Source organism: Acomys russatus, chromosome 32 (genome assembly GCF_903995435.1).
Source record: "Acomys russatus chromosome 32, mAcoRus1.1, whole genome shotgun sequence".
In the NCBI taxonomy this organism is placed as follows: Eukaryota; Metazoa; Chordata; class Mammalia; order Rodentia; family Muridae; genus Acomys; species Acomys russatus.
Window position 1 is genome coordinate 22555995 of NC_067168.1, and position 72089 is coordinate 22628083.

General features: G+C 41.8%; 1 protein-coding gene across 1 annotated transcript; it reads right to left on the reverse strand.

Moving 5' to 3' along the window:
* Positions 1-2615: 2615 nt before the first annotated feature.
* Positions 2616-44970, reverse strand: Pls1 (plastin 1). The gene is made up of 15 exons (XM_051140272.1): positions 44817-44970; positions 37177-37340; positions 35333-35462; positions 33865-33997; positions 32110-32191; positions 25627-25792; positions 25399-25541; positions 23348-23443; positions 21180-21375; positions 16827-16905; positions 13533-13647; positions 10088-10221; positions 9499-9622; positions 3315-3439; positions 2616-3084 (listed from the first exon to the last, which is right to left on the reverse strand). The coding sequence occupies exons 1-15, from the start codon at positions 44884-44886 to the stop codon at positions 2949-2951; spliced, it is 1893 nt and encodes a 630-aa protein (XP_050996229.1). The 5' UTR covers positions 44887-44970; the 3' UTR covers positions 2616-2948.
* Between the last annotated feature and the right edge of the window lie 27119 nt (positions 44971-72089).

Here is a 72089-nt window from a genome sequence, read left to right on the forward strand (position 1 = left end):
CCTACATAGTTTGCATGTGTGATGTGAAGACCAGAGATGGAGTTACGCTGAACGATGAAAGGAAAACTCACAAGTCGCACAGCACTCTACGCAGCTCCTTCAAATCACAGGTATTAAGGTGGGGGAAGGAGGGGCGGCGGGGAGGGGAGGCGGGGGAGGGGCGGGCATCACAACTCCAGTCAGAGAAGGGAAAGTCAGGCTTAGATCTGGTCCTACATGACAGGTCCTGTGGATAGTTTCCAATGTCCTCCTCCTTAACTACTCTAGGGCCACATCTGTCTGCTTTTTTTTTTTTTTTTTTTCATAGTGCCCACTAGACTTTTTCTTTGCATCTGTTTTCCGTGCTGAACATAGTCCAAAACAAAGCATCCTCAGAGATTCCTTGCCTGGTTACATAATCTCCCCCTCTGCTCTCAGGTCGGTCTGTAGCACAGCCTTCTGCCTCCTTCTGTCCATTGCATTATTACTATAACTTCCTGCTTTTTTCATTGCCATTTCTTTATTAGCTGACAGCCTCGGATGTAGGTCAAAAGACGGTTTGACCTTAGCTGAATCCCAAGAATATAATGTGGTACTTGGTCATTGGAGACCCTAAATGAATTTTATCCACTCAAATTATTTCATCACAAACTAAGTTTGTAATAGTCATGTAGTTAGTCTTTAATCAAATTCTTCATTGAGGGCTGGGGAGATGGCTCAGTAGATGATAAAAGTACTGGTTATGCAACTTGAAGCTCAATTGAGTTCAATTCCCATAGAAGTATAAGGAGAAAACTGACCCAACAAATTTGTCCTCTGACCTCCACATGTATGCACATGTGTTTGTACACACATGATAAAAATATTAACATTTAAAAATATTAACATTTAGAATTTAAAATTTTTTGGTTTTTGAGACAGGGTTTCCCTTTGTAGCCTTGGGTGTCCTGGACTTCCTTAAATACCAGGTTGGCCTTGAACTCACAGAGCTCTGCCTGCCTTTGCCTCCCTGAATCCTGGTATTTCGAGCATGTACCACCATATGACTAATTTTTTCTTTTCTTTTTCTTTTTTTTTTTGGTTTTTGAGACAGGGCTTCTCTGTGTAGCCTTGGCTGTCTTGACTCACTTTGTAGACCAGGCTAGCCTCGAACTCACATCAATCTGCCTGCCTCTGCCTCCCTGAGTGCTGAGATTAAAGGCGTGTGCCACCGAAAACCTCACCTCCAAATAAATAGTTTTTGTATTACTTCATTTAGGAGTTATACTTTTTTGTGTGTGGAGAAATGAGTTTTTAACAGACCAATGTAAAAGGCTCTATTTTTTTCTCTAAATGAAATAAATAAACATTCTACATACACAGCATTTTTATTAAATATACTTTGTGAGAAAAAGAACACGTTAAAGTGCTAAATTCCATGTGAGTCAGATTATTTTAGTAAATATGATAGTGAAAAATCAGAGGCATGATTTAAATAATCTGAGAAAAAGAGCAAAAGCATACTTACATCGTCACATAAGAAACAATCATCAAAATACAAAACGCAAAGGAATTTCATGTAGAAGAATATATCTCAGAACTCCACCTGTTAGTATTTCATTTAAAAAAGTCTATCCTAAACACAAAGACACTCACACTCTTAATATGTGTTGTGATCGGTGGAAGGGGAGGATGAAGACGACTCATTCACACTTGCGTTGCATAGTAGTATGGCTCACTGGCACTAAAGCGGGAGTTGGGGAGCATATTTCTGGCTTCAACTATAGGCAACAGAATTTCTCGACTAATAAGTACTCTGGGGAAAAGAGGTTTCAAGCTTTTACTTTTCCTAAGGAACACAAACCTTAAACATTTCCAGTTTATACAGGACTGTGAAAAACATGGAACTGTGATGGCTATTCGCTTTTATATGCTTTCTACTGAAGTTATTTGGTGGGCATATTCTAATTATGCACGTTTCATTTTAGACTGAAACCACTAAGTGCAATGTGACACTAACAGGATAGTATCGATGTCAGCTGGGATGTCCTATCCAATGTTTGGCTGTGAGTATTTGAAAGGAATTAGGTGCAAAAATAACTATATGCACATTCATAATTAATATTTGTAAAAGACACCTTCACATATCAGATATCCACAAACTGGAAAGTGTCACACACACATTGTGGGGACAAAATAAATACTTACTGGCTGGCTGACCACTTAATACATACCATTTAAGCAAATATGGGAAATTCAGATGATTTAGAGAAACACATGTGTGTAACATCTTACCGGCATACAGTATTATGCTACAGTCGGAGATAAAGCTATCTGATCAAACTAGGACAAGTAAAGTAGCAACACAGTTATAATCAAACTTTAAGTAAAAACCTCCTACAGCTTATGCAAGAGAGTGAGCCTTGGGGTTTATTCAAGAATCAGTTCTCATATTTAAAAAGTTTAATGCTAAGGAACTACATTTATCCATTTAAACTTTTTTTTTTCCATTTAAACTTTTATATGATAAAGAAATTTACAGAAAGTTTTAGATCTCTTTACATCGGGGAGAAAACAAAAAGATTAAGTTGAATTATGACTTCAGGTACATTTGTGATCAAAATTAAATAACACATCAAAAAAAAATGCAAAAACACATTTAATAGGAGGAACTGACAAAACTTTACACAGGTCTTTTTTGAGCCATGAAAAAGAATGATTAGTCTTCTTTTGGTAAGACTTTTAGGAAATAAAGTAACTTAATTATGAAATAGCAGTCTGATGAGACATTCTTGTATTGGTATTGATTGTTAAAGTAATTGTGTTATCCAAAAAGACTGACAAATTCTAATTAGTATGGACAGGATATTACTCATTACAGAACTATTTTGAGAATACAGATATTCTGATTTTATACCCACTACATTTCAAAATTCTGTAAACTGAGGCATTCGATGTGTATAATGTGGCAGACCATAGTGAATTTTCATTTATTTTATTCTGTTCAGTCCTTTTCCCATTAGGCAGGCAAACACTGTCATAACCATCTTGGGTTTTACTTCAACAAGGTCATCAGGTAAGGCATATATCCGGGCACCAATCTTCCGAGCAACTGAAATGGCGTATCTTGAAAAGACAAGAAAGATGTCTTAGGATTTATTATCTACCATATTTTCAATTAACACATTTTGTTTTTGTTTTTTATAAGCACCTTTTTAACTTAACAAAAGGGTTAAGGGTAATTTTAAAAATCGCATTCCCCACATGAATTGTACTTTGAAAGTTAAAAACATCCCTGTCAGGATTTCGGATGCCGAGAGGATCGCCACGGTCTAATATAAACCAGAAGGGCTTACTTAGCATTGTTCAGTTTGTCCTCATCAGTCAAGTTTTCTCTCTTGATCATTTCTGGACGAACTGCATTTGGTGCAATGGCATCTATTAAATCTAAGACAGGCAAACTCGTGCTAATAGATTTATCCTAGGAAAGAAAGACAAACACGCATGAACATCCTACCTGCAGTGTTCACAAATGTCAGCCTCTTCTGGTCACAGTCATGTAACTGAAACCAACCTCTAAATCATCTTTGAACTCGAGATTAAGCTTTTCTACCGCCAATAACACCTACAATAAACCACTTCAGTCTTCATGATAAATTATAGTATATACAGAGTTTCCCCATACTGGAATAAGATTTATGGTCATGATCATTCCTACTTTTTTTGCCAACTGTAACATCCTTTCTGTGATAAGCAACTTTTAAGATGGAGTTGATGCATTTTAAATTAATAATTTTCTATCTTGTAGACCACGAATTCCCAAGACCTCACTTAGTATTTTCAGAAAGGAAAGGGAAATAGTGAAGGGAACCTGGCATTTACAAAGACGGCATTCTTGTTGGTTTAAATCTTTTATTTGTCACTGTATATTAATCCTACATCTCAGGAAACAGTGTGTGTGTGTGTGTGTGTGTGAGACTCTTTTTTAACAATGAAGTACATAAATCCAAAAAGCTCAAATAGCTAACACAGCCAACAAATACCAAGTATTTAACCTGTGATAGCCTAACACTAATACTCAAGACACTCCATTTTGTTGTTACTTCCAGAGTATATTAAAAATGGACAGCTACTCTAGGGGACAGAGTACTGTAGCTAAAATTTTAAAGAGAAATCTGATCTGAATGGATTTTGCAATTTGCTTGCACATGAAAAATGATCTGTTGTTCTCAGCTTGAACGATGGCTTTTATTGCTTGCCTACCCATCCTCGACTCAGTCCTCACCTCTCTCTGTTCTAACAGAACCCATGTTTTCACTGTGCCCCTGTCATTTACAGGGACATGAGCTTCAAGGAAAGCTCTGGTCATCCAGTGCTCTAGGAACGAAGCTGAACTGGTGTAGGTCATGCATTCTAAACAAACTTTATGTATAAAACAAACAATTCATAAGCAGGTATGCAATATGTGTCTGTAGTAAAAATTCTCAGGGAGGGGCTGGAGAAATGGTCGCGCAGTTCAGAGCACTGGCTGCTCTGCCAAAGGACTTGGCTTTGGTTCACAGTACCCGTTTGGTGGCTACAGACTGTCTGTAATTCCAATTACAATAGAGCTGAAGCTGCCTTCTGACTTCTACAGGCACTAGACATGTACACAGCACACAGGTTTTCACGGCATAGGCAAAACATTCACAATAATAAAAAAAATTGACAGAGAAAGAGTAATTAACAAGAAGAAGTATGGGCATGGTGGTGCACGCCTTTAATCCCAGCAACTGGGAGGCAGGGGCAGGTGGAGCTCTGAGTTTGAGGCCAGCCTGGTCTACAGAGCAAGTTCCAGGACAAGCCAGGGCTACACAGAGAAACCCTACCTTGAAAATAAAATAAGAAAGAAAAGAAACAAAAATGGGAAAAGAGTATCTAAATGCCCCTTTGAGGCCGGGCGTGGTGGCACCCGCCTTTAATCCCAGCACTTGGGAGGCAGAGGCTGGCTGGTGGATCTCTGTGAGTTCCAGGCCAGCCTGGTCTACAAAGTGGGTCCAGGACAGCCAAGGTAACACAGAGAGACCCTGTCTCAAAAAAACAAACAAAACAAAACAAAACAAAATGCCCCTTTGTCCAGTAAATAAAGTGGAAAGCCCCTAGTCTAAGATGGACAGAGCAGTTCTGTCTTTACCACAATGATGTTATTTGGGCCTAAGTTAGTTAGACTTTCAGAAATCAACAACTTTATCTGAATGAGAGGATGAACTCTCCATCATAAGCAGCAATAAGAACTAAGAAGAGAGTCAGCTTTGGGGGGAAAGTTGGCAGATTAAACAGCAAAGCAGTGATGGTTGTGGTGGGGACTACTAGCCTGAAGTCTAACCGACCTTCGCATTTCTGCTATTGTAGTTGGTTCCTTTCTCTTTTATCTAAACCAATTTACATTTCTACTCTAGAAGCCAGAAACCTGTTTCCCTTCGCTCTGGGACTGGGATGCCACAGGATTCTTGATCTTTACCAGAAATGACAGGACAGGCACAGTCTCTAGCCATATACAGCTTTATAATAAACGACTGACAAGATAATGTGAAGAATGTTTTGTGACAGAGTTGCTTTGAAAGGCCATAAACTTAGGTTATTTATTCTACACGAAAAAATATGTTTTGGGATACAAATGGAAGATTTAAAAACAAATTAGGCCTCTCACATCTAAATGATGTAGGTACTGTGGACCTGCTTTCCTACTTCTGAAAAGAAATTCATAGGTGTTTTCTCAGTGTAGTCTGCAGACTATTTACGTGAAAATCAGCAGGAGTACTGGATGAAGTGCAGACGTAGAGCCCTGTGAAGGGCTTGGTGGTCCAGCCTGCCTGGCACGCCCTGTGCTTCATCCTAAATGTTAATCCTGTTAATCTGTGGGTGAAGCTGGTCCCCGGGGTGTTACACTTTCTAAAGAGAGATGCGATGGTTATCTCGCTCTAGGATGAACCTAAATTTTCCCCAGCTCAATTTTCATACAGACAAATGACCTAATCGTACTTTATTTTTTGATTATTTGTTTACATATTTGTGGCATTTTTAAGTGTGTCTTGATTTAGGTTTAGGGAACAATGATTTTTTTACACCTCCTCTTTTTCATGTTTTATCCTGGGGAAAGTTTTTAACTGAATTAAATGAAAAGTTTAAGTTTCTAAAGATTGTATCAGATCCTTAAAGGACAGACCTATCTTCTGACTTGTAGTTATCACTGAAAGACACTTTACTATTGCAAAGGGGTACAGGATATCGTGGGAATTCTTTGTACCACTTCTAAGTACAATTATAGAATTTTCCCTTTAAGTTAAGCATAAGTAAATTACATAAGCAAGAAGTCTCTAGAATCTTAATTTCCAAGATTATGAGCTGTATCATCTTTTTCCTTTGGTTTGATACTCTACTTTATTATTGTCATTGTTTTAAAAAAATAAATAAATAAATAAAAGTGAAAAAAAAAAAAAAAAAAAAAACAGGGATGTGACCAAGAGAGTTTTCCAAAAGACTTAACAGGAATCCCTCCACACATGATGTCCTTTATATACAGGCTGTGCCATTAGCATAGCAAGCCCCATTTATTGAGCCCTTACAGTGTGCCACACATGCTTAAGTCTTTTTCTGTTTGTTAACTTATTTAGTTTTACAATGATCCTGTAAGACAGATTTATCTCCATCTCAGATTTGGAGAAACTGAAACACCGAGAAATTAATGTTATAACTTGCCGGAGGACACCCAGGTACTAAATGAAAAATCAGATTATTAGGTCTGTTTTCATTCACCCATAGATGTAGCCCAGCTGCTAGTATAAGCTGCCAAGGTTGCTGCACAGCAGATATCTTCCTGCGCTGCCACCCCCACCCCCTCAGCTGGTTTACACAGTACAGCTGACACCTCACACTGCAGGGCTCCGCTTCTTATTTGTGTCCTTCCCTGAACAGCAAGCTCTTTGAGGATGCTGGTAGCCATGGTAACAAGGCACCTGACACACTGGATATTTAAAGAATGAATGAGTAAGTCAGTCACACAGGTAGCAAGTCAGACCCGGGGCCATACAACTGCGGGAGTTTTCTTTTGAATCCGTAAGGAGACAGACCTTGATAAGAAAGCCAGCTCGTCCCTTTGAAAGGTGCGTGGCAACAGACAAGTTATTGAGTTCTCTAATGCTCACATTTTTGCTCCTGGAGTTGAGTAGAATGTTTAGCCTAATGACAGATAGTCTCATTATAATTAGTACTACTTGCTGAAGTAATAATAAATAATTACTACTGCTCTATCTTCTTGGTGAGAGAAGATTCTTTACAAATAAAAGAGTTAAATGTCTTTTCTAAAAAGCCTAGTTACAGCATTTGTCTTGGATGAAACCAATATTTTCTTACTAGTACCACCTGACAACCTTCAGCAAAAAGGCTGGGGAGAAGCCTCCCTTCTTCAGGTATTCTTCGGCCCTTGGTTACCAGGCAGCTACTACATTTCTGCCTCCTCTTTGTTACAAGTAAAGCCATCATGTGTTCTCTATTGCGTGTGCTCCGTGAACCTTCTTGATTCTTTATGACTTTATAATAATGCCCATCTTCATCCACAACTCTCAGTCAGCTGATCACAAAGTCTGATTGGTCCTTTTGCTCAATATTCCTTATTTAGGCCCAATTTCTTCCCCATCCTGACTTAATCTGTTTTGTACAGTTTGCTTTAGAAACCATCCTCTCTACACGGCCTTTATTCAAGATGGATGCTTATAGCCTGCTAGCTCCCTCTTTTGTCCACCAGTTCAAATCCTTCCTCCATCTGATGTTCAAATCCCACCCTCTTCTCTTTCTCTCTCTGGGTTTTGAGTGTTTATTACACTGAGTTATTTAAGGCCAGTTTACGAAGGTATATAATGTACTTCATCATCAAATCTGTTTTCTCTGTCCACTCTTTTCTTTAGACTTTTCTTTTTAAAAATATATTTTATTAATTTATTCATATTACATCTTAATGGATATCCCATCCCGTGTGTCCTCCCATTCCTCCTTCCCTCCCATTTTCCCCTTACTCACCTCCCCTTCTCTGTCCACTCTTAACTGACCACTGAGTTGGGGATATCAACCAGACTGTACACTTAACAAAATCAGTCGTACTTCTTAAAGTTTATAATTTACTCCGTATTACGTTCACTGTATGAGTTTTATCTTTAATGTAAATGTTGAACACAGAAGGCTAAATAAACTTCTTACAGCTTCTGGCTTTTTCTTTAGCTAGAAAAGCTACTTAATAGTAATACGTCAATAAATATCACTGTGTCCCTGAATGTTTCTTCATTGTATTTGATTACTTTATTTATTTGCTTGCTTGCTGCTACCAGGGATCGAACCTAGGACCTCATGCATGCTGGTCAAGCATTCTACCGTCCTTCTTATTTTTAATAGTATGCAAGTATGTATAACTTTAGCATAATATTTTCAAAGATGACCAATTAGAGAATTTTACAATATACTGCCTTACTGTTTTACATTTAAATTTTCATTGTATAGTTAAAACATGAACACAAATCACAGACTAAAAGTTATTTTTTTTTAAAAAATCAACAAAAAATAGTCTTACTAGTGTCTTCCAAGATATAAAAGAAGAAAGGAGGATGTACTTGACTTAGGACCCAGGAAGCATCTCTCCCAAGACCTATTCTGTTAAAACCACTTGGAGCTTTGTTTTTTATAAAGTGACTGAATTCATCAACATATGACATTTCTGCCACTCTCAAACACTGTTCAATACACAGAGCAAAGGCAAAGAAAACAACAAAGATGGGTAGGTGTCTTTAGATAGAGCTTAGGGTTTCATCTATTGGCACTTTTTTAAATTATTTTTAAAAACGGAAATTCCTGGACTTTTGTGGTTTTTTTTTTTTTACATAGAATAAAAATTGCAGACACACAGGGCCCCGACTGAGTATGTTCAGGCAGGCATGCTTATTTGTAGCTCATACCAGCTTGCATGCAACAACAACACACAATGAGCATGAATGAAGGTCAGTGGGTACATAGGTCCGTGCTTTATGAGTCATCCACAAATGCTCTGAAGGAAGTGTTAGGTGCATTATGAAGCCGGATGATAAGAACTGTTTTTCCTACCAGTTGTCTCAATCCCCACTTGACTCAGTTTGGCTGGCTCTGCACGCCTTGGACATGACGCCAGTACAATTCAGAGACTGCTGCTAGGGAGCACAAAACATTACAGGTCCCAGATAAACAACCATGGCCTTGCGGATTCCTTTCTCATTTGACAACTGGAATTTTGGCTCAATTCTAACATCAGATTACTGCTAACTTGCAATTGTATTCAACAACCAACCAATCAATATGTAAGAATTTGTCTAATTATCTCTGGTTACACTTGCCAGATAACTACCATGTCTAAATTCTTGGGTTATATGTTTCTGGGGTCTCAAACTAATATAATTCCGAATCTCACAAAGGTTAAAATTAAAATTAAATTAAAATCCCTCGTATTAAACTTAGATATAATTTTTAAGTGTTCGTGATTACCTTGAAGCTGGAAATAGAGGTGCTTTTGTTTGCACTTTTAAGAGTCTGATTGACCCATTTAATAATCACATCGTCATTGACTTTTTCACCTTCTCCAAGATCTGATAATACATTCAGTGTGTATCTGCAACAGACGTGATATGAACGTGAGACAAGGGGATGAAATTTGTGTTCACACCATTTATATCTACATTTGCCAAACAGCCAGGTGTGGGAGTGTGCGCCTGTGACCCCAGCACTGGCAAGGCCAAAGCTAGATGGCAAGTTACCGGCTCCAGAAAGTAGTATTTCCAACTCTAGTTTGGCATTTGCACGTAGTTACATTCAAAAAGCCACAAAGATCACGATTCAAAACCACACGGTATTTTAAAACCTTGAAGGCAATTCCTTACAAAGCCATTTAAGAGGTATTAATAGAAAGTGATTGTATTCCTAGAGATTAACCCAACACCAAGAGCAAGCTTCTAGGGGAATAATTTGCTTCACGCTGTATATTTCTTATGTTCACAACTCTCTAAGAATAGCTCTGTGTTTAGTTCAAATGATTTGTTGAAGGAATCTCGGTGTTGCTTAAGGCCCGCGCCTTTACCTTCTCATCAGCTGCCACACCAGCGCCAGGGTAAGTGTTGCGTTCCCTTCATTTAAGTCCTGCCCAGCGATGCCAACCAAAGAGAATTTGGCCTCACTCTTCCCAAGGTCTACTGCATAGTTGCAGTTTTCAATCTGGAAGGTGGCAGAACTAACTGTTAGTATAAAATATTAAAAAAAAGAAAGAAAGAAAGAAAGAAAGAAAGAAAATCCCCAGACTATGCCAACTAGTCCAACCACCTGAGAAGTAACAGTGAAGACATTTTATGTGACTATGTTTTATTTCATAATAATGTAGTCAAACAATTATGCCCACTTTGCAGGGAAGTGACCCAAGCAACAAAGGGATTAATCTAGATTATGAAAATGGATGAACAGTGTTACGCTTCCATCCAACCCTCAAGTCTGTGGCTAAAAACTTTGACTTTGAGCATGCTCTGAAATGTGGGTCCTTGTCCACTTGATCAGCCAAGGCTTTCTCTGGGATGTGGCTGTTGTAACAGCGGTTTCCTCCCAAATAACACATTCTACCTCAGAGAGAAAGGTTTCTTAAGACACAGAGCATTCTAAAGGGAAGTGAAACATTCCCAAAGAGCTCCTTCAAATTCAGGAAGTAAACAACAACAGTGCCAGGAAGTCACTGAAACTGACCAGATTCCCTGGGCTCTTCCCTCCCCAAATTTACACAACCAGTATGGATTGCTGAAAGGCTGTCAGAGTAGCTGAGCCTCTTTAGAAGAAACTAGAACCAGCTGATCTGCCTAGAAAACGGACACCCTCCCACCTGTTGAGCTGCCTGCAGGCTGTGCAGCATGCTCCAGGTTTCCAGCTCTCAGGAGCTGTCACCCATGCTGGGGTGGGCTTTGGTGATTCCGCTGTCTTTGAGTGCTTTCTGCTCCTGTAAGTAACTGTCACTCACACTCCTGTAAATAATCCCAATAAAACTCACTGGGTCACCAATTTGGACTTTGATGCTATCCTCACTTTGGTCTGTCACCAGTTCTCTATCTGGAGTGAGAATATGATTGCTTGTTCAAGTCACCCCAAGGAATAAAGAGTGTCACACAACAGTAGCTCAGTGGTAGAGTACTTCCCTAGTATGGGTGAGGCCTTGGGTTCAATCCCAAGCATCACAGACATTACCAAATAACCTTAACGGTACCAGCCAATTATTTTATCCTTATCAACTACTTAAATTCGTGGGCTGTCTTTTATTTGTATTCAGTTTTCATGTGTTTTCTTTTGCTATGCATAGTATCACAATTTCCTATTTATAAAAACAAACGGGAGCTAGCGAGGTGCCTCAGCGGTTAAGGGCTCTTCCAGAGGTCCTGAGTTCAATTCCCAGCAACCACCTATAATGAGCTCTGGTGCCGTCTTCTGACATGTAGGCATACATGCAGGCAGAAAGAATACTGTATAAATCAAAAGTATATAAATCTTTTTTAAATATTTAAATATGTCCAGTACAAATCCCTGTCATTCACTCTCCACACACTTCAGCTTTGTTCTCAAGACACTGCCATCTGCCGTAAAAATCAGATTTATAAACACTGTGCTTGTTTGAATAATGTCCTCCATGAGCTCCTATAAGTCGCTAGCTGAAGAACAGTTTGGAAGGATTAGGAGGTGTGACGTTGTTAGAGGAACTGTGTCACTGGGTTGGAGGAGGGAGGGAGGCACTGCTGTTTCAAAGGCCCACAGGAAGGCCCGTGTCTCTCTTCCTGCTGCAGCCTGTGGGTCAGGATGTAAAGCTCTCAGCTACTGCTCCCTGTAGCACCATGCTTGTCTGCTTCCCACCATGGTGACAGAGGATTAAACCTGTGAAACTGCAAGCCAGCCCCTAACTAGAAGCTTTCTCTTCTCAGAGTTGCCGTGGTCCTGGGATCTCTTCATACAGAACATAACTAGGACAAACACCAAATAAACCAGTTCCCCACCTGCTTAATTTTGTCACCTTTTAAACGCGTGCGCGTGCGCGTGCATGTATGTGTGTAGGTGGCACATGCATGCCACAGTACACTGTGGAGGTGAGGAGACAACCCCGGGTGTCAGGCCTCTCCTTCCACGTGTTTTTCTGCGTGCCCTACAGCTTTAGGTGATTCTCCCACCCCACCCACGCCCTCCCCTACCTCACCACAGCAACACTGGGATTATGGACACTGATGCCACGTGTCCCATTTTTTTTTATGTGGATCCTTGGGATTTGAAGTCAGATCCTCGTGCTTGTAGAAAGGACTTTTCTCCCACTAAACCATCACACAGCCTCACCTGAGGTACTTCTGCTCTGGTGACATTGTAAGCTCTAAAGTCTTTTTTTTTTTTTTTTTTTTTAATCTTCAATTAAAACTTTTTTTTTTTTTTTTTTTTTTTTTTTGGTATTTGGGTGTTTTGCCATATGCACACTGTGTCTGAAGAGGCCAGAGAGCACATCGAATCTTCTGAAACTAGAATTACACGTGGTTGTGAGCCAGCATGTGTGCTAACGCACAGTACAGGGTGAAGGTCGTCTGGGGTGACTTTTGGCTTTACCCTTGGTAGTCAGCATCACGCCTAGCTTTGTATATAAGTTGTAGGGACTGAGCTCAGGTGCTTGTGTTTGCACGGCAAGCACTTTTCTAGCTGAGCTGACTTCCTAGCCCAACTTTGTAGTTTTTCATGAGAGAAAAATAAGCTGAAATTATAAGGTCAGAGGGTTTCACTAAGCATTCTTGTTCTATATTGCCAAAACGGTTCTAGGAGTGTCGTGAAAATGGACACGTTTTCCAATGTTTCATTTCTCCAGCACACACTTCCCCGCCGCTATCCATTTCCTCTGCCCTCTGCCCCTTTGTCTCTGTTCCCCTGGGACAAAATTCAACCATTTTCTGCCTTCCTGACTCAAGTCCAACCGTCTGCATGACGCCATTTGGACAGGCTAGCATGCGGCCTTCTTCCCTGAGGAGCCCACGGTACCCACTTCACGCGCAGTCGCCGGTATGCGCATCTTATCCCCAGCATCTATGTAAGGCTTCCCAAGCACCAGCTCCACGGCTTGTGCCCTTTTCTCTCACGCACTGCACTGTGCAGGTAGCAAAGAAATGTAGGTGTGTCTGCTGAATAAATGAATGAGTAAGCAGTCAGTACTCAGCAAGTCATGGCAATTACAGCAGAAGAGTGTACTTAGGGAACATCTCAGAGAGCATAAGCACCATAACCTGTTAAAGACGAAAACAGTGTAATGAAGTGTCTGCCTGGAAGGGACTGCCTTCGTCTTTCTAAGCACTCAGAAACTAAGCTTACAAAGAACCCGGTAAGCCTTAGCACATTTTGAGTTGGACTAAATCTACAGGTGCAAACCACACACCAACATCTACGAAACTAAACCCTCGGTGCTTTTTTTTTTTTTTTTTTTTTTTTTTTTTAAATCAGAGTGACAACAATGCGGCCATAGTCGTTACTTTCACCTTCTTCATGTTCCCGCCAAGGGCAGGGTAAGGAGGCTTGTTGACATGGCTCCAGTTGACTGGCACTCGGATCATCTCATAGAGCTGAAAGATCACCAACGCATCCGCAAGGTCGCTGAAACAGGAAGGAAATGCACATAAGGGTGGGCAATCGTCAGTGCTGATATTGCTAAATAGACTACACGTGGATATGCGTCTTTAAACATATAATAGAGTCACTTAAAGCTTATAAGTGGCAAGGCATTTCATTTGGCCTCAAACTTTCAACCTAAACCTCTGTCCAATTTTTTCCATGTCTTACAAGGCAATTTGTACATATGCTCACACTCAGATACACGCACACATATAAACGTGTGTTGCCACCGTACTTACACATTTGAAAGCCACTTAAATGTCTAGTATTATAAAAACTATTGAGTCAACTATCCTTACCATGAACTCCCGGGCTGTCGTTAGATAGATTAATTTGGTCTGAAAATACTGATATAAAAAGTTCTACAAGAGCTGGGCGCGGTGGCACACGCCTTTAATCCCAGCACTCGGGAGGCAGAGGCAGGAGGGTCTCTGTGAGTTCGAGGCCAGTCTGGTCTACAAAGCGAGCCTAAGACAGCCAGGGCTACACAGAGAAACCCTGTCTCGGGGGGGAAAAAGTTCTACAAGATACATTAAGTATTTAAAAGTAAGTGGCAGGACACTCACAGTTTGATCTCATTTAATAAAAAATTAGTCAATTTTCACACATATGTACATACACCTATATATGAATGGCTAAGAGTGATCACTTGTGAGCAGGAAAAGGAGACTAAAGGAAAGAACAAGGGGGAATTAGATGTTTCATCTCATTCTATATAGTTATATTGTTTGAAACTTGTACAGTTAAAATGAGCCTGTGGGTATTAGGACTTTTAAAAACTTTAAAAATAGGTATAGGAAAATTATAGCTACCCACTGGGTAGCTGTTTCTAGGCAATAATAAAAGTTGAGAGGAAGCAATTTATAAGGAAGTGGGAGCTGTGACTGTAAGAACACTAAAGAACACTGTTACTTTGGATTCAGGAAAATTAGCTCCCTGCGAAGCTTGAGGTCTGTAAAGTCAGTCAGTTTTCAGCTCTCGCTCCGAAGGACATAGAGCAACATCTACGCGTTTACGCAGCAGCCGGGTGAAGGGAGGCCTGGCTTTCCTGCCCCAGGAGCTTGTGTGCTGCCTGGGTTCTGCTAAGGTCCACACCAGAGCTCCTGCTCTGAGCACACACACCATGGAGCAGTGAATGAATGAAGCTAGGCTCTGTACTGAGTGATGGGGGCATCCAAAGAACGGTTAGTCAGATCTGACCAGTGTGCGGAAGTCTTGTCGTCTTTAAAAACTCAAGTTACGTTATGTAAATGTGTTTGTGTTTTAATCCCAGGGGTACGAGGGGGCTGCTTCAGTTTGTCCACAGCTGATAAACCATGATTGTCTCGTGCTCTGGCAGGGGTGTGATCTTTGCCAGCTGAAGATAGTGTAATTCTGAGGACTCTAAGTGGGTATAAATGTCAGAGCTGGGAGCCGGGCGTGGTGGCGCACACCTTTAATCCCAGCACTCGGGAGGCAGAGGCAAGCGGATCACTGTGAGTTCAAGGCCAGCCTGATCTACAAAGTGAGTCCAGGATGGCCAAGGCTACACAGAGAAACCCTGTCTCGAAAAAAAAAAAAAAAAAACAAACAAAACAAACACACAAAAAAAGTCAGAGCTGGGAGAGAGCCAGGGGGCGCCAAGGAAGGAGGAGGAGGAGGCTGCTGCTTCTCCCTGCTGCTCCTGGTTGCTATGGCTGCAGACTGATGAAGAGAAGAAGTAGGGGATATCCTGAAGGGAAGATTGGATTTGCCCCACGAAATGACAACCCCAACCAGCAGCAGGAAGTATGAAAGCGTCTGATGTCCCCTTTCCCCACTAACTTTTCCCCTCCTACCTGGTATTGGGGAAGTTGGAAGGTATTAGGGCAGATAGGGATTGGAGGGGGTAAAGGCACAAGAACCCAAAAAAATAGATAAAATAAAGACACTTACAGACTGGGCCATCTGAACGCACACAGACACTCTGTATGCAAGGAGAATTCACTACAGTCTGTGTAAGTCCTGGAATCTCACCTATTTCATGAGATTTTTCTTTTCTTCCACTTTAAAGAAATTCACCCTCCGTCTTATATACTATCTTATTATGATTCTTCCTGCTCTGCACACTGGAAACCTGAGTCCCAGAGGGCTGAATAATTCCCAGGGATTTTACAATACAACCCAGAACCAACCGGTGCTAGAAAAACTCTGGGGCTAATAGTTGTAGAAATATATTTAATAGTTTACCTAAAGAAAAAAAAATATTTAGTTAAAACCAGTGTCAGCGTAGTTGCTTTGGTACTGCAGGGTATGTTGTAGTGGGGAGCTGAGGGCTAAGGGTAAGAGTAGGGTCCAGACCCAAGCTCACAGACACACGCTGCCTGGCATGCAGTTTTCTATTCCAAGGGTTTCTTTTGAGAATTAGGTAACATTTGAAGATCCTGTGAAAGTGAACTGTCTCCAACTCAAGGGTGACAAAAAACAAAAACAAGATTACCTTGCATGAAATTAGAACACACATAGGAAAATAGAAGCAAATGGAGATTGTTATGTTACATGAAGCAAGTCAGACTCAGAAAGGCCAATCACATGTTTCTCTCACATGTGGGATCTGGACTTAAATCTATACATGGTGTAAAAGGGGACCTGGTGGGAGTGAATTGGGACTAGCAAAGGGGAAGTGGGTGGTGGATAATAACATCTAAGTATAAAGATATTTTTGGAAAAAGAAAATGAATTTAAAATGTTTTGAATAATAAGAGAAAATTAAAATAATTACCCAGGGAAAGTGAGTTATTTCCACAAATAAGAAAAAGCCCAATGTGAAAATTACAGTATAAATACGGTATGATAAAGATAAATGAAAAATTACGATTTATAGTGAAAAAATAATGACGTATAAATAAGAACAATTTACTAGATATTACTGTGATTCTAAGCCTTCGTGCTGAGTTAAATTCTTATTTTCATGACTAACCACTGTAAAAATTTGGGAATTTATTCTTACATCATAATCAAATACTATTATTATCATATTGTCTTTTTACATAACACTTAAAAAAAAGATTGCCATTTCCCAGCATTCCAAAGGTTGGCTAAATTCTTGTGATTTGGGAAAATATCCTCATGTAAACATACCTAAAGTTGACACTTAGGAAGTTAGACCATGAAGGTAAGGCTAAGACAGTCAGCTATTTTACCTGTACAAATGGTTGATGTACGGGTGGACCCCCAGTGAATTCATCCAGTTCCGGAACGTCCTCTCTTCCTTGCTCTCCCCTAGAGTAGACATAAGATCACACTGGTGATTCAGGCCAAAATAATTCATTCTGGTGGGGGTAAACATATAGTATTTCTCATCCCAACTGTCTAGGAAGCTTCCATTTGTTCTCTCTCTGTCTGGATTTCCTTATGTGTGGTCTGTGAGCTACTACTGAGCGATGGGTTTGCCTGTCCAGGAATGCAACAGATGGTCTAAGTGCAACTTACATAGTACAAAGTTAGGACCTGGCCTGGCCATGCAAAAAGCCAATCTTTTAGCGGTGAGGTTGCTGCTGCAGCACAGTAAACAGACTAGAAGATTCTACTTTCCTCAAGTGCAGCGTTTCTACATTGGAGTGGGTTATGGTTAGACAGGAAACCAAATCTATACTTTATACCAAATAATGAAAGGGAGAGAAGATGTCAGGTGACGTAAAAGAAAAAATACGCAGTGAGGAGTATCAACATTTTCTGGCTTTCTGAGTTACTTTAGATCGCTATTGTTGAAAACTCATCAGGAACACAGACCACCCACAGCATTTCATTTTGTTCTGAGATACATTTCTTCACAGTACGTTCTTGGATCCCGAAGATCAACTCAAGGGGATAGATAACTCAGTGGGTACTTTTGTTCAGTCGGCCTCCCTGGGTGTATACCATCTATTAAAAACCCACATGTGAGTATGGTATATACAACTCGGGAAGAGTGTGAGCTCACTCTGCAATATCTGCCTTACAGAAATCTACGGTCAGGAAATGATCCGAAGTGACTACATTCTTTCTTATTCTTTGACAAAGCTGGGGGGGGGGACGACAATAAAATAATTTAGTATCTTAATTACCAAACTCCCCAAAGAGAAAACCTTTATATTCTCTATCACAGGCCAGTGTAGGTCACTCTAGACTTTGGTCCACGAGACTTGCAGTGCCATCCCTCCTGGAAATCTATAACCACCTGAACTCCAGGACTCATGCTTAATCGTCTGTATAGTCAACTTCAAACTAAGTGCCACAGGGTATGAGCCTACATATCCACAAAGGACCGAAGCCTTATACAATCTAAAGGATTCTGTTATCTCCTTCAAATAAACTGTTCACCCTATTTTCATGTAGACTTTTAATGCTATTACCTAACACCAGACTCTATATAATTCTACTTGTATTAACCAAATAATTTCTTGTTTAAATTCTGTCCTCTCTGATCTCAAAAAGTAACTGATCTGTTTGTCATCTCTGCCACATTACTTTATAATGAACAATGTACATGGGGAAACTTTTATTAAGAGAGGCAAGTTAAACTACATGGTGCAAATGAAATCCCTGAACTGTTTCCAACATGGCAGACACATAAGCACATTATGTTCAACGCTCGATATGTATGGCTTGGACTTGTGTTTTGGTTCTTTCTCTCACTTACTGGTACTGTATTAAGACCCATTTTTCTCCAGTAATTAGTAAATGTTTACATTGTTTCTAGCTAGGAAATTCAAATCATGTTTTTAAATTACAAAAGATGGAGCATCACAGTTATGATTAAGATACTCAAAGTCTACTGAAACTGTTGGTCCAATGGATATTTGACAAGGCACTAAACTTACATTGGGAAATTTGGAAACTATTATAAGTTTTAGGGCTTTTCTAAGCGAGCATTTATTTACCTAGAGTCACTTAAGCCATCTTGGTAAGTAGATGCTCAAAGCTAGAAGCGCTATGCATCTGTGCTGGAGCCACTGTAAAGCATTTCAAAAACATATGCATCTCAGACTAGAAAATGCCTTTAGACTGTAGACAACTAAGGCAGCTGTGTGACTGAAAATCTTAATTTCTAATGTACCTGATAGCCCTGTAAAATATTATTTTTTCATTTACAAGTCGAATGGGCAAGAATTTCAATAAAACTAGTGTACTTTTAAAAATACATCATTACGAAGACAGAGAAGGAAATGGCGTGCTCCACACTCTCTGGGTGTGCCTGTGTTCCTTCTCCCACCCTGACCATTCATGGGCACATACTGCAGAGCAAATGCGTTCACTCATGGCCACATCAAACCTCTTCTGTGATTCTTCACAGTAAGTATTATTACTTGTGTTTGATATATTCAAGAAAGCCGAGGCTCACGGATGTTACTCAGGCAGTAAATGGTGGACCCATGATGTGAGCGAAATCTTTGTACTTTTATGCTCTATGTGCTTTCTGTCATCACAAGTGAATTCTCAGATAGGCTCCCAGTATGCCGCATATGTGTTTAGCACAATTTGATATGAAGGAACACTTAGTTGGGCCTTTAAATTTCAGTAGTTCCCTAGAGGAGAAATCCTGTGTCAGTGAGTCATACTAATATATGAATTTGGGATGTGATAAGGTCAAAGCTAAAACTTCATAAGGATCCGTAAATACAAATTTACAGAGGAAAATAATCCAATGACAGTCAAAGTCAAATGCATTTTTGGCAGCTACATCAGGACATACATATGTTCTAAATAAATAAGATTGATAGATATTTCCCACAGCATCTTATCAGGTGGAGGAAATATGTAGCAACCGTGTTCACACGGAAAACTCTCCAAAGCATGCTGAACACTAGCAAAGGAACCCACACATGACAAAGAGGAAAGCGAGCAAGTTGGAAAGGGTACTTAGCAAAGAATTCAGTAACTATAAAAAGCAGATCATTTTTAATATGCCACTCTAAACAATGCCTTCCGTTGTAAGAAACAGAGGGATCTTGAAATTTTCCAGACTCAGAAAAATACTCTTCCTTTTTGACTTAAGTTTTTAGTTTAGTTTTCTTTTAACCCTAATTTTTTCTTTACTTAAAAAAAAATGAAACCTATGCTTTTGTCATTTTTCCTCCGGTTATGTATTTTTGTAGAGAATATAGTCCTTATTTGACAGGACTCTCAGAAAAATTGCATTGGGTTAATTACATAAATATGCATGTTTAATTTCTTTAATTATAGTTAGTATATAATTATAATTTCTTTAATCTGAAATTTCATTAGTTATGATACTGCAATTGTGAAGGGACAGGACACTGGCACTCTAGTTGTGGCAGCCCAGAAAGAAAGGTTATGAAGCCGACTCACTCCATCTCATCGGGGAGGACAGTAAGAGCAGGTGTGGAGGGAGGGCACACTGCAACGTTAAAGTCTCCTGTTTCCCCAAACCAGGGCAACTAAGCCATAGGGTTAGCTCTCCCTCTGACAGCGGCCAGCCGAGGCCACTGTTTTTATTCTTCATTTTAATATTAATGGTGTTCATGTGGGTGAGGGTACGAGATTGGGAGAAAGCGGGAGAGTCTGGGTAGCAGAGATGAGGAGAAAGAAGTACTTATTGAGAATGTTCTTGTCATTAAGATAATTCATATATTGTAAGCTTCAATGACATTTAGACTATGCAACATAAATAATGGGACAAAATATGTTGTAAACTATTAATAAATCCTTTCAAAGACACATGATAAAAGATGCAATTTGTCAAACGAGAGAGATAAGGACTTCACATCCAACCATGAAGTCTAATTGTCAAACTGGTTTCTAACATGTTTAAGGCAACATCCCATCATTATAGAAGGCAAATTAGGTAGAGTGTATATAATCAAAGCCTTGCTCTACTCAATTACATTTCATTTGCATTTCTTGCTTGCAGTCATTCATTCTATAGGCATGTTAAGACAACACAGCATAAAATGCAAAACAATAAACATCCACCCAGATGGAAAGGATAAATGCCACTAATAAAAAGGAAAACTCAGAATGAATATATTTATAGGACATAGAAAAGTACTAAATACAGTACCTACATTAGGAGGGGTCAAATCTGCATTTCATGAAGCAAAACAGGAAAGTATTATGTTATGAGACAGATAACAACCACCTACACACAAATAATGAACATAATAATTTTTCGTATTTTCTAAGACATGAGGAAGAGCAGTAGTGAAGTCAAACTTGCTTGCAAAGGGGAAGATGCTGTCAACCGTTACTTTCTCTAACAGATAATTCATTCTCTGTACTGGTGGTGGAGTTATATAGAGCACAGGGTCATTTATGAGAACCCTTTCAGCATTTGATGGTTTTCACTTATGGAGAATGGCAGGTAAGTAAGATTTACTCCGGCATTTTCTTATAACAAAACCCAGCGATCTCATTCTGTTAACAGGAACCTTTGTGACTGCACAGGCTGACACACACACAATCGCATCTCCCACCACGGTCCCCTACCCAGGACAGTGAAGTAGACAATATCACAGAAAGAAACAGTGAGTCAACTCACAGCAGAAAGGACATACCTTCCAGTAAATTGATATCAATGTCATTGTTATCAGGCTTGTGCAGGCATGGGTACGTGTTAAAAAGATTCGCTACAAAGGCTAAATTTAGCTTAGGGTTTCCTGAAACCACATCTGCAGGAGTAACAAATTGTCTGCAGCCAAGCTTATCCGCTTCCTGAAGCATGAATCCTGCCCGCTTCAGGTCGTTTTTCTCCTAAACACGGAAGTAAAACAAAAACGGCCAATATTAAGCTTTTATTGACATAATTTTATAAATATAATATTTACAAGCAATTATGTTTCCACAAATACATTAAATAATAGCAAGGTGTGAAAGAATCACAAATCAACCTCCCCATTTACTTTAAGTATTTTAAAGTCTCTTTGGGGGCTGGAGAGATGGCTCAGTGGTTAAGAACACAATTGTTCTTCTAGAGGACCTGGGTTCAATTCCCAGCACCTACGTGGAGGGTCACAAGTATCTCTAACTCTCTTCTGACCTCTATAGGTACCAGGAACTCACATGGTGAAGAAACATACATTCAGGAAAAACCCCATACATATAAAATAAAAATAAATGAGCTCAGAGAGAGAGAGAGAGACAGACAGACAGACAGACAGGCAGACAGACACAGAGAGAGACAGAGAAACAGAGAGAGAGAGAGAGAGAGAACTAAAAGAATCACACTGTTCAAAACTTTAAAAGTCTAGAAACAAAACAGTAAATGAACTCCAAGTGCACCCACATGACAACAGACAACACTGTGACTGAAGAGATCTCGGTTCAAAACTAGGTCCTAGGAGGAGTTTAAGTACAAAGTGATGAGCTTCACACAAAGTTAAAGAGGAAGTGAGGGTTTCGGTTTTATAAGGAATACACCGAATGGAAGGAAAAGTATTAAAAGGGGATCGGGTGAGCAAGGAACACTCGGTTCAAGCTGGCAGTTCACACACTGAAGTGACGCAGACCAGTAAACAAGGGAGAAGTGGTGAACTAAATGCCACCATCATGGTTCATCCTACCATTACATCAAGGGATCATGACATTTGTTCCAATTTCAAACCAAGCAGCCACCAACAAACTAAACAGTGCGCAAGGCTTCGTGGCCGATCATGAGAGAGCACCAAATGCCAGGGTGGTCTGTCTCGTCCTGTGTACCCACAGTCAAGAAGAAATAAAGCGTGCACGGTGTTGTGGCAATCCTATAGTCCCAGCACTCAGAGGCTGAAGCAGGACTGTTGCAACTTTAAGACCAGCCTGGGCTACCAAGTGAGTTCCAGGGCAGCCTGGGCTACATAGTTAAAACTCTTGTCTCAAACAAGCAACAAACAGTAGCAAAAACAATAGAGTCACTTCTACTAAGCAATGAAAAGTTACCAAGGCGGATGCCAACATGTTTCAATATATGGACCTTATTTAGGTTTTAGTTTGAGTGAACTATAAGAAGAAAATATGACATTTATAAGACAATTACAAATGTCACAGTGACTATATTATAGACTACTACTAATTTTAGGGGTAAAGTTTTATGGTTATGATAAAATATCTTTTATTTTAGAAATACCAGAATAACCAATGAAATAATACTACGCCTAGATTTTGCTTTACAGTAACAGGGGAGTAGAAAAATGTGTAGAGAAATAAAGTAAGTCCAGTGACTATAAGATGACAAATGCTTAACTAGGCTAGAGCAGTACTGAGTCTTTGCTTTTTTAGAAACAGTCTCACTGCAGCCCTGGTTGGCCTGGAACTTGCTGTATAGACCAGGTTGGCCTTAAATGCACAAAGCTATTTGCCTCTGCCTCTTCAGGATAGGATTAACAGCGAGGAGAGAGGGGGGGAGAGGAGCAGAAATCGACAGAAAGAAAAATATGGGGGAAGGAGGGCGGGCAGGGAGCGGGGAAGGGGGAGTGTGCTGTGCTACACATTTCGCTGCACTCACTGTTCAAAATCAGAGTTAAAAAACAGAAGAGTCACCAGGAGTCGGGGGAGTGGACGGTTACTGTTGGATAGTTACGGTTTCCCCATGAGACTGAGAAAATGTTCCAGAGAGAGTAGTGATGGTTGCAAAGAACACTGGATATATGAAGTGCCACTGAATTACACTCTCAGAAATGACACATTTTATGTCATGAGTACTATATATTACCACAGTATATAAAACGAGTTAAAAAAATTCACTTACGTTAAATCCTGAAAGATCAATGGCAATGGCGGACCCACCATCACAGTCACCTTTAGGAGCAATCTGATTAAGCAGATGGAAGTAGGCTTTTGAGTCCTTAAAAAAAAAAAAAAAAAAAAAGACAAAGAAATAGTATTTTTCAATGAATAAAATAAAAAAAAATATTTTTGGGGAAAAAAGTGTTCCCATCTCAAAACAAAATGGTGTATTAAACAATTTAGTGCATCATCACCTAGAGGTCCCCGAATACACAACACTTCTTTATACTTCAGGGTGTCGCTTCTAGCAACGCTGTCGCCTATACCTAGAATCCCTTCCTCTTTTTCATGTGTTTACATCCTCAGGCATCAGTGACATTTAAGGCTCAAGTCAAACATTTACTCTGAGAAGCTCAGTGAAACAGTGCCTCCCTCCATGGTACTGCATCCCTTCCCATCCCTACTGTGAAGGGAACTGTGGCTCTGTTACGTTACATGGAAAGGCCTGGCAGAGGAGCACCGGACCCATGACCTCTCAAATTATCCAAACTGACAACCGAGAAGACAAATGTAAGCAAGAACCACCTAGCTAAGCTACACCACCACACAGAACTATGAGAAACAGTAAAGCATTACTTTAAGCCAGTAAATTCTGCATAGTTTGCGAGGTCGAATTGGCGAACTTCTCAAAGGCTGGCCTTTACATCTCCATGCCCACGCAATGTCAGGAAAGCCTTAATAAACGTCTGAATGAACTGCACTGAATTTTATGGGGACCCGCACTAGTAAAACTTTTAACACCGTAGTTAATACCTGGAAGCAGAGGAAACTGTGTCACCATCGTAGCAAAATATGACTGAAGATGTTATATATTTAAAGATCAAATATAGATAAAATATGGACAGCACTATTCTAATTTTTTTTCCAGGTCATTCTGGAAAAAGTAAATTACAGAAAAGAGTCACAGGGACCCAGTTTGGCAGTGCTTATGCCAGCGGTGACCTAGGGAAAGCCACTGCTAAGTCAAAGTGATGTTTTTGTGTTCTTGACAAGACTCTCCAGGAGAGAGGAAAAGTGTTTCGAAGCTACTGTGATTAGGAGACAAACCTCAAGATCCACATAGTCAGTGGATGCTCAGTGGTCTCGGGCGATCTGATTTTCTATTAGGTGGTTATTAGCAAAGTGGGAGGGAGAGTTTGAACACACAGGGCCTCCAATGAAAATGCTTTAATATGACCTAGCCAATGGACAGCACATTCTCCATGGTTGTGGGGAGAGCAGGGACTACCTCTGACATGAACTCTGGTGTCCCCTATTTGGCCACTTCCCCTTGTGGGGAGGCCTGGTGGCACTCAGAGGAAGGGGAAGCAGGCTGTCCGGATGAGATCTGATAATCTGTGATCATATGGGGGAGGAGGAGGTCCCCTTCTGTCACACGTCTAAGGGAGGGGAATAGGGTGGAAGAGGGAGGGAGGAGGAATTGGAAAATACAAGTGTGTGTCGGGGGGGATAACAATTGGAATGTAATCTGAATAAAGTATTTTTTAAAAAATAAAATGCTTTAATATGTTAAAGCTACACCCCCTTTATCTCACAGCCAGTTGTAAGTCTTATTTTTAAAAGTCAATAAATGAGTTTATTATTTTAAAAGATTTTGTGAATACAACTGCTAGCATCTAACTCACAGGGAAAGGTAAACTCTCATTTTTCATTATCAAGTCTTTGTGGATTCATTAAGTCTGAGCCCCGTATTTCTTATGTCCTATACCCTTATCTCATTGTAAAAAAAAAAACAAAAACAAAAACATTTGAACATTCAAATCTAAACCCTGGACCAGTGAGCTGGCTGGGTGTGTCATGTGCTTGCTGTGCACGCCTGGTGTCCCGAGTTCCATCTTCAGGACCCACGTGGTTGGAGGAGAGAATCGGCTTCCACGGTCTGTCTTCTGGCTGCCACACACATATTGTGGCATATGCCCCTCCCACCACAAATAACGATGATGATGATGATGATGACGATAACAACAACAGCGGCAGCAACAGCCAACAATGCAACTCTTCAAAAGCCCAAACCTTGATGTCCTGGCTGAAGTTGTTGATGGTGCGCCACCCCGCGTTAGTCAGATGGTAGTTGACCCAGCGCAGCAGCAGCTCTTCTGGAGAGAGCTTCATGAGCTCTTCCAGCTCCTCGCCATCCTTGAGCAGCGCGATCAAGGCTGAGAGGGAAAGGCGAGAAGTAAGCTCTTCCCTCACGGGCTACCTACAGCTGGGGAGCAGTGCTCTGGAGGAGGAGGAGCTCACCTTCGTTCCGGGAAATCTCAATATCAGCAAACAGACCAACTTTGATGATCTGCCAGAGCAGCCCCAGGACCAGGTGAGGCTTGCCCTCTTTGAGATCCTGCGCGCCGATGTTGACCACGGTGCAACCGATGGCTGAGGCCGAATTCAGGGCGAGGTTCAGATTTTCCTGAGTTGCCAAAAGAAATACACGTGAGGAGATATTTCTGAAGTCTTATCCACAAAGTTACCTGTAGCTACCGACTGAAAATATTTCAGAATTTGAAACATAACCTTATACAACTTAAGCTACTAGCAGGAAAACTCCATGGTTAACTGTCATCTAGCCAGGCCAAGGAAGTTCAGATGTGCATCTTTCATCCACATCTGCAAACGCCGCTTTGAGCTCTATGGCCGTGTATCTTCTTGGTTATATCTGCTGCGTGTTCTAAAAGCACCGTAAGTCCAGCGTGTCCAAATGACCAGCTTTTCTTGCTACCCTTCCACAGTCTTCCTCCGCCCCGACTAAAATCAGTTCTCGCTGATTTATTGTCCCAGAGGCTAGGAGCAAGCTTTATTCTTACTGTCCTTGCTACGCCAGCAGCCCAAGCAGGGCCCCTGCTCTTCCTTGCCTTCACATCCGGTCACCAATTTCCATCAATAAATACCTCCGAAAACGTGTCTTTCTCCAGCCGTTCCCAACTCTGAATGTCCACTCTCACACTTCCGCTGCACAGCCTGTTGTGAGTGGAGCTCTAGTGTCAAACCGTCAGTTTACATAGACATATAAACCGAGGCTACGCGTCGGCTTTAAAACCTTTCACGCGCTTTCTGGTGCCGCCATTACTCACATTCTCGCTTTCTCCCTTGCTCTCTTACGCTGTCATTCTGTCTTGCTCTGTCTGCTCAAACTGTGCAAGACTTTTGATTTTGACATGAGATATTGTATAAAAAAAAAAAACAAAGCAAACACACACACCAATCCTCAGATCCATATACACAAACAAGTCAATACAATACTAATCTATCTATCTATCTATCTATCTATCTATCTATCATCTATCTATCTATCTATCTATCTATGTGTGCTACAGCTTAAACACTGAGCTTTACTAATATAAGGCCAACATTCTACCTCAGAATCCCATACTACAACCCCTGTACCAGCTAAGTGTGGGGCCTCTAGCAGTAAAAGCTTTGAGCTGCTAGTGGCATTCCTCAAGCACGGAGGCATGAGTTACATGTCCAGTAACATTTACTGAGCAGTTGGATGGATGGGTAAGAGTGAGCTAGGCATGCAGGGATAGGAGAGGGTCAAGTTCAAATGCTTGGTGGGGCAATCAGAAGCTCTGGCCTCATTTATGGAAAACAAACCAACAAACCCTTTCCTTGACTTAGCATGTTGCTCTCCGAGTCACATGCCCATTCATTAATTAGCTTCGCTAGGTCTCCTCTGAAGAGTCTCACAGACACAATCGGCCACCCCTTCTCCTGCGTTTCTTGGCTTACACTGTATCTGTACAAACAGAAGAAGGGGTTTTTGTTTGTTTTTGGTTTTTGAGCTAGGGTTTCTTTGTGTAGCCTTGGCCGTCCTGGACTCACTTTGTAGACCAGGCTGGTCTGGAACTCACAGAGATCCTCCTGCCTCTGCCTCCTGAGTGCTGGGATTAAAGGCACGTGCCACCACCTCTACTTAGAGGAAGTTATTAGTATATAACATTTCTTGTTTGGACATATTCGACTGGAATTTTCCTCTATAAATTTCAGCACTACTGGTTTATTAGTGTTGAGTAAGAAATCTTTATGTGTGTGAAGTTTGTATTCAGAAGCATTTCCTTAAGAAAGGATGTGCAATCAGATGCCAGATTCAGGATAGTTTTCCAGTAACTCCAAAGATGGAGAGTAAGATGAGCCAGCTGGTGAGTCACAGCGGGTTCAGTCTGGGCGCTTCCCGGAGAGACTCGTGCAGAGGCAGTGGTAACAACCACCTTATGAGCTGGTAACAACAGCAACAGTGGAGCGGTTTTAGAGTGGAGTATTTCAGTGGCTTCCTGATACAATATAGGGACATAATCGCCCTTGCTGGGCTCCAAGTAAACCACTGTATCTCCTGGGGATCCAGGAGAGGTGATTAAAGTCAGGGTTTGGAACTGTGTGTGTGTAATAACGAACCTTCTTGCCAGTGTAGTTCTCCCCAGCGCAGCGGCAGAACAAGAAAACTCTTCAGCATCTATACGACCCCATAACTCACTTCAGACAAACACCGAAGTGCTACCGGTACCTGGCTGCAACCGAAGGCTTATAAAACATTCAATAGCTTCAGATGCTTTTAAATACCCAAAGCCAATCAATACCATTTTCAAGACAGCCTCTCTGCAAATATAAGCTTGACCACAAACAGTCTCCTAGCTTTTCCGTGCAGAGCATAAAGAATGCCTGTATACGTGTGACTCCCCAGAAGGAATTGGCAAAAGGGAAGAACTGGGTTGACGATGATTACAACAAAATTTTACAATAACCCATTTCAGATTTGTTGACATCATAAAGATGTGTTCAAAAGAAGTATGTAATTGCACTAAATTCATTGAAATCCTAAGAACCACAACTTTTCCCACTGTTGTCAGTTTGGACACTAACTGCCCCCCGCCCACTATTATCTATATACGCCCCCACCCCACTATGGTCTGCATCCCAACCCTACAACTATCTACACGGATGACATATGCTGCTGCTCTTGCCTCTCCTGGCATGAATTGACTAGCTCTCTCTTCATTAATATATATATATATTTTCCTTTTCAAGAGTCTTTTCTATAGGCACTTCCCAAAAAATCCATTAAAAAGATCTTTTTACGACGTAAATATTTCCTTTTCTTACCTCAAAACCCCCCCACTGCTTCTACACAGCAGTCTCACATTGTGTTGCTCTCCTCACCCAGTCTGAATCAGGGTCCTCTCCCCCTCATGTCCCAAACCAACCTGAACTCCTCAGATTCAGCCTTTACCTTCCCAGGTCCAAGACACTAGTAAGACTTTGTCGTATCAACAGGTTTTGGTGACAATATAAAAGCATTAGCGTCTGATGTTTGTTGTAGTTCTGGTTTTTAATGTTTGCAATGTAAGTATAGAAAATGCCTTACATGTAACTGGGCAAGGAGTCGTGCGAATTGAGGTAAATAGTAGTTTTCATTCAATAAAGCCAACATTACTGCTCTGTTGGTTAACAGAGAGTAAGACAACTCCTAAACAGCTCAAGAACAGGACAGTAAAGGGCCAGGTTGGCGGCTCGGTGGCTAAAAGCGCTCGCTGCAGACCTGGTTAGATCCCCCAAACCCACAATAAAGGCTGGGTGTGGTGGTGTGCATTTTTAACCTACCACCCCTGTCACAAGCTGAGAGGCAGAGAAAAAATATTCAGCCAGAAACTTGATGGTCAGTTAGTCGGGAGTATGCAGTGTGGTAGCCAAAGCAAGAGAGACCTTGCCTTAAAACACAGACCATATACCAAAAACGTGTCCTCTGACCTCCATACACACATGGGGGCATGATCTCCACATGTACACTTAATTTTTAAGGAGCCAACTGCACTCTCCAGGTCTGACAGCTGCCCTGAGTGTCCAGCCTTCCTTCTGAAGGCTTGTGCAGGAGGAGGAGGACGAGGACAGTGTGGAACTCAAAGCTGGCACAGAAGAGAAGTATTGCTCCCAGTGTTTCAGTGTATGTAGAACAGGACACCCTGCCCTGCCTTATAGGGATATGGACACAGGAAAAAGGCATCTTGGATTACCCATCCATTTTCTTCCCTCTTCTGTGTATCAGTGAACTGACTGCCTAGACAAAGGTCATTTTGTCATAGAGGAAAACGTACACTGACTTGGATGGCTTCTGACATCACTTCTATGTTGATTAAATATCCAAGCCTTTACCAACAATGTCAAACTGCAAATTTGTTTTCTTTAACCATTTGAAAGCTCCTGTTGCTCATAAAGGTTTATTTCTAGAAGAGTTTATTTTTTAAATGCTCTTTAGAGGGCTGTGCTAGATTTAGTAAGATTAATGGCATCATTTGCTATTTGTATTTACACAGCGTCATTTTCCTCCATTAGAAATGTCCAGGTTGGGCTGGAGAGATGGCTCAGTGGTTAAGAGCACCGCCTGCTCTTCCAGAGGTCCTGAGTTCAATTCCCAGCAACCACATGGTGGCTCACAACCATCTATAATGTGACCTGATGCCCTCTTCTGGCCTGCAGGTAGAGAACTGTATATGTATTAATAGAAATGTCCAGGTGAATTTTATGTTTTTCCTAGTTATAGAACATATAACTGCCTGTAGGGTAAAATTAAAACTCTGTGTGTGTGTGTGTGTGTGTGTGTGTGTGTGTGTGTGTGTGTGTGTGTGTGTACATTTTAATAAATATAAGTATTAAGTACAGATATGTACTTTGTACATATATGAATGTATCCATTGCTGTCTTAGTGACTGTTCTATTGCTGTGAAGAGACACCATGACCAAGCCAACTCTTATAAAAGAGATCATTTAATTGAGAATTTTCTTACAGCTTCAGACGCAGTCCATGATCACCATGGTGGGAAGCAGACAGGCATGGCCCTGGAGCAGTAGCTGGGAACTTTACATCCCGATCTTAAAGCAGCCAGGGAGAGACTGGGCCTGGGCCTGGGCTTTGTTTTTTAAACCCCAAAGCCTGCTCCCCAGTGACACACTTCTAGCCACATCTAGGCCACACCTCCTAATCCTTCTAATCCTTTCAAACAGCTCTACTCCCTGGTAACTAAGCATTCAAACATTTGAGCAGCAGAAGCTATTCTCATGCAAATCACCACAATTACACTGGGTTTTGTTGTTCTTTTGTTTTGGGTTTGTTTGGTTTTTTTGTTTTTATATTTAGTAACAGATTCAATTTCTTGAAGCTAGTTTTGTATTGATTCTCTCTCTCTCTCTCTCTCTCTCTCTTTCTCTCTCTCTCTCTCTCTCTCTCTCTCTCTCTCTCTCTCTCTCTCTCTCTCTCTCTCTCTCTGTTTTGAGAAAGAGGATTCTATAGGCCAGGCTTTCCTCAAATTTATTCTCTGGCCAAAGATGGCCCCTAACTCCTGTTCCTTCTGCCTCCATCTACAAGTGCTACTATTACAGACATGTCTCGCCACACCCAGATGTAAAAGGAAGAGCAAACAAGAAGTTTATAAAACCACAGAAAATGCTGGACTCCAGGTTCAGTGCCATAAAAATTCATGGCCTGAGTATTTCTAAGAAGGGAGGCAGGTGTAAACACCTTCAGTATTGGTGCTCACTAGCTGAGAAGCCTATCACAGAATGTGAGGCAAAATGATCTTTTGGCCACTGTGTTGGAAATGGTCTCTGAGAACAGTACTTCTACCAAGTGGATGCAACATCAATGGTCTGTTATCAAGGAAGGGGCAGGAAAATCTTATGCTCAGCACTGAGATTTCCACTTCTCAAGGATGACAATAAAAGGGGAACATCTTTCGCAGCTCAAAAACAGCATCACTGTCTAAGGTCATACCTGCTACAGAAGAAATGTCACACAACTTTAGCAAAATCAAAGATTGCACATTCCTGATCTAATAATACATGCCTCATTATAAAAAAAAAAAAGTTTTGGCAAGAGTCGGGGGATAATTCACATGGTGTGTTTGTTATTGTTCTTTGTTAGGTTAGTTGGTTCCAGACAGGGTCTCTCTCTGTATCCCTGGCTGGCCTGAAACTCACCGAAATCCACCTGCCTCTGCCTCCTGATTGCTGGGATTAAAGGTGTGTAGCACCATGTTCGGCTAAAAAAAATTGGGTTTTAAACAAAATATTCAGTGTATATTAATTGTTATGCATTTGCTTAGTGTTGTGAAAGGGAAAACTGACAACTGTGAATTCAGACTTTGGTTAGTCCTCTAAAGAAAAACGAGCACAGAAAGACTAAGCACTTTGTGACTAGTAAGCCCTGACCTAACTGCACAGCATTCTCTTTTAGCAACTCTTGACCAGGCCAGCATGCTATAAGTCCTGTGTGTAATTCTCACTGTGAAAGAAAAGAAAAGGAGTGCAGAGGAGGAGAGGATGGAAGGAGAGAAAAGAGAGGAGGAGGAGAGAAGGAGAAGGAAAGAAAGGAAGGAGGGAAGAAGAGGAGGAGGAAGGAAGAAAAATGGCCACTGGCATCAAATAAATGACTATTAATAAAATAATAACTGAAATATAAATTAGTACTATTAGCTTTAATAAAGAAATGTATCAAAATTACTTAAAATATTAATTTATTTTCTTAGAAATTGCAGCTGAATTTTTATTTAATGAAAAAATAAGGGGCATAGATCAATTGGTAGAACATTTGCCATGTAAGCAAAAGGCCCTGGGTTCAGTTCACAACACTGAAAATTGTTTTAAAATATTTTTTAAATGACAAGTTATTTTTAAATTCCCAGCACCACTCTATATTTTTCTAGTATGGTCACATATTACCAGCAAGAAGCAAGTACTCACAGAAATGGTGAAAGGAGTGAGCTTCTTCTTATTAATGGCCCTTTCATCGATCGTATCTGGTTCCGATAAGTTGATCATTTTGCTGAGGACAAAATAGAAACCATTTAGCTGGAAATGTCTAGAAATGTTTTCATTCATTGTGGCAAGCAGCCAGACTAGAGACTTTGAAAAGTTACAGCCTGCCTTTCTATTTACTGAGCTGAAGTTCATGTTAGGCGCTTCATCTGAAAACCTAAGACTTGGTCGTGTCTGGAAGCCCATCTGCCCGCCCCCCTCCAGCAAAGGCGCCCCCTCCAGCGGGCACACCCTCTCCAGCGGGCGCACCCCCTCCAGCAGGCGCACCCCCTCCAGCAGGCGCAATCCCATCCGGCACCTCCACTCTCTATCTGAGCCTTCACTGTTTCACCAGATGCTCCTGAAATGGAAACAAATTCTGAAACAGGTAACTTTGATGGAAGTCAACACACTGTGTGCTGTGGTGAAAGAACAAAAGCCTTGGTTGAAAACTTCAGTAATTGGGACATGTTAGCGAGGCTGTGGTAGTGCATGCCTTTGAGCCCAGCAGCACTCAGGAGGCAGAGGCAATCGGATCTCTGAGTTCAAGCCAACCTGGTCTATAGAGTGAGTTCCAGGGCAGCCAAGGCTACACAGAGAACCGTGCCTCAAAAAAAAAAAAATTTAGACATTTTAAAATAAAAAAAAAAAAAAAAAAAAGAATTTTGTTTATATGTTTCAGAATATATTTTATCTTCGGAAACTAAAATAAGAAAGTACAGTTTTGGCTCATAGTTAGAAATCCTCTAAAAGTTGGGGAAGAGATAAAAATTCTAAGTGGAGACCAAGGTATATTTTATAGACACTGATTTCCTATACTTACTGGTAGGTTTAGGGATTTTTCTTTCCTACTTAAGTAAAAAGCAAAAAGCAAAAGCAACACTGAAAACAATGTGCCAGTGCACTGGGTCAATCACAGGTGCTGTACCTGTCTGTGATACGTATTTTCTACACTGGGGTTGTTCTTTTTTTTTTTTTTTTTTTTTTTTAATTAAAAAAAAAAAGACACTTGCGTTGTATCAAAGATGTGTGCTGGGACTTGGTGCTGAGATGCCTCGGCAGTAAAGAGCATTTCTTGGTCTTAAAGAGGACCAGAGTTCAATTCCCAGTGCTCACAAGCATCCATAGCAACAGTTTCAGGGGCCTCACACCCTCTTCTGACCTCCGAAGGCATGAAGCACAGGTGCAACACATACACATGCAAGCAGGACACACAGACAAAAGAGAATGAAGACATTGAATTTAACCTGTTTTTTTTTTTTTTTTTTTTTTTTTAAGAAGTATGCTGTGGTAAACATGACAGAGACAAATGCGCTCTCTTGGAAAGTTTACAGTATAATGCAAACCATATTGAAAAAGCCACGGCTGAAATAAAATACTGCTTCATTTCGGCTCAGTGAAGGAGTAGCTTCCCTCTAGATTCCGCACTCTTTTATGGGGAAGTGAAAAGAAAAATCATGTCAACGTTTTACAGCACATTAAAGGACTCAGAAGATCCCCAGTGTTATTATGGTAATACGTACAAAAGGCACATATAAAAGAAAATATTACATTACAGGGAAATACTGGAAAGCACATAACACTTAAATTTCTAGACAACCATGACTAACTCCAAAAGAAAACAGATCTTCTGGATCGCAGTGCTCAGGGAACACGCACCACCGGGCCACTGAGCGCGCACGGCTCCTGTGTTCAGCTCACCAGAGAAGGATGCCATCGGCGAGCGATTTGAAGAGGCTGCCATCGTTGGGGTTCATGGGGAGAAGGTGGCTACAGTCTGGGTCATTCTCTAGAGCTTTGTTTATCCAGTTCACAAAAGCCACTTTTTCTTCCTCTGGAAACAGAAGATCTCGTTAGGCCGACTTCATTTCCCAGCACTGGTCACACTACAAGAGCGTCCTTGTTCACTCCCATTACGAGATAATAAATGACACTATTAAAATGCTCCTGAGACGCGATCAGTGACTTCACATATGGAAACACGGGGGACCCGCTGCACTTTCTCACTCAGCAGGTTAGCAAGAGGGAAGGCACGCATCTCACGTTAGTGTACGACACACTTGGTTTGATGTTAAATCTTCCCAAATGTGAGCTGCTTTTAAAATCACGCGAGTTAGAAACATACCACAAGAGATCAGATGCACACACCGACATATGGATTGCTTATATCATAGAGAGAGGTAAGAAAAACTCCATGGACATAAATTCCATCACCTAAAAAGATCAAGACTGCTGTGACCTGGGGCTAAGAGAAGTATTGAGTTAGGGCTGGGAAGGAGGGGTGGGAGAGGACAGTGCGGTCCAAATACAGTATACGTGTGTATGAAAGGATCACAATGAAACCCAGGACAGAATATAGTTAACCTATGCAAAAATAAACACATATACACACACTCACACATGCATGCGCGCACACATGCACACACACAGGCACACCACACACACACACGTACACACACACATTCACACACACACACAAACACACACGAGCTGATGTGTTGCCAGAGCAAGGCTCCTTACCTATCATGCACAAGGCTCATCAAGAGAGTTACTTTAGGCTTCAAACTGAGCCAATCACCCAGTGATCCAATCACATTGGGCACCTCAGGTGACACACCCTCGACTCTCTTGGTGGCTTGATCAAAAACTGCAACAAGCATCTCCACTCTTGGAACATGGAGGGGGGAAGAAATCCTCCTAAGAAGCCTCTCCCGGTCCCTAGACCAGCTGTACGGGTCAAGCACATCACCGTGATGTCACCCACGCAAAAGCGGTGACGAAGGCTGGGGTACAGTACTTCCCAAATGTGCCTGAGGCCCTAGATTTGGTCCTCAGAGATTACCCCCCAAACCCCTTTACAACTACTCCATGCATAATGAAACCCATCCAGAGCTGAAAAGCAAACACCTTCTGCTTCCTTCTCAATGCCTTTGATTTGACATATAGTAGGAACACACTGGTTTCAGTAATTCTGGTTATTTCTCACGTTGGCAGTGCTAAACTTGAGATTATATTTAAATCTGATGTCACAGTATAATTAAGTCTGCAGCTCTTTCCTTCCTCCGCTGTATAGAAATTAACAGAGTGAATCAGAACGGCAGCTTGGAGAGGACGGCATGTGACGCTTCGCTAAAGTGAAAGGCCGAATTCGGAGAGGTGGATGGATTACCTGCGTAAGAATGCTGCGTCCCCTCACTGGAGATGGAGGATGTTCCCCCAATAGCGGTAATCCCTTCCCTTTTGTTAATGATTTTTCGGAATGTCTTGCTGATATCTTTGCTTTTTAATTCTTGCATTAGCTGGAATGGAATGTAAGTAAAATTGAGACATTTTAGTGATGAGGAAAATCCAACATTTGCGTTTATCTGAAGTGACACCAACATAAACTTGAATTGGGTGTAAACAGATAACTCTGCCATTTTACCAATTACACAAAAGGGACTAACGTTTGTAACCCAGCAACCAGAACACATTACAGCTGAGCTGACACTGAATACACTGATAATGTTACTGACCAGCCAAGGCCTTTTATACGGTAGCCCAAGAAAGCACTGCGTGACAATGATTTTAAAGTACTTCAGTGAAGACAAACTCCTCCCTGAATCTCCCTAGTACAAATACACGTTCAAGTAAGTAAGCCAGCTACTGTAGGAGTAGCTAGAGGCTTAACAAAAAGCCCCTCTCCCAGTCATTCTCTGGGCTCTACAAAGACCAGCAAGGCTAAATGATAAACTTCTCCGTGCAATAGAAGTGATGATTGTTTATGCAGATGTAATCAGATCACTTCTTTCTCCCACTTCAGTCACCTCCTGGTGGTGCTTAGGAAAAAAAGAAAAATCCAACATGGCCCCACAAGACCTGATTCCTGCTTACTTCCCCAGCGACATTTCTCGCCTTCCCCCTCAGCTCTGGCCATACTAATCCTCTTTTTTTTTTTTTTTTTTTTTTTAGTTATATATTTATTATTATGTATACATTGTTCTGCCCACATATATACACCTGCACGCCAGAAGAGGGCATCAGATCCCATTATAGATGGTTTTGAGCCACCATGTGGTTGCTGGGAATTGAACTCAGGACCTCTGGAGGAGCAGTCAGTGCTCTTAACCTCTGATCCATCTCTCCAGCCCCCTAATCCTCTTTTGATTGCTTGAGAGCTGCAGCTTCTCTAGTCCTACAGGGTCTTGGGACACACTGCCACTTCTAGCTCCTCCCACATCGTGTGTCCCCCTGCCCCTCTTTCCCTATTTAACTTCTTCCTTCAGAAGCCTCCACTTTACACCTTCACAGGATACTCCCCTGCATCCCTGGGTCCCTCCATTTACCCCTGCAAGCTCAGCTCTACTCATCCTATGCTCATGGGGCCTGTGCTGTTTCACCTCAGCAGTCACTGTAGTTGGCATTTCTGTCCACTGGCCTTTCCTCCCATATAAGCACATCACAAAAGCAAGGACCATGCCTTTCTCTGCTCATGCCCAGAGCATAAATGCTTACTTAACAGATAAAGAATGCAAAACTAGAAAAGTTACATGTTACAAAGACTTATTCAATTATGTTAATGGTCAATAATACTCAACTTAAGTACAGTTTTTCTAGGGCATGAATGACTAATATCTGAACTGGACTTCCATTCAATATTCCCCTTTGCTGGGCATCGTGGCACACATCTTTAATCCCAGCACTCAGGGAGGCGGAGGCAGGCAGATCGCTGTGAGTCCGAGGCCAGCCTGGTCTACAAAGCAAGTCCAGGACAGCCAGGGCTACACAGAGAAACCCTGTCTCAAAGAAAACCAAAACAACCAACCAAACAAACAAACAGATATTCCCCTTTGTTTTATGATTTGTGGAAATTATTTCCACAGTAACATTTGTTATTAATATCGTCACTATCGTTATGAGAGCAGTGTTTTGTCTGGCCTCTGCAGCCAGGTCCCACCAAAGCTAACAAAGGCAGTGTGGAAATTCCACTTGCACTAAAATGATCAATGACTAGAAAAGAACTGGATTACTTACTGACACAAACTCCTCAAAACTGATTTTGCCATCTTTGTTGTTGTCAGCGACTACTAAAATCTTCTCCACGATCTCGCGCACCTTGTACCCAGGAAGAGGAAGACTTGCCTCCTTGAACAGGTCCTGAAGTTCATAGTCACTAACATACCCACTGTTGTCAATGTCTGTAAAGACGTATGGTAAACTGTCAAACGCAGGAAAGGCAGAACTCAACATCTTTGTTTCGTGAGTGGTGGGAGCTTTTATTCTGGTGGTTCTCAACCTGTGGGTCGTGACCCCCTTCCACCCCCCCCTGCCCCCCGGCATCGAATGACCCTTTCACAGGGGTCACCTAAGATCATCAGAGAATACAGGCATTTACATTTTGATTCATAACAGTAGCGAAATTATAGTAATGAAGTAAAAATGAAAATAATTTTACAGTTGGGGTCACCGCACAAGAAGGCCGTGGCATTAGAAAGGTTGAGAACTGCTGCTTTGTTCCTCTACCTGAACAAGACAGAGTGTGCATGCGTTAGTTACTTCTCTGTTGCGATGATAAACACACTGACTTGGACAGCTTACACAAGAAGGAGTTTGTTCGGACTTATAGCTCCAGAGCATCAAGAGCCTGCGTCATGGCGGCAGGAGCAAGAAGCTAAGGGCTCACACACCAAACCACGCAGAGTGAACTAAAACTGGCCTGACTCACGAACCTCTCAAAGCCCACACCTAGCAACAGATGCTGCCTAGCAAGGCGACACCTCCTAAACTTCCCAAACAGTGCTACCCAACTGGGTACCAACTGGGACTGATGGGGGAGATCGTATTCAAGCTTTCACACTGTACAACACACCTAATGACAGCACTTGTGTCTAAATAGAGTTCATCTCACAGATTTAGAGCTCCGTGTATGTTTTCTAAGTGTTCTTCAGTACGGACAGAGCTCTGACAGAAACTTCAGTTTTGACAAACGACTAAGTTTCCAAGAAAGAAGCCTGGGGAAGTGTCAGATACATAAAATAAATAAATAAATAAATATCAGCAAAGATCAAGATGGAATAACCAGCTGGACTTTGTGCTGATAAAATTTATAAAATGAGTCTGCTGGGTCCTCATTCCTTATAAAATACCTATCTGCAACATATAAAACATATGTGGTAATTTTTCTCTATATTTCATTGGTGACAGTTTGCTTGTTGATAATTTACTGCTTGCTATACATGCATTTATCATTCTGTTATATATGTTTAAGGTTTGATGACATTTTGGGACTAAGTGTTCAAGCAATTTCACCCCTATATTTGGACTTTTGGAAATAAACCTCTCAGTTTTTCATGTCATCACTAAGACGGCCTTGGGCGGGTGGCAGGGATCCTGGGAGACTTCTAGGCTCAGAACAAAGACAACACAAAACACTTCTGCTTAGCTGGCGGCACAATGAGTTGCCGACTCGGCTGTTCTGGCTATGGCATGGGGTCACCTTGTGCAGTAGCTCGGGATGTCTGATTTCCAGAGTCCAGAGCGCCAAGCGTTTACATCAGAGAACCATGCGTGGGAAGCTCCATCTTCATGTCAACTTGACTAGATTTAGAATTGGGAACACACCATTGGGCACGCTGAGGAGGGTGTTTCCTCAAAGGTTTAAGTGGAAAGAGAACACCTATCCCAACCGTGGCCGGTGCCGTCCCAGAAACTGAGGCCCGAGCTGAGTAAGAGGAGAATATGAGCCCAATTCCCGCACACACACATTGGTTTGTGTCCCCGCGTCTTGTTTTATTTTGTTCTTACTCCTCACACTTTTCTCCCCAGCCCTCGAAACATCCTCTCGTGTCCCTAGTCTTGTTTTGTTTGTCCTCTGCTTTTCCCTTTTCCGGCCCCGCTTCCCTTGTCTCACTAATTTACCATGTCCGCATTTAGATAATTTATTAACTGCACCCAGCGCTCTGCACTAGCGTTGCCATTTTCTGTGTCGCTCCTTGGCGATGCTTTGGTGAGCTTGAGCTGCATTTTTGTATCTTATATTGCTTGGTGCAGTCTCTGCTGTTAAAGCGGGTTGTTTTCTCTGGCCGACACTGGAGAATGACCCCCCCCTGGAGTAGGGAGCTCAGCAAAACTACCCCCAATAAAAAGGAGAACAAGATATTCAAACCCACAGATGCTCCATGGCAACAAAGCAACATAAGAAAATCAAGACAACAGGGTCTCTCCAAAAGACTGTAACTCTTCAACTACTGAGTTCAAAGGTACAGAAATGGAGGTGATTAATGCTGGGGGAAGATCTCCTAAGTTTACTAGTAAAAATTGTCAATGACCTCAAGTAGGATTACAAACAAGCTGGTGAAGGAAGGAAATTAATCCAGAACAGAGAGAGAGAGAGAGAAAAAAAAAAAAAAAAAAACCCAGCAACATTGAGGACTATGGGTAAATCAACAATATGTATAAAAAAAGCAATAAGGAAAAGAAAGTCAGGAAAAAATATTAAGGGTTGGGTGGCACTAAAACAACAGAAATTCTGGAAATTAAAAAAAAAAATTATGAGGCAAATAAAAATACAGTGGAAGCCAGGTGTGGTGGCGCACATCTTTATTCCCAGCACTCAGGAGCCGGAGACAGGCATATCTCTATGAGTTCAAGGCTAGCCTGGCCTACAATATACTGGAGGGCACCCATTGTCAACAGACTCAACCATGCAGGAGAAAGAAACTCAGAGAAGGATAACAACGTTGAGAAACTACTACAGTCAAGCATCAACAAGTGGGGGGAGGGAGAGAGAATGACCATATGTCTAACAACTCTAAGATGTGATCAAAAGATTAACCTTAATTACCCACAGAGAAGAAGCTCAGGTAAAAAATTAAAGATAGAGAGAATCTATTCAACAAAACTGTAACAGGCAACTCCTCAAGTCTATAGAAAGAAATGGACACAAGAGACACTGAGAAGCCCCAAATAAGCCTGATGATAGAAGAATCTCTCCTTAAAGTATTTTAGTCAAGATGTTAAAAATAAAATATAAAAAGCTGTAAGGAAAAATACCAACTCATCAGTAAAAGAAAGCACATCAGAACAACATGAGATCTCTTATTGGTACCCCTAAAAGCCAGGAAGCAAAAAATATCCTATTTCGAGCCCTTAAAGTAAGTAACTGCCAACTAAGACTACAACCCAGATCAACCATCATTTCAAATTGATGTAGAAACAAGGACCTTTCAAGACAAGAGCAAACTAAGACAGTTCACTGACCATCAAGCCAGCAGTGCAGAAAATACTTAAAGAAATACTCTGAAAAGAGAGGAAAGAGAAGCCTGGGCGTGGCGCCTGGGCGTGGCTGCATAGGCACACCTTTAATCCCAGCACTCAGGAGGCAGAGGCAGGCAGGCAGATCTCTGAGTTCAAGGCAAACCTGGTCTTGACAATGAGTTCCAGGAGAGCCAGGGAGGGCTACACAGTGAAACCCTGTCTCAAAAAACAAAACAAAACAAAACATAACAAAGTGTGTTGGGGGAGGAAGCACAGAAAAAGTAACTTCATGAGAAAGATAGACGAACAAAGAAGAATTAGGAAGGAGTCTGCCTTGTCTAACACAGTAATCTAGGAAACCCCGAATGCTAGTAAGGCAGAGAGCGAGAGAGAAGTGGGGGGAGAGGGAAGCAAGAATCCAGTTAACCCGAGAAACAACTGACAAATCCATGGGAATTACCAAGTTCTTTAAATAATAACCTTAAATGGAAATGGTCCTAAATCCCAAAAATTCAGTTGAGCTGGCCAGGTTGGGGGGGGGGGGATCCAATCACTTGCTATTTCCAAAAATCATAGCTGAGTGGCAAAAAAGCATCACAGTCAGACGGACAAAAGATGGATGTCAACCTATCAAATACACAAGAAATCAAACACAAGCTGACATAGCTACTTCAATATCTGATAAAGTAAACCAAACCAAACCAAATAGGTCAGAACTGATAACACAGCTACAAATGAATATGGGAACTATTTACCAAGATACAAATAATTATACAGAGAGAGAGAGAGAGACAGACAGACAGAGATTGAATTCTGAGGTTTCCAATCTTATAACAAAGACACTAATAGCAGAAAAAGTCAAATATGTCCCAACACGCTAACAGTAGAAGACTTCAATACCCCCACTCAGCTTTAGGTACATTATCCAAACTAATTCAAAAAAGACACAGCAGAATGAAACTACACGCATGTCAAATGGACTTACCGGTTATCTCATTGCAGTTTTAAAAACAAAAACCTTAGGAATAAACCTAGCCAGGAAACAAAGGCCTCTTATAAGGAAAACTCTGAACAGCGAGGAATGAACCTGAAGACACTAGATGTGGAAAAACCTCTCATGCTTATGGGTGGCATATTAATAATATAAAAATGACTAAATTACTAAAAAAAAAAAATCTACATATGCAATGCAACCTTTATTAAAATTCCAATGGCATTCTTCACAGAACCAGAAAAGAACAATCTTAAAACTCATACGGAAACACAAAAGTCTCTTAGTATTCAAACCAGCCCTCAATGGAAGGATCAGTGCTGGAGGCCTTACAATGTCTCCGCCCAAACTATACTACAGAGCCATAGTAACCAAAACAGCATGGCACTGGCACAAAAACAGACAAACAGGCCAATGAAATAAAAGATCGGGTCCCAGAAATAAGCTCATATATCGATAGCCACCTAATCTGTGACAATGGTGACAAGAACAAAACATCAGCGAAAAGATGCTGGCTGGGGAAAACAACATCATCGGGTTAAAAAGAAAAAAAAAAAAAAAACATCAGATTCATTATCACTCATCCTGCACAAAAGTCAATTGAAAACGGATCAAACACATTAATATAAGGCCCAAGACTGGGCCGGGCGTGGTGGCACACGCCTTTAATCCCAGCACTCGGGAGGCAGAGGCAGGCGGATCGCTGTGAGTTCCTGGCCAGCCTGGTCTACAAAGTGAGTCCAGGACAGCCAAGGCTACACAGAGAGACCCTGTCTCAAAAAACAAAGCAACAACAACAACAAAAGACCCAAGACTGAATCATTAGAGGGAAACTGAGGCAAAAACACCTTGACACAGGCAAGCACCTTGAATATACATTCCTCTAGAGAAAGCATACAAGTCATCGTAAGAAATTTGTTCAGCCTCTGTATTTACCTGGGAAATAGGAAACTACAAGATCCTACTCGTGACAAAACAACGGCGATGAACAAGTACTGCCGAGGACGGGCAAAACGAGAAGAGTAGTGCCATGCCGCTGAACAGCAAGACCAGCACATGCACAATGAAAAACAATGGGGTGTGCCCCCAGAAAATTAAATGTGGAACTCTCATAGGACCCCCCCCTAAGTCCACATCTGGGAGTACACCCAGAACTGACAGTGGGGGCTTGAGCAGGCATTTGTGCACCTGTGTTCACAACAATGGGGTCCGAAACAATCAGAAACCCAGAAGGCCACTGATGAGAGCGCGGGCAAGCAAAATGCTGCTGTTGTTTATACACACAGTGGAATATCATTCAGGGTTTAAAAGGAAGGCAGCTGTGGCACGTGCTGCGTCATAAAGGCGTTGTTTTCGTGCCAAGTGACAAAGCGCTCACAAAGCCACAGATACTGTATGGTTCTACTTATGCAAGGTACCTAGAAGAGAGGAATCCATACAGGAGGGACAGTGGTCGTCTCCAGGGGCTGGAGGAGAGGGACCTGGGAGCTGCTGTTTAACAAACGCAGTGTTTTAGCGGAGCCAGATGGAAAAGGCTTCTGGAAAAGGACGGTGGTGCTGAGTAATGTGAACGGACTTGACCCCACTCAACTGCACACTCAAGATGGTCAAAACAGCCCGCTGTAGCTTAACCCGGCTTTAAAAAGAAAGCAGAGCAGGTATTTTTAACTGCCCACTTTCCCCAGTAAACTCAAAAATCCTCCACCCGGTACGGCTGCATGCGTGTGCTCTCTGGTCTCTGAGAGAGTTATTTCTGTTTGCTGAGTGCATGAATCACACTTTATCTTGTAAAAAGTCAGCAAGTACATATTCTGCTGGTGTTAGCCCTTCCCTCACAGAGCAAACTACGCTGCTGTCAAATTATTCCATCAGGGCACTGTCTACTCAAAACACCATTAATTAAATATTGCAAGATTATGTTTCCATGAGTCAGAAAGATCAAAGTTGGCAAGCTTGACAAAGAAAACAGATTACTAACTCATTTCACTGAGACTCAGGAAGCGTCTCTTTCATCAAAGGGCACCTGTAAAATGACTGCAGTACCAAACAGGTAGATCCATTTTTATTACCTGGTTTTTGGATGCCTAAAATAAGAGAGGGCATTTCAATAACTGCCTAGCTCTTGGCTTGAAAAAAATGCACTGCAGACAACATTCGAGAACATTTATTGCTAATAGCTTTCTGCAAATCATGCCATACTCACGCGGTGTTACTGTGACAAATGAGAGCACATCCACTTCCATCTCCAGGCAGGAAGGGAAGGCCCAGGGAATTTTTAGAAGAACTTACTTACAAACTGATGATTTGTGAAACACTTTAAAAAGATAAGCTATATTTTTAAAAGTTATAATAATAACAATATTAATATTATTATAATCATTAATTATAATTATATATTTGTATAATTGTATATTTATATAATACATAAATTATTATTATTATTACGATTACTACTACTATTATTATCACTATCTAAGGGCTGCCCTACATGGGTTTTGGTCATTGTTTGGAAGGCCGGTGAGATACCCAGGAGTGAGACCACCCATGATTAATTCCTCCCTGCCCCACCACCTGACTTGTTTAATTTGAGTGCTTTATTACCCAAGACCTGTGCTGAGGAAGGAGAAAGATGGTGAGGCCACTGCCTTTGTGTCTGTTCACTGAGCTCAGTTTTCATAAGGTTTACTTTCTACTCCCATACATTTACTAACTAAAGAAAAAAATCACAAAAAGAAAAAGAAAAGAAAGAGAGAGGGAGGAAGGAAGGAAGGAAGGAAGGGAGGAAGGATGGATGGATGGAAGGGAGGAACCGGGTGTTCATAGACTCCTTGTTTACCAGAGTTTTTAAAAGAAGAAACAGCTTCGACAAATAGTAAGGAAAGTATTTTTAGAAAAGCACAAAGCTGCTGAGGAGATAAATGTCAAAGTCAAACCACGGTATGATTTCAAAGAGTGGAAGAGGAAAAGGGAGACACTCGGCCTTTGAAAACAAAACTAAGATTTTTTAAAATTATGTATAGGAGGAAAAATGAGACATGTAGCCTTTAAAAACAAAACTGTACTTTTAAATGTTCTGCGTTGAGTCAGAAAGCGCTGCTGTCAGTGACAAAGACAGGAAGGCAGAGTCCAGCATATACACAAGGAAGCGTTTCTGTATTTTCTTTTCTGTCATGAGGCTACCATGGAAAGTGTATTCAGTTGCACTGTCATTCATTAACCTGGATTGCTCTCTGTGCTGTAATGATCAAGAACTAAAGTCCAGTTCACCTAGAAATGCAAGCTGTCTTTAGCTTATCTTTCTGAAAGAATGCAGTGAAACGTGGGTAGGAAAAGGAAAGAAACGCCCTTGAGAAAAGCTGACAGCATTGCTCCATCCCTGAAGTCTGGCAGCAAACAGAACCGCAACACCGTAATTTTGCAAGCTTACCTATTTTATTAAACGCTTCCTGTAGCTCTTCAAGCTCCTCCCGAGAAATGGTGGTGGTACTGTTTTCCATCTTCAGCCAGGAAAGGCTACTTCAGGTCTCTATATCTAGAAAGAACATATTACAAAAAGAATGTTAGCTCTGGGGAAACTTTTGGCAAGGTGTGGAGGGCACAGAGGAAGCACGGTCCCTGCAAGACGTTACCTGTGAGGTCCGGCTGACAAGGAACAAACAGTGGGGTCACCTAGTAACACGTCCAGGCCAGGCTGGGAAACAATAACAGACTCAGCCTTGTTTTCACACCCTGTGCTTCTACAAGGCTCGAACCTTCAACAGTCTGTGTGATTTTGGCCTATATTTTTAGCCTACTATTTCAGTTTCAGGGAAGCATAGTATTTGCAAATATGAAGGACAAAGAAAGTAAAACTTAATGACATGCATAGTAGCCACAAAACGGGTCAGCGTCTGCTCATGCAGAGATGGATTTATGGTTGAAATGTTCACCTTCAAAATAATCCAACCATAGCCACATTCTTCCCCCTTCTCTGTGAGAGGTCAAGAGAGGTTACTGGAGCCCTTCTCAGAACAGGGAAAACAAAGCGGGGGCGGAGGGGATGTGTAAAATTAAACTATAAAAAAGTAAGAAGTGGGCTCAGTGGTTGGGCACATCTGTTGTTCTTGCAGAGGCCCTAGATACAATTCTCAGTACCCACACCAAGGCTCACACCTGCCTGCATCTACAGTGTCAGGGGAATCTAACGCCCTCTTCTGGCCACTACAAGTACTGCACACATATGGTTCCCATAGAAGCCAGAAGGGGCACACATATAAATAAATAAGAATAAGAGGGAAAGATGGTGTTTAGTGTATAAGTTACACTCATCTTATTGTCCAGAAATGCCACCTAATATCTTCTTTATCTTTTCTTAGACCCTCATTCTGTGGTGGGGGGGAGTGGTAAAATGTGTTCAAAGTATGATACTCGTATCAATGCACTATTAGTATGCTTCCATGTTGTCATCAATAAAACATTTAATGACCATATAGTACTATCTCATAATTTACTTGGTGAATCCTAATTGCAGGGTATTTACATGGTTTCCAGTTCATGCCTCAAAGAACATCCTCGTTCATATACATGTTTGCTTCTGTATGATAAAATTCTAAGAGCCGGGCATGGTGGCGCACGCATTTAATCCCGGCACTCGGGAGGCAGAGGCAGGCAGATCGCTGTGAGTTCGAGGCCAGCCTGGTCTACAAAGTGAGTCCAGGATGGCCAAGGCTACACAGAGAAACCCTGTCTCGAAAAACCAAAATTCTAAGCATGTAAATTACTTACTTGTTTAAGCCTTTTGATACGTAACAGTTCTACATTGTTGCTTCGTTTGTTTTTGAGACAAGGCCCTACCAAGTAGCCCCGGTAACCTGAAAGTCACGCTAACCCTGCCCCCTTCTCCTAACTGTTGAGATTATGGGCATACAGCAGCACACCAGCACATCTCCAGTTTTAGATGACTTAAGTGATTTTTTACATTCAGCATAGAAGATGTATATAAGTTACTTTATGTTCCTCTCATATATACGTAGTTATAAGAGAGAGCTAATATGTACCACAGAAAAATAAGCAAATACGTGTATCTAATAAGGCAGTAGGAACTGAAGGTAAGTGGGAAACCCGATTTATAATGTTTTTATACCTAAATATAATTTCATTTATATGAGCTTCAACATCCCCGAATTTTCACAAAATCATAACAATTATCAAAATCATTTATTCACTGAAATTTATCACTGGCAACTTAACATACCAAACATGAAACACTCAAAAATTGTTAAGATCTAAGCACAGAGCCTGCTTCGGCAGCACGTGCACTAAAGCTGTACATGTATGTAATCTGTGATTGTCTCTCAAAGCGACACATTTCTGTGCTCTACATTTTTTTTCTAGAGTTAATCCTAATTTACAGCATTTACATATGTTTTAAAATATTACATTGCCCACTATGTAACCTTGCACTGTTTTTTTAAAAGTCCAAAGAGCTGAGAGAGTGGAGAAGCTAAGGGCACAATTGTGTCATCCCCTTTGCTCAAGGGATCCTTTCACCTGACCACTAAGCAGTCACTTAATTAAATTTTCTTGACCACACAGTTACTTGGATTCACTTTGCAACTTCATTAAGTAAGGAACCTGTCAGGGAACCAGCGCCAAAGCCTAGCACTGAAGTGCACACACACACACACACACACACACACACACACACACGCCTGAGACGGATGGACTCGGAAGAGCACGAGGCTCACCGTGAGACCTGCCAGCGGGCAGGCTGTGCCACACTCTGTATCTACAGCCCACGGGCTTCGGCATGGCCCCTTGAATGTCTCCAATCACTTCAGCGCTGCATCGCTCACACTCCTTTTAGCACCTATGATTTAAACTGGACATTCTTTAACCAATTAAAGCAACCACCCGTCTCTAATCTTCAAGTGCTTCTGGCCCAACCAAATATATATTTGAAAGCTAAAGGAAACACATTCTGAGAAAAGAGGCATTCGGTTGAAACTTAATCTAATCTTCATATTCCCTCAAATACTCAACTTCCTTGAGTCTCTTAAAGCTTTGCCAAAGCGCCCGATATGATCGGCACGATCTAATGGGCTTCGCTGAACAGTCTGAGGAGAAAAGGCACTAGAAATAGCCCCGGACTGGCCTGAAACAAACAAACAAAAAAATTGTATGCCTTTTACCAGCGCTAGCGCTCCAACCATCCGAGACCAACCCTGCACTGTTCCTTCTGATGCGGACACTTCCTGCGCTCCCAGATGCTTGACTTTCCCTCCCTGCACCTCCTCAGCATCAGAGTTCTCAAACTCTCCTCTGACTCAGCCTGGCCCGCTTTTCCCTCAGACACCGTCCAAAAGTCCCCCCCCCCCTTACTCCACCACCCTCAGTAACCTAACGCATAATGGCAAATAGTTACAAAGAGCTTTCAACAGGCCCAGAAGTGTACAGAGCTCCCCACACACTCTAACCTGTTCTTCTACTGACAGAACACGCAGAGGGTCCCTTAAACAGAGCACTAGGCCCACAGAGATGAAACACCCTGCCTTGAGACTGGAAAGCCCAGCCCCACTTTCTGTTCCCTCTCTCCTTCCTCCTTCCTGCCTGTGGATGCCCTGTGACCAGTCACCTCCTGCCCTGTCACCATGACTCCCCTGCTATGAAGAATTGTACCTCCCAGCATTATAACCCAGAACACACCCTTCCTTTCTTACTGTTGCTTTGTCACCTATTTTGTCACAGCAGCAGAGACGTAACTGATACAGTTACATTACTATTCAATCATTAGCTATTTAGACATCACTAGATGAATACCATCTATTTCTCAAAAAATACAAGTGGAAAAAGTGCTAAAGGATGCATATTGCATGCCACTTATTATAAATCATAAAAATGCAATACTGTAAATGTTGCTTATGATTAATTTGTGAGAACTACAAACAAGTTCAGAAGAGTGGTTATCATGCAGAGGGAGGCAGGGGTCACAGCTGGGTCTGTTACTCTTTAAAATGTGCTGGGAGCAGCTGTATGCTGGATTGGCAGAAGCAAGCAAGCTTCCTGGAGGCAGCCCACTTGTTTTCTCATGGCTGACAAATGTTGTATCCCTGATTTAGGCAACGCCCCAAGGATTTTACCTCAGGACTGGTTACTGTTGCTATACTGCCTTTCCATGTTTGTCTCATGTATCTGGTATGGCAGAGCCCCTCACTGCCCACTGCCTCACTCTGTTGGGCAGATTTCCTGAAGATTATTTGAAGTTATTCCTTCATAGCATAGTACTGCTCAAATGAATTGATGATTTCATAATCCCTGATGATGGTTTTAAAAAATTTGACTTGATTCAAATAATTTTAAAGCCTTCCTGCAGTATAGCAAAAACTGCTAGGAGCTCTGTGAACCTCCATATGTCAAGCACTTGATTTATACCAAGAAGGAAAACAAGACTTAAACAAATTAATAATCTAGGAGATATAGTCATTCTAAATTTAGCCCAAGGTTATGGCCCAGGTGTACATCATGATAAGAAAGACCACATGAATATAGAAACAAAAAAAATTAATGGTTATCTATACAAGATAAGACAGCTTTGAACACATAATGTACACTTGAAATTTTAAAAAAGGTAAAACTGCTTTGAACTCATGAACATACAGATAAAACTGCTTTAAACTTATAATAAACAAAGTATCTAGTTAGATATTAGGATCAATAGTGCTACTGTAACTCCCTTTTTATGTAACAGTTGTATCTATTTTTGAATAAGGTAATTTTTTCCATTCATAGAGAATTTTTGTTCTCTATGAATCTCTATGATCATATAAAAACCCAAGACAGAATTAAACAATATGCTTCATCCAAAAATGTGCCTGTATATCTGTTTATATATGTAGTTGTCTGTATATATGTATATACGTGTTCATTTGTATATGGGTGTATATATATATACATATGTATATATGCAAACATATATACATGTGTTTTTATATAGATACAGACATGCATACATGTTACATATATACATATAAACATACATATATGTTTACATGTATACATATAAACATGTACATATAGGTTTACATATATGCATATATATATTTACATATATGTGGATGAATGATGTGTATGGGAGTTCCTTTGTTTTGTCTACTGATTGTACATGTGCTTGTGTGTGTGAGTTTCGTAAAAATCTGCTTGCTTTGTCTGCCACATGTGTGCTTCTAAGTTTAGTAAGTGATAAACAGTTCAGAGTGGTGTTTTGTTTTGTTTTTGAGACAGGGTTTCTCTCGTAGTCCTGGCTGTCCTGGACTCACTTTGTAGAAAAGGTTGGCCTTGAACTCACAGTGATCCGCCTGCCTCTGCTGAGATTACAGGCATGTGCCACCACTTCCAACAGTGTTTTATCAGCCTTTTTAATTAGGTCTCTAGCTTCCAGCAAGCCACTGTTCACTGCTAAGCCATCAAGTGAAAAGGAACTGAGGTTTTTCTTTTTACTTAAGACCTCCTGTTGTTAAATAACAAAGGTTCTCAGCTAGAGAGCAGCCAAGAACCTGAATAGTTACTTTTCTTTTCCTTAAGAGTTAAGGTGTAAATAGATAGCAAGGCCACCTGCATGGAACTTTAAGAGTTAAAGTGTAAATAGCAAGTCCACCAGCCTGAAAGCTGGTCATTCACTGATGCTATGACCTGCCTTGGTTTACCCTGTGTGCTGGAGCTCTAGCATATTGGCGCCCGAACAGGGACCTGAGGAAGATAAGTCTCGTTGCAGCTAGGACCTCACCAGGGCTGCCACAGAGCCCCTAGCAGAAAGCTGGGAAAGGACAGGTGAGCCACTGGGGTTGAATCTGCCTGTTGCCACCAGCACAGGTTGATAAGCTACATGCTACCAGGACCTAGCTATTTTTTGTTGGGAACTGACACCTTTCTGTACATTTTTAAACTATTCCTCAGGATGGGCCAAGGTGACTGCAGACAGATGGTCCTTTTTACCCGTGGGAGATACAAACTAGACAGCTTGCTAATGTGAAAACAGAAACTGGAGGAGCCTTTTGAGGAAATTATTTCCCAGCTGACAGAGACAGTGAAAAAAGTAGTTTCTAGCTCTTAGGTAAAAGATACCATTTTAAAGCAACTGGCCTTGAACTCACAGAGAAAGTGCTGTGACTGCTTGTCAGTCATTCCTGAGACCAATTAGAGAATCTGGAAATATTTCTGATTTTATTAAAACATGTACTAAAGTTACTCCCTCATATCCCCAAGATGTGTAACTATTACAGCTGTTTTGCAAGGCCAGACTAATACCCAGTTTCTACCTAGTCAAGAAAAAGGGAAATGCGATCAGAGGGGCATGGCTTACAAATGCTGTTCATATGGCAAGCCTAGACATATTAGTAGACAATTCCCCAATAAGACAGAAGAGCCCAGGAACTTGACTCCTGATCCCACTCAAGGCACGCGTCCAAGCTTGACTCCTTCACTATGCCCTCGCTGCCGCTGGAAGAGAGAATGTAGACCCCACTTTCATAAGAACGGCACTCCCTTATCTAATATTACTCTACCTCCTAAATATGTAAGGCCACCATTGAACCAGGGAAACTGGGTGAGGGGACCACATCAGACCCCCCCCCCAAATAACAAAGGTGACCTGACAGCTTCAGACAACCTATCCACTTGTCAGCAAAGAACTCTTCAACAACTGCAATGAGCAGCTGAGACTGCACGGCTGTTTCACCGCTTTACAGAAAATAAGTATGGTCCTTGGGGCGACCGATTCTGATTTCACTGGAGAAATTGAAACCATTACACAACCTCCTACCAAAATAGCTTAAGCCTGTTTAGAAGAGAAATTTGCTTAGCTGCTTATACCCCCATATCAGGGCCTTAACAAACGAACAGATAAACAAAATTGAAATAGCTACCTGTGTGGTAAAAGAGAAACTCCGAGAGAGTTACATTGAGCCTTCCACTAGCCCTTGAAGCTCCCTAATTTTTGTTTTGAAGAAAAAAAAAAAAAATCAGACACATGGAGAATACTACAAGACCTTAGAGAGATAACTGCCATTGTGGAAGGTATGGGAATCCTTCAGCCTGGGCTACCATCACCTTCTGTCATTCCAAAGACGATACAATTACTGTCATTGAGTCTTCAAGATTGCCTTTTTACTATTCCACTGCGTCCTTTGCCTGTTGGTGCTTTGCCTTTTGTTTAACTTCACCTAACTTTCAGAGACCTTATTAAAGGTACTAATGAGAAGTGTGTCCTTAGGATATAATATATTAATATGTAGATATATATGTACACACACACACACACACACACACACACACACACACACACACACACACATATATCCCTACCATTTGTTATAAATTTGTGGATATTGCTGTCTTACAAGTCTATAAAGTTTATTCTGGTGTTTATTGTATTCACCATATAGATGATACTTTACTTTCTTATAAAGACAGGGCTTATTTAGAAGAGGCCTTGCAGTTCTTAGTTGAGCAGTTGAGCTCATATGGACTTCATATGGTTCCAAAAAAGTTTCAGATACAATCTCCATTTTACATACTGTCAGCCTCCAACTTCTAGACCAGACAGCCTTAGATTAAAGATACATGAAAAAGGATAGAAATAGACATTAAGAACCGGTTTACAAAAAAAAAAAAAAAAAAAAATGGAGTCAACGATAAGCTTCCTGCTGTATAGTCTATTTGCAGCCTGGTTAGACAGACACTAACAAATTATGAGAAGCTCCCATATGCTCCAGAGCCCTCAGCCCCTCCTTCCTTTGTTGCAGCCTCAAAATAGGGATTTTCCCTTGGTACAAAAGCATTAAAAAAAAAAAAAAAGACAGCTCAGGAAAGGATTTTAACGTATGGGGAAAGAAGTTAATACCGAGGAGCAATCTAACTTGGAGAGGGAGGTAACAAAGTACCATAATTCTAACTGACCTCTCCCAAGCCCTCATAAGTCACTCCCCAAAACCTTTAAAAAATGCAAATAGAAGCTAAAAGCTACTCATGAGATTTGCTGCCATTGTACTGGCCCTCAGACATTAATGCACTGTTTGGATGGGAAATGCAAACTATTTATTTTGATAACACAATATTACTTCAAGATGGAGCCACTCGGCACGCAGGGGCCTTATAAGAACTGTTGCTTAACCAGATCCCCTCAGTTCTGCAGCTTTCAAGGAGGGGCCTAGTGCTCTTCGCCCCATCTCAAAACTGTTAAATCAAACCAGCTAATCAATAACTGTCTTTGAGCACACACCTCTGAGTATGTTCATTTTTATTCTATATATAAGCACTGTTAAACCTATCAAAAAAAAAAACTTCTTTAAAATATCAATTTGATTTGTTTTTAAAAATATTTACAGACAAGTTAAAGCTTTTGGAACCAGAGCAGCCCCACTGCCCATGATGATGTTCACCTATGGCTCTCACCCAGAGAAGCTGCTGGGATTACTGTCCTGTCAGGTCACAGGCAGCCCAGCTAGCCAGGATCCACGGGAGCTGCAGGGTTTGACTCTAATGACAAAGCTTTCTGGGTTCAAGAAATTAGAATTTCCCATCCAATATCCTTCATGCTACAGATGAGCATGATGTTTTCTCTTACCATTCCAGAGAATAAATAATTACAGGATTGGACCACTGCCTCCCACAGCAGCAATTGTTTTCACTAATGGCTCAGCTTCAGATTGGCACTGCTTGATTCCTGATGGTCATAAATAGTCTTTCCCCATGCAAGAAACCTCTGCACCATGGGTTGAGCTGACAGCAGTAGTCACTGCTTTTTAAAGTCTTTTTTTTTTTTTTTTTTTTTTTATTAATTTATTCTTGTTACATCTCAATGGTTATCCCATCCCTTGTATCCTCCCATTCTTCCCTCCCTCCCATTTTCCCCTTATTCCCCTCCCCTATGACTGTTCCTGAGGGGGATTACCTCCCCCTGCATATGCTCATAGGGTATCAAGTCTCTTCTTGGCAACCTGCTGTCCTTCCTCTGAGTGCCACCAGCAGGCGGTAAACTTTAAACCACTACCCAGATCTAGCCAATGGACAGAACATTCTGCACAGTTGAGTGGAGAGTGGGGTATGACTTTCACACGAACTCTGGTGCCTCATATTTGACCATGTCCCCTGGAGGGGGAGACCTGGTGGCACTCAGAGGAAGGACAGCAGGTTGCCAAGAAGAGGCTTTTTAAAGTCTTAAAGACGGGCAGCTCAGCACAGCCACCTAGTTTCTGCCCGATTTGGGGAAGCTTCCAAAGATAGGATATAGCACTTATTTTACTATTTTATAATTTTAGATATGCCAAGAGCTTTAGAAACTGTTTACTGTTTGTACCTCAAAAGATTTCAGAAATCTTTTGTTTAACTTTTTATGTTTCATACTCCACTGGCATCCCCTGTATCCATAGGAACAAGCTATTGTGGAACAAGCTCATCAGGACTTTTGGATGCTCATCTCCTCGTCATATTCTTATTCATTCATGCTTTAATACCCCTGTCAAAATAAAAGCCCCACTAATCAGACAATAAAAGGAACCGATGTATCATTCCGGGAGAAGCTTTGTCAGCACAGTTTCCACAGGACACTGATCCACCTGTATGGAAGCCAGACCAATTGGTTGTGCCAGGACACCTGCCTTCAGCTTGAAGGCAGAGACCTTCACCTGCCTCAGCCATCAACATCTCCAACCTGTGTCAGATACTTCATCAAAAAAAGACACTGAGGACTGGCGCCTGCATCCTCTGCCTCTTATGAACTCTGCTCCTGTTACTTCACCCTTTGCTATTCTACGCCGAGGGATTAGAGGGGATATAAAAATTACTTAATATGGGTCTGTGTATAGTATTTCCTGTAAAAAATAAAAAATGCTATATAACTATTGCGCAAGTTCCACCATGAGCCCTGATGTTCTTTCTCATTGTTTGCGTTGTTACCTGCTGTTCTCTCACGGCTTCGCGACATATGCATCAGCATGGTTTGCTAATGCTCTTTCACAGTCAAGGAGATTTATTGCTGCACTTATTCTAGATAGTAGGATTTGTACGTCAGCTTAAGCTACCGCTCGAACTCAATAGCTACACGCTGTTAACCATGTACGTTCCTTGACTCAAACATTCCATTGCATGGGTTACTCAGGATAGCAATGACCAAGGTGTAACAAATATAATTAATGCTTTAGAGCAAGTTATCACCTACCTAAGGATTCAGATTCAAAATATGAGATATGACTCACTATCTATGTCATGCTGATTCTGACTAGACTTATGTTACTCCTCTACCCTATGACAGGTCAGACGTGTCTTGAGATCAGGTACAAACACACCTATGAGGTGTTTAACACGGTTCACAGCTTGCTGTTAACATGTGGACTCTGCATTCGCAGTCATGTTCAAATGTCTTTCAAGACTTCTGCATGATCTATCCAGAGAGAGAGATTCACACTTCATTTAACTCATTGGAAAGGCCGAGACGCTAGGAGCAATTGCACGCTGGATAGGCAGAAGTGAGCTTCCTGGAGGCAGCCTGCTTGTCTTTGCACGGCCGAGGGATGGCTGTGCTCTGTCCTGGAGCTGGTCCCTAGCAAAAAAGATATGTGTCAGGGCATGACAGCAAGAAGTTTAACATGTTCAATGTGGGAAGGTAGGAGCTCGTATGCAGATGTAGTTACACTGTGCCTTTATTTTCCAGGCCTTAAAAATATAATTCATAATGTTAAAAAAATTCTAATACAGAAAAAAAGATACTTCTTAAACCAAAGTCACAAACTACTGATTAAAGAAATGGGGCTGGTGCTGGGCACAGTGGTGCACGCCTGCAATCCCGTCACTTGGGGAGGCAGAGGCAGGCGGATCTCTGTGACTTCTAGGTCAGCCCGGTCTACAAAGCAAGTCCAAGACAGCCAAAACACACACACACACCAAAACAAAACAACAACCAAAAACCTGTCTTGAAAGAAAAACCAAAAAAAAAAAAAAAAAAAAAAAAAAAAAAAAGAAAGAAAAGAAAAAGAAAGAAAAAACGAAAAGAAAAGAAATGGAGCTGGGCAGATAGATAGCTCAGTCTGTAAAGTGCTTGCCTTGCAAGCATGAGGCCCTGGGTTCAATCCCCAGAACTCAAGTAGACAGAGAAAACCAACTCTCCAAGGCTGTCCTTTGATCTGACTTCCACATAGTGCACAGACACAGACACACAGACACACACACGGACACACACATTAATTAATTAATTAATTAGTTAGTTAGTTAGTTAGTTAGTTAATTGAAAAGAAGTTGGGTGGAATTACACTTGTTGTCCTCTGACCTCCACATGTACATGCACACATAGGCACCTACACACATACAAATATGAACGCACATAAAACGAGAAACTGGCCTGGGTACACAGCACAAGGGTACGTGGGGAAGTCTTAGTGCTCAGCAGGCTCTGGGTTCTGTGCCTACAGGGAAAGGAAAGGGGGGCTGGAAAGGGCAAGAGGAAGCAGGCAAAACCTAAAAATAACCAACACAAAATAAAGACGACCTCTCGGCCATCTCTCTGAACTGAGGAAATTCCCAAGGCTTTGGAAAACACCAAGTACTTCACTCTTCAGCAACTGCAAGTTAACGTGACGGCAGAGTTTACTAAGATGTTGCATGCTGCTTAGTTTTCTCCCTCTTCGGTTCCCTTAGGGTCCTAGAGACACAGAGGGCGAGAGCAGCCAGGAATCCGGGGTTCTCTGCGTCCTTGGAAAGGTTTAGCCTAGGTTGGTGTTCGCGGTCTCGGTCGGAGTTGGCGGGACAAGACATAGATGGAGAAAGCAGAAAAAGAATGAGCTCTTACCCTGAGGGGAAGGAAGATAAACTGGCACCAAGGAAGAACAGAGACACTTCACCAAAAGGAGCCCGCACACTGCGCCATGGCGGCACGTTCCACAGCGCCACTGAGGACGGACAGATATGTAAAGGCGGCAGAGCTTCTGAGCGCCACCCAAGGACAACAGACCCCGCTTGCCTGGGAAATATTTGACAGCAATGGCGAAAGCCCAAAGACAAAGCTGCTCTAAGAACGTAAGAAATGGTAATTGTCTATCCTTTCCATAAGGCAATGGAAAAGACCTTGAGAAACGTCTAGAATCAAGAGTCCAGAGAACTTCACTGTTGCTGGCGGAACTGTGCACCCTCCTCCACGTCTCCTATCTCCCACCACAGCCTTTCCTTTTCCTGTTGTCTCCTATTTTCAGCGTCCCATTATAAGTTGAAAGATCTCAGTGTCACCAGAATCCACCACCGTGTGAAAAACACAAGCAGCTAAGAAATAAAATGTAACTGAAGAATTTCCTTTCTAGTTTAATGCAAACCTGGAAAGCGTTGTCATGTGTCTGTTATCTTCCCACAATTTCCTTACTGAACCGCATTTCACAGCAGGTGCTCCATCATTCAGTTTGTAAAAACTCCACAATCAGAGCCTCCTTCAACTTGCTATTTTTTAATCAGATTTCCCTCTGGTTAATTGGAATGTTTACTAACTCTTCAATTTAAGTAGGAGCTGGGATATTGCTTACTTGGTTAAACATGAGTTCCCTATGCTACACACCAGCACAACTGTCCTTTGGGCAGAGGCTTCAGGTATTTAAAAAGACTCAAAATCCCAGAGAACCCTTCAGCTCTGAAAAGAATTGGGGTTGGCCTTTTCATTTGTTCTATAAGGAGCTGCCATAGAAACCCTTCTTTTAGATGCAATTTTACTGTCAACAGCGTAGACTGGCCAAGTCCCAAACTATTTGAAAGAAGAAATTATTTTGCTTATTTGAGAATTGCCTCAGTGCACGGATAATTCATGCTAGAGGCCCCGAGAACACCAACTGGGCACATTATGAGGAGTGAGGCCGGCCCCCAACACAGGGTGAGTGACCCTGCATTCCATACCGCTCCCTTCCATTGACCAAGTCAGTGGACGCCTGGCGGTTTTTACCGCCAAACAATAACAACAAAAGGCATCTAACGTTTGCTTCATGGTGGGGCCTCTCTCTCCTGACTGCGCTCCTCCCTGTTTAGCTCCTCCTCACGTGTATATGACAGATAACCTCTGTGTTTTCCTCCAGTCAGCTCTTCACCTCCTGTATAGTACTCAGTTCACATGCATTAATTTGTTCTTCCTCACGTGTTACATGTGATGCTCTCACTGTCCCAGCCTCACCGCTTGCTACTCACAGGTGAAGGGGTCCAACCGTACGTTGTCTCCCTTGCAGCTGGAACGGGCTATACACCTCAGAGCCGGTCAGTAAAGTTCAGCAGCAGCCTTCCTCCTGCTAGGCCCCGTTTGTGACCAAATAGTTCCCCTTCCTAACTTACTTTCTTATCTTTCAGTTTTAGTTTCACAAGAGAGAAATGTGCCTTGTTGTTTTCCTGAGTTTGGGTTATCTTGCTTAATGGGACAACAATCTGCAATTCCACACATTATCCTGCAAATGGTCACGTTTTCCTCCTCGTTGCTGCTAAAAAAAAAAATACACACACACAAAAACAACAACAAAAAAACACCACCAACAACAGCAAAATAAAACAGAGGAAGAGTTTCCATGACCTCTAGCACTGCTGGCTTCACCTGTGCCCCCTCACCTACTGATGATGAAAACACTTAATCTACCCATTTTGTACCAAGTATTACTATTGTAAATAAAGCAACAAGATAGGGTCAAAAGAGCAAAGCTTATTAATGTCAGTTTTTTTTTTTCCTAGCAACTGAAATGAGTGAACTGGGAAGGTATGAGTGAGGGTGCCTCAAAAGGGAAGGATGAACAAACAGGACCCAGAAGGCAAGGCCTCAGGAGCTCTGCAGCGGGGCTGTGCCGTGCTGCTGGGGAGCACTAATGGGTGCTGCTGGGGAGCGCTAATGGGAAGCACTTCTGGGCACCCCTCGATGCCTCCATCAGCACACTCGGATGACAGTCTGACTCCACGGATGGAAGGCCCTTGGCCATGTGCCCCATTCCCAGGGCCCAAGGGATAGCAAGGAGATAAGACAGGTCTCTGGCCAAGGTTCATTTACCTTCTACACAACCCTTATGCTTGCACAAAGCAACAGAGTTTTAAATTTGACTTATGCACTTATAAGCACGCCATCCTGAAAGTGTGGCCATCGGTGCTTGGTACCTAGTCACGAACATCTAAAGATTATGAAAATATGGTTTACAAAATCTCCCACCAAAGCCCGGTGTGGTGGACAGCCAAGGATACACAGAGAAACCCTGTCTCAAAAAGAAACAAACAAACAAAAGTTCTCCCACTAACTCTGCCCTAAAACACTAACCATAGCATTCACAAAATGACGGCCCAAACAAGGCAAGGGGGACCTTTTTTTTTTTTTTTTTTTTAACCTTTCTTACTCTTTTAACAACAAACACTTATGAGTGGTCACCACAGACCAAGCCCTTCTCCTCAGTATTACACATATAGTCTGTCTCACACCAACTATCTAAAGATTGGCAGCATTCCAATTCCCACGTTACAGTCAAGGAAACTGAGACCAAAGTAAGTAGAAAAAGCTGGACTCTACACCCGAGTAGGCTGTCGAGTCCAAACCCAATTACTTATTACCTTCTTTTTTCTTAATATTTATTTAACATAAATATGTACCTTATTTTTTTTTAAAGTAGGAGTGCTGTGTCTGCGTGCACACCTGCATGACAGAAGAGAGCATCAGATCCCTTTATCATGAGCCACCATGTGGTTGCTGGGAATTGAACTCAGGACCTCTGGAAGAGCAATCAGCCAGTGCTCTTAACTGCTGAGCCATCTCACTAGGCCCTGCTTGTTAACAGAGGTCACTCTCCGTCTCCTCTCATGCCCACAGCTCAAGTCAAGCTCCCTGTGATCTTTTCGTGTTCAAAGATCACCAAGAACCTAACTCTGTGGTGCAGAGCTATTAGACCGAAGTGTGCTCACTGTGTGATCTTTCTGGAAGCTGAGAAATTTGATGGTGAGATTTAACTAAGATTTGGGGAAATGATGTGAATTATTTTACAACACTTTTTTGGTCTCTGAAAAGTACTTTGCTCCTATTTTATGTATTGTATAGTTACAGGAAATTATACACTGGGGAAGTGACTGCCCAGACTGTAATCGCCTATAAATGCCGAATGCCTCCGAATGAAAGCCTCAGTACCACACCAAATAGCTGTCAGAGAACAGGAAACAGTGATTGGTGACTCACAGATCCGAGACAAATACTCTGGAATAACCTGGGTATTACTTCCTGGTTTGGAATCCTTTCCCCGGGTCTAGCCCAGAAGTTACAGGACTCAAAGGAACGCAAATAAGCCTGTAGTCCAACTGGTGCCCAAGTGGGCAGGCAGTCCTGCCCAGGGCCGCCATGTCAGGGCATGGGCTCCAATCTTCAACACACACATTGGCTCATAAGTGAACCTTTCGTTTTTTACATTTAAAAAAAAATGTTTTCAGGAGATGAGTTCCTGAGACAATATTTCTGCAACCATAAGATCCAACTCTAATTGTCCCTATTAAAAAGGAAAGGAAGAAATTTTCATGTGGAATATGTACTTTTTTCAAGAATTCATAAAAAATCCACATAAATCCCTACGTTTCTAAAGGTTATGGATAAGAAAAATAATGATTTAATATATAAATATATAATTAACATATAATATCTACTTAATGCATTGTATTAATAAGTACTAATAATATAATGTTAAATAAGGATAAGAAGCATAAGGATTTAATATATTAATTAATATTTAAAAAGCAACATGCCTCCACTGAAGGATTTCACTAAGCAGCAGAATAAAGTTTTCTTACTGATGGAAGACTGGTTCTCTATGCACAAGCAGGGACTGGCCCACAACTGTGAAGCGTCCATCTTGCTTGCTACTGCAGAATTAAAGAAAGCAGCACTCACTAACAACTCAGGAAGTTCCTCTTCTCTAGGATCTCAACAACAGAAAAATGAATGACCACAGTAGTTTATCCTTTCCAAAGCGGTTCCTACCCATTATCTAATTATTAGGCACGGGTCACCCAACAGAGAAATCAAGATATAACATACCATTTACTTACTCAGGTGCTTGTGAAGATCTCCCCAACAGCATCTTGACTGATGACTGAGGTGGGAGGGGCCAGCTCGATGTGGGCGGTACCACCCTTAGGCTGGTGGTCCTGGGTGCTAGACCAATGTAGGCTGAATCAAGTACAAGGGGTAAGGCAGTAAGCAGTGTTCCTATATGGCATCCCCTTGACCTCCTGCCCTGACTTCCCTCACGGATGGACTGTGATGTGGACGTGTAGGCCAAATAAACCCGTTCTTTCCCAGGCTGCTTTTGGTCCTGGTGTTTTTCACAGCAACAGGAACTCTAACTAAGACCAGTGACTATTGTCACTATAGATTAGTTTGCATTCTTTAAAACCGTAACAATATATTCTTCTGGCCTTCTTTTTCATTCAGCATAAATATTTTCATAGTATTCAAATCTTTTGCCTACCACTTTACTGTGTGATTTCCGATAATTGGGTTTTACAGGTCACTCCCAGCCTTCACAGGGGTGAGCATCCAGTCTTCCACCATGAAGCATGTTGTCAGATGCAGGCTTTTCATGATGCTCAACCAGGCCATCTACTTTAGTTAGCTGGAAGATGTGTGTGTGTGTGTGTGTGTGTGTGTGTGCGTGTGTGTGTGCGCGCGCGCGCGCACACATGCACATGTGCGCACGCATGCAGGTGCACACCAATGGATATTAGACTTACAATGCTTTTTCTGTGCCTCGAAAATGATTATACATTTTGTTAATTAATATTTTGAATGGCAATTATAAATTTTAAATGCTGATAGCCTTACATTCCTGGAACAAGCTTTTCTTCATTAGGATGCATTACATATTAGTGTGACTGTTGATAAGGTTGTATTTAGGCCTCTTCCTGTTGTGTCTTCTATTTCTCTCACCGATTACTTTCTCACCACTTCTTTTCATCTTTTTGGGGATTACTGAAATATTTCTAATTCCAATTTATTTCTTTTGACTATTAACTATAACAATTTTACAGATACTTTTAGCTTTATAACATACATTTTTTTAAACTGCTTATCTTCAAGAGATTTTACTCCATGCCACATAGAATATCAAAATGCCACAATGGTAGAAAGATTGGGCATTACTAATCTGAAAACCTGAATCCAAAATGTTCCAACTGGTAAACGTGGGAAGCCTCAAGAGAAAGAAAGCCTGTACAGACAGTCCAAAAACCGAAAAACTACCAGTTCTGAAACATACATATCTAATTTCAGATAAGAAATCCTCAATCTACACTTCCAATTCCCCAACTCTTGGCCCATGTGCTATGTTTGTTATAAATCCCATAGCACATTTTTATCATTTTAAAGTAATTATCTTTCCGTATCAAATATGATTACTTTTTCTGTTACTTCTGCCTGCATGTATGCCTGCACACCAGAAGAGGGCACCAGATCTCATTATAGGTTGTTGTAAGCCACCATGTGGTTGCTGGGAATTGAACTCAAGACCTCTGGAAAAGGAGGCAGTGCTCTTAACCTCTGAGCCAACTCTCCAGTCCCTAATTCTCATTCTTAAATGAAAATTCATTTGTGTTGCATACGTGCCTCTCGCTCAGAGCATGAGGCCATTTTATACAACCTATTGCTTAGAAGTAGTATATGCCCCAACTTTTTACTGATGAGGGGAAAATTTAAAAGCCTGGGGATAATTAAGAGAGACAAAACTCAGCTTCGCACTTTAATGAATGAGGTAAAAAAAAAAAAGAAAACTCTTGGCACCACTTGCCTCTTGTGGTTTGCTGGACTCTTGCCCCATGAGGATGAGAGCCTCATTCAGAACATGTGGAAAGAGAAGAAAGGATAGAAACCTTGATTTTTAGAAGAACATGACCAGACCCAGCCATTATCTTTTTCCATTCTTTGAAGAATTCAGGTCCAGAAAAACTGCATTTGAGATTAAGATCAGCACTTAAAAGGAGAAGCCAGGCCAGCCCTCGGTGGAATACTTGAGAGCTAAAAATGTGTGCATTTCCAGCACCTATCTGGACCCGGTGCTGCCCCAGTCTCCCAGGCTCCTGTTACCAGGATCCCTGCAACAGAACCCTCTCCAGCAGGGATGAGCGTGGGTAAGGATGTGGGCTTTTCAAAAGGCTTGATAAGGCTACACCATGAACAACATTTGTAGCTATGCAAAGTAACCTAATAAGGGTCATCAAATATCATGCTTTGGGTGGTAAGCTGATCTAAACTGAGGATCATAAAGGAATGTTATCCCCCAGGGCCACGAGAACACAATTGAGCGACTGGCTGGTTCATTCTGAGAGGAGCCGCACAAGGGCCCAGCCTTTGTTGAAGTCTGGGCATGACACAGGGAAAGCAATATGGGTTGCATAGAAAGCCACAAGGAAGGCTTGGCTTGGTTTGGTTTGGTTTTTAACTATACTATGTGACATTTTTCTATGGTGAATCACTTTCTACGGTTAGCTGGTCACAATGTGTTTGTCTCCCTAAGAAAGGCTACGCTATAATTCATACAGAAATGCTTTAACTGTTGCACTGCTTCCCAAAGCAGAACAGGGGAGTCCCGACTTTATGTTGCTCAAGGTCAGTGCACAGAGGAGCATGCGCAGCTTTGAAAGGCTCCGCCGTTGGAGAAGGCACAAGTCCTTCATTCTTCGGCACCGGGACCTATTCAAATTGCCAGTTGTACCGCTTTCCGAGTTTCCTTGACATGCATCATTCAAGACCGGCTCAGCTTTACGCGGGCTGGGAACTGCTCGATTTCTGCTTTAGCAAGAAAACAGCCCAAGTTGCAAGCGATATTAAATGACGGGAGTGAACGGTGACATGCTTACGCAGAAAGGAGAGGCTTTCTAAAAACATAGATTGTTGTCCCCAAGTCAATGCAATGGTGAAATCTATCCCCTATTAATTCTGGCTCTTCAAGACTTAAAGTAGAGCAAAAACAGGAATAAAGAACTTATTGTAATGTAGATGCTCTCTCCACTGCCCAGATACAGAGTCAACACTGCATCACTAGCTTTTTTTTTTTTTAATGTAACTATAGAATCTCATCAGAAAAAAAAGAGTTGTGCCTATCCACAATAAAACTATAGACATAAGAGCCATTTCACTGGCCTGAAAGACTCAGGCTTCAAAGCAACAGTACATACACCTTCCAGAAGGCACCACCAAGCGAGTATTCAATTACTTAGCCCTCCTCAAATAGTGCATACGCATTTCTGAAAAGAAAATCAAAGTCCAACCAAAAGCCCTCCTTCTTATCAACTTGGAAGACACAATAAAGAACTGTGTGACCTTCAATCATACCAAAAATATTACTTGGGCTGATTACACAGAGTCACCCCAGAGCAAGGAAAAGTTTAGCCCAGTTTAACAATCTCACGAAAACACCCTGTCTGAGGTCACTGCCCCTGGCAGAAGGGAAGAGCCAGCACACATACCTGCGTCCTTGGGTCTTAGCGCCTGGCAGTCAGGGGTCCAGAGAAACAAACACAGGAGAATTAAGATTCAGCCTCTCCAAGCTGCCCTTGGACGGTCATCTGCAAAAGTCAGTGTCTGACCAAAGAACAAGGAATGCACTCGAAGCTGAGATAATGTTCTGCGTACCACTACAGATCTTAATCTCGAAAGAATTTGGCCTGGGTAGAAAGGCCAACCCGAAACACAGGCGTGGCTTGGAACCATAAAGAAAAATAGTAAGAGGCAACACTGTAGCTGTCATCACCACTTCTAATCTACTATAGCTTAGAGTGCTTAAAATACACTATAAGACCTTCCATTCCCTCAAAGAGTGTATGCACACAGGTTTGGAAACGGGGCTGTGCTACGAACTCCCGTATTATTTTTACAAATATTGATTTGTCACTTTAAATGTAAATGCCAATATTTTTAATCATATGCAAAACATTAAGCAATTAGTGTTCATTTATGTTTCCTAGGAAGAATTAAAAAATTGTTAAGACCAAAAAAAAAAAAAAAAAAGAATAAGTGGATAGATGCTAAATAAATACAAAATACAAAAATATCCTAACTCAAGAGTCACTGGACTAATTTCAAACAAATATAAACACTTTGTAGAAACAGTAACTGGAAACATTATATTGTTTATGCAGTGTTAAGCTAGGCAGTAGCTCATGGGTTAGAGTCCAAGGCTACTTTTGAACTGGCCTAAGAACAGTTTCCTTATCAACTTTACAGCCCATGTGTATGGAGTGGCAGCGGCACATTCTGAAGAGGAAGTCTGAAACATCTTTTATGATGCCTCCATTTAAAAAAAAAAAAAAATGGACCTTACCAATTAGCTTGACAAAATGAAAGGAAAAGTAATTTTGAAATTACAGGATACTTTAAAACAAAAGTACCTTATCACATGCACCTTTAGAATTTCATTATATGTACGTGAAAGTCTAGACATGCAAACTAACCTGTGGTGACAGGCAGCAGAGGAGCCATTGTCAGAACACAGGGATCGCCTAGGAACACCATGCAAAGGACAGGAGGTGACTTTCAGGAGCAATGCAAATATCCTGTGGTTTTGATTGTGGTGACTTTAGTGGGTCTATACACCTGTCAAAACATTGCTAACTGCCACTTAACATGGATGCAGGCTACTATTCCTACATCATGTCTCAATGAAAACACACACACATGCATTTAAATAAAGGGTTACTCTTTTCTAAAAGGCCACAGGTTGGCTGAATTAGAGAAGTTAGGCAGGATGCCAATATAAGGAAATATATTCTGCCTGGGTGGCCCAGAAGCACTCCAGGACAGCTCTGGGACATAGGAGTAACGTCACCAGTCTGTCTCCAACACAGGCTCGAAGCATTTTGGAGGACACTGAGGACTTTGTCTTTCGGAATTCAGAAATGAATGAAAAATGAAGACATGAGTGTTCCAAGGTATGATCGAGTAGAAAGTTTTATTGTAGGTATGAGGGAGAGTACAGCCAGAGGCATCCAGAAGTCCAGACTTCATATGGCTATGAGAGGAGAGAGACGTGAAAAGAACAAGACGGGAGAGAAAAGAGGAGAGAGAGGGAGGCCAAAAGAGGAACCAGAAGCCAAGAGACCAAGAGAGAAGCCAAGAGAACCAAGAGGGCAAGTAGCCAAAATAGCTGGGCTAGCAGGGCCTGGTGGCGCATGCCTTTAATCCCAGTACTTGGGAGGCAGACGCAGGCAGATCTCTGTGAGTTCAAGGCCAACCTCATCTACAAAGGGAGTCCAGGATAGCCAAGGCTACACAGAGAAACCCTGTCTTGAAACAAACAAACAAACAAGCAAAGAACAAACAAACAAACAAACAAAATAGCTGGGCTATATAGAGGAAAGGGAAGCTAGGGGAGAAATAATTTTTCTAGATTCAGTCTGTCATAGCAGTTTTTCTCTTTTTTATGATGGACGGTACATAAAAATGTAAATGATAATAAAAGTATAAAACCCTATGTAACGACCCACGGCTTCAGAATGGCCATTATAGGGGTAAGTGGATCTCTGTGAGTCTGAGGCCAGCCTGGTCTACAGAGTGAGTTCTACAGAGTGACCGCCTTTATAGCAAAACCTTGTTGCAGAAAAAAAAAAAAAAAAATCCCATTACAGCATATAGAGAAGGAGGAGATGTGTTCCACATACATCATAAAATTTTATTAAAAATGTTCCTGTTCAGATACAATGCTGTGTGCAATGACTTTTTCAAATAAAAAGTTAAGCCAGGTATGATGGAGGATGCCTTTAATCCCGGCACTCAGGAGGCAGAGGCAGATAGATCTCTGTGAGTTTGAGGCCAGCCTGGTCTACAAAGTGAGTCCAGGACAGCCAAGGCTCCACAGAGAAACCTTGTCTTGAAAAACAAAAAACAAAACAAAAAAAGTTAACATTCTTGAGCTAAGCACCTATCTTGGTGTGCAGTGCTTGCCTAGCATGTAGACATCTCTAGGTTTGGGAAACAAAAACAAAGAAAAGAGGAGACTGGAGCGATAGCTTAGCAATTAAGAGCAAGTGCTGCTCTTGCAAAGTACATGAATTTGGATTCTAGCCCTTGAATCAGATGGCTCTTACATCACCTGTAGCCCCAGCACTTACAAGCACAACTCACACAGAGATATGCATATATTTACACACATATAAAAACAGCAATAAAGTCTGGAAGAAATACTCTTTGTGTTAATAAGGTTTTTTGAAAACCTGTTTTTCATAATAGCTCATACAGTCTGACTGTACTGTGATCCATCTAAGGTGGTTTGAGATGGGTTTGTTCTTAGAAATAGCTCAGCAAGCCTTCTTGAACAGAGACAGGACAGGGAATGAGGGGCAAAGCTCTGCAGCCAGTATCTCCAAAATGTTACACATTCCATTCTGTTACAAGGAAAGTCAGTGTCTCTACTCTGTAGGGGGAAGTGTTGAAGGCAGAAAGAAGTACAACCTGGGACCACTGCTTCTATTGGCAAATGCTTTTTCTTGAATACCTACTGTAAGTCTCAACCAAATTTCCAGAGGTTAAAAACAATGGCTTGATCTCAGTGAAAGGTGTGTAGAAGAGCTGAGTGTGGCGGCCTGCACCTGTACTCCCTGCTGCTTGGAAAGCCGTGGAGGGAAGATCACTTGAGCCCAGGAGTTTGGGGACAGCTTCGGCAATAGCTACCTCAAAAGCAGCAATAGCAAGCCAGGCATGGTGACACAAGCCTGTAGTGTCTGCATTTGGGAAGCGGAGACATAAGGTTCCTTTGCTCCGCAGCAAGTTTGAGCCCAGCCCATGATACACGGCATCCTGCCTCAAAAGACAAACAAACAGCAAACGGCTGCTGATAACTGTATGACAGGTGTATAATGTGGCTTTAACACCTGTGAGTATTTGAGAGAGCCAGAATTTCAATGATCACAGTATACATTACTTACTAGAAATCAAAACTGTGTCAAGGGTTAACGAGATGGCCCAGTGGTAAAGATGTGTGTCACTAAGCCTGATGACCCGGGTTCAGCCCACAGAACCCCCCCCACAGTAGAGGAAGAAAATCAACTCTTGCAAGTTGTCCCCTGACTTCACACCCACTTACCCCTACACACCCAGCAATACATGTGATTTTTTTTTCATATTTAAATCAAAATTGTGTATGCAACCCAAATATTTGGCAAAGCAAGGACATTTAGAGATGGCATCCCCAGGTCAGGAGCCTCATCTTTCAATCTTTGTAAACTGATATGTATACACGCACTTGGAGATGTGTTGCTAAATTCTCTGTCAGTGTCTTGAATAATATTCTCCATTCTGAGTGTGCGCACGGTTTGTGATTGTGTGCACAGGTAGAATCTGACAGTACACAGCTCCTTCCTCTTTAAAACAAGGTCTCTCACTGACCCTACTAGAGAGCTCATCTTCCTAGCTGACTGGCTAACAACCTCCTGGAAGCCTCCTGTCGACACGCCACAGCCCTAGCTTTGTAGACATGCGCTGCCCACCTGGCTTTTGATATGGTCTTCATGCCTGCATAGGAGACGTCTTACACACGGAGCTGTCTGCCCTGTGCTCCCCATCTTTAAAATCATCTATTTCTGCCGGGTGTGGTGGTGCACGCCTTTAATCCCAGCACTCGGGAGGCAGAGGCAGGTGGGTCGCTGTGAGTTTGAGGCCAGCCTGGTCTACAAAGAGAGTCTAGGACAGCCAAGGCTACGCAGAGAAACCCTGTCTCAAAAAAAAAAAAAAAAAAGAAAAGAAAAGAAAAATATCATCTATTTCTCTAAAATGTCTAAAGCATCAACATAGTATTACCTACATAGGTAAAACCTTGCTTGGTAAGAGGAGCAGTTCGTGAGTTCATCAGCTCTAGACTTAAAATTTATAACATTTCCTGACTGTCTATGTTAATTAGAGTTTCAAAAATAGGAAAAAACTTTCAGTGTCCTTGTTCTCAATATATGTAATAAAATATGAATTAATATAATACTCAGTAAAAATGAGCTGGAAACCTCATCTTTAACAATCCTAGTTTCACTCATTTATATTAGACATTTTTTAGCACAGTTCTTTGGACGAGAATGTTCTAAGGAAACAACATACATGTCTTGCAGAACTTAGATCTATAGATAACATCATTTAAATTAGAGTTATTTTGATTCAATCCTTCAGCTCAGTTTCAATTAGTGGCTCTTAAGTATCTACTATGTCCAACATGCTGCAGGGACTTCTCCAGTGCTGCAGAGCCTGGCGGAGGAAGACACTACGCAGAGCCCAAAGTCAGCCTTTGAAACCCTGGCAGATCACAGGGACTCTTATCTTAATTCAGCAGTTGGGAGAAACAAACAGATGCCAGGCTTTTAGTATTTGGAAAAAAAAAATGTTCCTTAGAATAAGTAGGTGTTAGCTGGGCATGGATGGCACAGACCTTTAATCCCAGCACTTGGGAGGTACAGGCAGGAGGATCTCTGTGCGTTCGAGGCCGGCCTGGTCTACAAAGTGAGTCCAGGATAACCAGGGCTACACAGAGAAACCCTGTCTGTAAAAAACAACAACAAGAAAGGGCAAAAAAAAAAAAAAAAAAAAAAAAAAGAATAAGTAGGTGTTAAACTTGTTGTGAACATAACACATATAAGTAGCTAGATGGGGGGGCAGAGGAAGGATTTAAAGGAACATGAACAGAAGTGCACTGATAGGGGAGCCCGTGACATGCAGCAAACACCTGAAGGCAAGTACGCTGGCTGCATGGGTGTGCCTACTTCAAATCATACTGCTTTTCCTGAACCTAAATTACCAAAGAAACAGGCAGAGTGTAAGCCACCACCCCTTCCTGCACACAGGTAAGCTGTGCCCGACTTTAAGTCTTGAAACAGACCTCTTAAAATTATTTGCTTTGAAGTCTGGCCAAGACAGGATTTTACTCTAGAAAAAGAATCTACTTAAGTCGTATTTTCTGTCTGTTTGCTTAAGATTTCATTATGTTATGTTATGTGTAGAGGGGTTTTGCCTGTATACATTGCATATGTAGAACATGCATGTTTAGTGTCCATGCAGGCTAGAAAGAGACAGGATTAAACTGGTACTAGAGTTGCAGATGGTTGTGAGCTGCCATGAGGGTGTTAGGAACTAAACCCAGGTCCTCTGCAAAAACAACAAGTGCTCTTAACCACAGAGCCATCTCCCTAGCGCCACATTATTTTTTAATCAACATGAAAACTCATCACCATTGGAAGCCATGATCATGGCTGTCTGTCTTCCTTGTCAAAAGCAGGTAATATGTCAATATTAGACAAGAAAACACCTTGGATTATTAATACACAAAGGAGGCTCTTGAAGCTGTGGGCGAAGGGCAGGGGCCCTGGGAAATGTAGCCTGCATTATCTACGCAGGCCCAAGTGTCTTTCAAATCACAGGAGGAAAGAGATTCAAAGTACAGAGAAGCCCAACCTATTATCCTTAACTTGAATATGGAGGGAAGGAGGCCCAAGCAGAGGGATGGAGGTAGCCTCCAATGCTCAACATAGGCTCCCCCAAGTTTATGTCCAGCAAGAAGGGGAGCCTCAGGGAAGCCACTTCAGCTGACATCTGAAATGAGCCCCGATGATGATCTTTGGACACAACCTCTAGAAAGGAATGTAGTCCAGCCCATAGCTTAACTTTTATCTAGCGACACCTAAGCCAGACTCCTGACCTACAGTACAGGAAGGCAATAAATGTGTGTCAGCCTCACTGTGGGGTTTGTAGCAATGGAAGCAACTGAGATAGTTAACACAGATGCAGACAGTTTTGTTCCAGAATCAGCTAATTTTTGTCACCTTGGCCTTGGACTGGTCACAAGAGAAAAGAGCTATTGCTTGGAGGACTGGGAGGTGAGAGCAGGACAGAGTGCTTTGGGTAAGGACCAGTGTTCTCCTTAAATAGATCAGCTCCCTCCTGTCACATTATATAAACTATACCGGGAATCTGGCTCAGGGCTGGAGCAAAGCACAAGGCCCTGGGGTCAACGCCCAGCTCAGACAGGACAACAGCGATGACGGCGACAACAAAATCAACTTAGAAGCTACGCAAGGATTTACTTTAGCTTCTTAAAAGGCTAACACTACAAAAATTTAAATATTTAAGAGTATTCCAATAATGCCAAGCAAAGACCTTTGTCCTAAGGCCAGGCTTGGCGGTGCACGCCTTTAATCCTAGCACTCAGGAGGCAGAGGCAGGCAGATTGCTGTGGGTTCGAGGCCAGCCTGGTCTACAAAGCGAGTCCACGACAGCCAAGGCTACACAGAGAGACCCTGTCTCGAAAAACCAAAACCATTGTCTTAGCCTTCTCAATGGATAATGCCCAGAGATCCATCCTGCTGTCCTACCATTAAGTGCCATTCTCTTATAGACTCCCAGACCCCAAAGGGTCTCATTCAGAAGTTTTAGGGTGAGGCCCGGGAATCCAAACTGGAGCAAAATTTGGAAATTCTGAATTTTGTCCTCTGATAAGTGGCTCGTAATGCTGAGGCGTCCCATCTTCTCACCCCAGACCTCTGCAGCTCTGAGCAATTCTCAAAAAGCAACTCTGATCAGAGGCTACCTTGGAAGCTAGCTGTCTAAGAGCAAACTAATTGTTTAACTGTATAGCCTTGGCATGAGCAAATTTGATCCTGCTCTGACCTCTTAAGGGGCAATGCACATTATTTTCTGTGCCTCGGTTTCTCATTTACATATGGGAAGTGAAAACATAGCAACCAACAGCGTTGCTATGACAGCTTTAGCACCATCCTTAAAGTAATTAGGTCCTGTGATTACCGACACACAGCACTTCTATTTTTAGATGAAATGTGGCAAAACAGGCATTTCTGAAATCTTTAATATTTTTATTGCTGTAATAGAATATAGAAAGATGAACTACTTAGTGAAAACTAGCTTCCACCCTGAACAACATGGAACACAGAGTGCTTACTGAAGTTGTGTTTGGGGGAAAAGAGAAAAGGGAAAAGTGAGCCATCCCATCTCTTTGAGGCTATATAATTCAAGAAGGGCATAGTTTTAGCCCAAATTCTAAAACAGTTGGCTCAAACAAACAGACAAAGATATTTTCCTTAGTCGCAAATATCTAGGACATCTGGCTTTTGTTTTGACCTTTGGATCTGACATGCCAAGCTCATGGATTACAGAGAGCTCCCGGGACAGGGTATGTTACAGCTAAGTGGGTGGGGCTCCATTCTGACTGGAAGATGGTTGGAAGCAAACTGAATGACTCAGTCAGAGTTAAATAAGCTCACCTGCCAGCTGCATAGGAAAGCACCTGCTCAATCAAGTCACTAAACATACCGAACCATTAACATTAAGACGAACGGATATATGGGAAGCAAATAACACAGCCGACACCGGGACACCTGACAGCACGTGCTTAAACGACGTGCAGTTGAGGTCAAAACTAGACAAATGAATCTGACTAACATTTAATGAATAAGATCAAAGGCAGGTGCGAGTGATGAACTTGTGGTGAAGAATTAAGTAGGAAATGATGTAATAGATGCTGGGTCCAAAGTGGCCCCCCCCACCCCGAAATGGTGGTCGTGGTGACAATGTCCCGTACAGAAGGACTCCAGTCAGGTAAAACGGAGTTGGTTATTGGGTAAACAGAAGCCTAAAGGCAGGTTTCTGCAAACCAGGAGCCTCTTTTACCACTCCTAAAGGTCACCTACCTGGACCTGGGACAAGGACATCCAGTTCCTGGTC

Coding starts and splice junctions, on each gene's coding strand:
- Pls1 (XM_051140272.1), bottom strand. CDS start 44,886: ATGGAAAACAGTACCACCACCATTTCTCGGGAGGAGCTTGAAGAGCTA. Junction 23,444..25,398: donor ACTTCAGCCAGGACATCAAG/GTTTGGGCTTTT, acceptor TTTTTTTTTAAG/GACTCAAAAGCCTACTTCCA. Junction 13,648..16,826: donor TACATCAACCATTTGTACAG/GTAAAATAGCTG, acceptor TTCCTGTTTCAG/CGACCTTGCGGATGCGTTGG.